This window comes from Rosa rugosa, chromosome 2 (assembly GCF_958449725.1).
Source record: "Rosa rugosa chromosome 2, drRosRugo1.1, whole genome shotgun sequence".
NCBI classification, from domain to species: Eukaryota; Viridiplantae; Streptophyta; class Magnoliopsida; order Rosales; family Rosaceae; genus Rosa; species Rosa rugosa.
The window spans coordinates 34630454-34699268 of record NC_084821.1 but is presented as its reverse complement, the minus strand read 5'-3'; the positions used below and the strand labels follow the sequence as shown (position 1 = coordinate 34699268).

The window sequence follows — 68815 nt, the reverse complement described above, 5'->3', positions numbered from 1 at the left end:
TGGATAATCTTGATAATATGCTTAAGCTTGCGTTCATTCCTACTGAACACAAATTGGCTAATTCGTTTACTAGGCTGTTAGACAGAACTCAATTTGAATCACTTAGAAGCACCGTTGGTGGATGCTCTAAGTATTGATACTCTCACTTCGCTTGATCCATTTTGCATGCATTCATGTTGTATGTCTTCATGATAGTATAGGTGCATTTTCTTTACGTTTATGCATTGTTAGGTTCAGTTTCTGGAAATTCAGGATTGAAATGGTGGTTTGTATTCCCGAGTGTCTGACAGATTATTTTGAACTTAGATTGACAAGGGCCGTACTCTTTTCCTTAAATCTATGTGCAATGAGGTGCCTAGCACGTTTTGATTTTGCCCTTGCATCACTCTGTAATTGTGAGCTTGAACAACATATTCTCTATCACCTTGAATCCTCACATGCACACATACTCTAAGTGGTGGTAAGTCATATTTGTTGGTTGGCCTGTTCTCAATACTCTTGTACGAAATATTTCCTTATTTTTGCTGCTCCTTGAAAAAAAAAAAGAATGATTTATGGAGCATGGCCAGGCTATTCCCAAAATAAACAGACCTTGGTCGTGACGAACAATATGAGGATTGGAAAGAAACGGGAATGGTTTGGTCACCCACGTGGATTGTGAAACTATTTACTCGAGTAGATGTGCTCTTTGGGATGTCCTTGTTACATCTAGTACCCTAAAGTCATCTGACTTGGGAGCTGCTAGCATAATACTCGTTACATGGGTCGTAGTCTTCTTGAGCAAAAATGTTACTTTGCATGAAAGGCAAAAGGAAAAAATTCAAAATCATGCCCACACGGTGTTATAAGGGGAATAAAGATTATGTGCTTCAAATTCTTTCGTATGTGAGTTTTGCTTTTCAGGTTTCCACAAATATTACACACCCTATCTTGAGATATGTTCACTCTTCACAACAAGAGGTATAGAATCACTAGGCCAAAAAAGCTAACAGACAACGGACCAAATTTGTTGTGTGATTTGGACGATCTCCGTTGTGTATCGAAGCGTTGTGTGATGAAAAATGGCACAACGGTGGAAACCCGTTGTGTGAATCACAAACAGTCAACACTTATTTGGTTAAAACTGTTGTGCCTTCTCTCGGCAGATGGCAGCCAAAGTTGTCGTGCAGTCATGCTGCACATGTCATTGACATCATTCACACAACGAAAGTTGTTTCCGAGACGTTGTATGAAAGGCGAATCAGACAACAACATTTTATTTTCTCTGTTGTATGAGTTATCCTCACACTTCACTTTTGGAAATTTTATTGTTGTGTGTTAGTTTTTAGATAACGTATTCTAGTTATTACAGTTGTGTGATTATAAATAAGACAACGTATGTTTGTTAGAACCGTTGCATGGTTATATAAGGATTCATTGTGTGAACATCCAAATTGTTACTTCAGACAACATTATTAACATTAGAAATTCTGTTGTGTGATAATCGTCTTTTCTGGATTTTGTGCATTGATAATAATGCTCCATTTTACCTAATGAACAGTGACTAATTGTAAACAAAAGACACTGGAATCTATGAAATGAGTAATCCAACTCATACTATTTGAAGAAAAGCATTCAAATGTTAAAAGGGAGGATTTCCCAATCATCCAAGCCAACTTTGAAAGAAGTAAAGCATTCAACTGCATGCCCATCTACTTGGGACATCAAAAGCTGATACAAATACAAACTATTTGTTACAAAACATGCCACACAGTGCATGAATATTGTACCAGCAGAGAAGCACAAAAATGATGCTTTCCTTCAGCAACAACCTACTTCCTCTTATGCTTTCCTTTAGCTCCTACACATACGCCTTCACGACATACTTTGCCCATTCATTTCGCATCATATCTATGTCTGCTTGGGTATATTGACTGTTGCCTCTCCTCTCCCACTGAATAAACAACTCATAATATCAGCAAATGCATTCCAGCTTCAACAAATGCATTCAACAAAATAAATGCAAAGAGTAGCAGTCAAGCAACACTCACTAGTCAAGCTAGCTCCTTACAACTCCAGCAATAGCAGCACAGCCAACAATAACAGCTCTCCAACAAGAAAACTCTGTCTAACAATAGTCAGCTCCTTTAATATGTACTCCTAAACACAAGCCCATAAAGGTAATTAGAATTTAACATAGGAAAATTTACCTGTATGTACATATCCATCAGGACCATCACCATCTTCATTCAATCCACAAAAGAAAACCAAATACCAAACCCACAGGTAATTAATTTTGGGAAGAAGCGAGGTGCTTGGGACTAATTTTTATAGCTTTGGGAGATATATAGATGTGTCCCAGACCTGCCATACTTGTTTCCCACTACATGAAAAGCACCATAGCTATAGCCTAAATTTATAATATTTCAGATTTGAGTTTATTAATTGGTTAATGGAACCCCTGAAAGCTTAAGAATTAAGGTTCTATAATTTTGGTGGAAAAACTTGCCCAGTAAAGGCAGAGATCTGTAATACTGAGCAGAAGTTTCTCTTATCAATTCCAAGATATATACTATCAAATTTATAATGGCTGGAAAAGCTGCTATCCCTAATAAGAGCTCTTCTCCAATATTCCATGTGATAACATGATGGTACATGCAGCATTGAAAAACATATGAACCGGTAACATAAACCAAAGTCTATCATCAAAAAAACAGAAACCAAAGTCAAAAGCATATTTTGCTTATAAAGCTGCAACCATACAAAAGAATCCTTCACAAGTAAAGCTATGTTTTCTGCATTTCACAAATTATGGTTGCAAAACATAGATGAAAGTCTTAACAGAGAAACTGAAAAGCAAAGTACATTTATAGAATACAATAAGAAACTAAAACAGAAAAAGTAACGTAGGCCTTAGAAGAAAGAAGAAATGAGTTCTTACATCTTCTGCTTTTAATTTCAATCCCTAGATTTTTTGCTTAGCTACCCTTGCTTGGGCTTCCAGTTGGTCTTTTTTCTTATTCTGCAATATGATTTCATCAACAACCTGCTAGGAAATAGAAACATTACACCTGCAAGAAGATAGAATATATAATTAAGACAATTGACAATCTATAAAAGCAATGTGATCAAACATAGAATCCAAACTCCAATGCTCTTGCATTTAACTCTTTTACTTGAACACCCAACAACTGCCCACCCAACACAAGTGTGAATACTCTCCCCAAAGTTCTAGTACAATCATCATGAGTTCCCAAGGAAATAGATTATCATTACAAAAGTACAACAGTACATCAACTTAAACCCAAAATCCATCACATCACAGCAAGACTTGTCATGTTTTATAAATGCATCAGATTTCATGGCACATATATTCAGAGAATTATGCATTTAGTTGAAAGCAACTTTAATCAAAGAATAGCATATGTAGCATCACCAACAATGAACATAAAAGGGTTTCGGTTCTATTACATAAGCATTGTTTATGAACCCAAATCAGAAGCAAAACCAAAATAGAGACAGAAATTCTTCACCTCCTTTGCAAAAGCTCAACTCGTCCAAGCACCAAAGAGCATTAATAGAACACTGCAAAAATCACAAAGAGGGTCAATTTCTTATAGCAATGTAACCCAGTTTCATCAAAAACAAAAACCCAAAAACCAACTCAATTACTATATCGTTTATGGGATACAAAGTTGTTAACAGCAACAAATCCCGCAGCAATGCGCGGGTGTCATTTCTAGTTATACATCTACTATATACTAAAGTAGCATTGGTGTTCATTTCTCCTGTTCCTCTACAATTTCATCTAAAATCTCTTATCAATGTTTTCAATCTGGTGGACTGAATCACCAGTTCCTGCTCAAATTGAAAATAGAGCTGCAAGGGAGATCTACACATAACTGACATAAGAGATAAAGAGAAAGAAGGCACATTTGAATGGAAAACCAAAAAAGTAAATAATTACTACTATTGATTAATTACCTCAATCACCGAATTTATTTCAGACTTATTCTTGAAACTGGCATCTCTAATGAGGTGAGCAGAAATATATTTGAAAGCCTAAATTGCTTCTTTTTTTGACATATTTCCATGACAAAGGTCTTCAATATATAGTTGTGCACAGAGGCTGATGCTGAAGAAAGAAAAAAAAAAGGAATTATTTTTGTGACAAAACAGCTTATTTTCAATTATCCATGGCTTTCTTTGTAACTGAACTAACAACTAACAGAAATATAATGAAGGTCCTCAGTTTCATAATTATTTTACATATTCACCCATCCGAGCATAAATCTTTCAGAAATTCTGAAACTCAGTTTCATAATTATAACGCTCATGTCCATGTTCTTATGCAAGCCAAAAACAAAAACAATCTAATAACCATCGATGCAAGTGCCCATATTCTAAATGTACAGTACAATGAGATATAAGCAAATGACTAACTATCATCTTATCAGATACAACACCTTATTTTGAATTCCAATATACAATGATATAGCATATAGCAACTATACAATTACATAACTGGAAAAGCTTTTCTTCTCTCAAGCAAATACATTTGTTTTGGTTGCTTTGTCTAAACCAGTAGAATTAATCTTCCGGAAAAACTTGTCACTTTTGGTAGCAAAAGTAGCAAGGGAAATTGGTACATTTTATTAAAAAATGTTTCTCTTTGGTTTATGCAAGTTTCCTAGATCTCCCCAGCACATTACTGATGCTGGTCCTCTGGCATCACAATAAGTCCTTGCAATCATGTATAAGACCTATACAACTTTAACAACCAACTTTTAAAATATATGCCCTAGAATCGAACCTTGTGTGTATTAGAGAGTATATAATCATATATATACCTAATCAATTAATTGGTAAATAGAATTGCTCAAGAATTGGTAAACATACCAACTTGCCTCAGACCAAAACCCAACAAGACATGCAGTTTCTCTATGTAAAATTTAAAAAAAAAAATTAAAAAATATATAAATCAAAATAAGAACAAAACACCTCAATTACATTGGGTTGCCCCATACACCTTATCCCCGAAGCATGACATAACCTAATCTTTTTTTTTTTTTTTTTTTTTTTCTTGAGCATGGATTACCCTCTGACTTATACATGGCATATGCAGAATCATAAGACTATGATTGAATCATTATCCTCCGCAAACTTATTAAAACTCACACCACAATTGAACCTCAAAACACTATCTTCAACTAAATATCCATAAAATGAAGCCATTCACCGTGGATGATTGTTTGGACGGGTATTATGATTAGGTATATGAATATATCATCATCACAAAATTGGGAATCATATTAAAATAGCAGAGAAGCTTACCTAAGCTTTGACCAAGTTATGATCAGAAATTTCGATTGAAAGAAATGCGCTAAAGCCTTGGCAAATATTTGATGATAAAATTCTGTGGGAATTAAACACACAGTTAGATTGGCTTTAAGGAAAAACTGAGGCATAAGAACGTCATTACAAAATAGGATTACAAATCAAACGCAGTAGCAAATCAAAGAAGCAATTAAGAGCAGTTTACCGAAAAGGAATGGTTTTTAACAGTTGAACATAGGCAATGCTGCTATATTTTTTTAACAAACCCATAGTCTCTGAAATTATGTTTCATTTAAGCTGATAAAACTCCTTAAACCTATTAAATGCACAGAACCATTATCATGATCTAAAGGCTTAAACTGAAAATTCAAATTCAAGGATCATAGCTGGAAAAGAAGTTGACTGAAAACAAATTGATGAGGATTGATATTGGGTGGAAAAAAAAAAAGCTACATAAAACACTTCCATAACTTGTGTCATTCATCTGAATTGTGTGCAGAGAAAGGAAAAAGAATAGATAATTCAACTATCGATCACTAATGATTCATGTTTCAAGAGAGAATCCACAGTGATAATATGGTTTTGAAGTTGAAGAGCATGAGCATAAATCTGAAGCACTATCATGAATATAAAGGTCCTATAAGCTGCCCCTTCATCATACTTACATTCCCTCTGTGAAATTCTTGCAAAACCTCTCGGACCAAGAAACCGATCCTCAATCAGAATCGCCAATCCGTTTGCAAATAGCAAACAAGTTACTAATCCCCCATTACTCACTCAATCCCACAGAGCAAAGCATTGTCCTCAAAACCCAAAAACACAAGCAGAGCACCGATTCAAAATATAAACAAACAAAAGAAAAGCCCGAAAATTCACCAAAAGAAAAAAGGAAATATGCTAAAAGGAACACCCATCACCAAAAGTTAAGGAAAAAGCAGAACACCCAAAACAGCAAACAAAACCAAAACCAACAATAGCTACACATCTATACCAAAGTAGACCAACAAAACCAGAAACCAACATGAAAATTAGCAACTTGAAGATAGAAAACGAAGTTCATGTATCAAAGTAGACCATGTGCACCAGTTGCCTGCACATCCAAACAAAACACAGCATTAGAGCTTATTGTTCTAATTCTTTTTCATTTTTCTCTAATTTCTCAGCCAAAAAAAAAAGCAAAACAGAATCAAAATTCGAAAACGCACCATCTCTTGCGAGAGAGGATTGGCACCGGTGAGTTTACATTGAGTGACGACGATTTTTTGGAGCTCATTAATATGGCTGTGGAAAATCTCCCTCTACGAGTCGACGAACTTGTGGAAGGACTTGACGAAATTCCTAATCTCTAGCTCAGAGAGATCCTCCATTATCGACCTCGATGGATTTGACCACGAATCGAGTAGCCGTGAAACCCCTATTTCCTCCTCAGTTTATCGACTAGCCCCCAAATCCCTAAATCGAAGAACCCTAATCTTCAGGTAGATTGAAACCCCATTTTCCTCCTCCTTCAATTTATCGACTAGCTTGAAACCCCCAAATCGAGAAACCCACAAATCTCCAAATTGAAGAACCCTAATCTTCAGCAGATCGAAACACCATTTTCCTCCTCTTTCTTCCCAGTAGGAAGAACCCACAAATGAAACTGAGTCGAACCCTAATCGAGATGAATCGAGTGATGGCTGAGTAGAACCTTAATCAAACATGGCTGAGTAGAGTGATGGCTGTTCTGAGTGATGGTGTTGAGAGGAGATGGTGTTTTCAAGAGAGATTGTTTTGAAGAAAAGGCTATTTTTTCTAAAGTATTGGAAACACAGCTATTTTGATGAGAGATGGTGCTGAGAGGAGATGCTCGAAGAAAAAGCTATTTTTTCTAAAGTATTGGAACCACAGCTATTGAAAGATTCTAAGTAGGAGACAAACTCGCTGGCCCAGTGCACTTGGTTTTCATAGATCAAGTTACGTTGCCTCATTATGTACACATTAAATTTGAGCTGAGCGACCAAAGAGGGGAAGTTCCCGCCTATGTGCAATCAAAATATTAGTTTTGGCGCTGGGTAGAGGCATTTCTTATTCAGACAACACAGATAAATAATTTGGTTGTAGGAGCTTACAATCATCACACGCAAGTTGATAAAAATTTATTCATTTTGGGGGGGGGGGGGGAATGAGTGGCATTTTGGGGCACATCCAAACCATCCCAATATATCTTCCTCACTTGGACAACACAGAGTAAAAAACTGTTGTATGATATTTTGCAAGCTACTCTCATACAACAAATTTAACTATTCTGTTGTACTATATAGTACCAATTTGGAGCCAAATTTGAGTCAAGCTAGGAGGGAAATCTACCTCTATTTTTTTTATTTCATTCACACAACAAACTATTCTTGTCAGTGTTGTGCAATCACCTTCTACATAAAAACTTCAAAATTTTTATGTCCTTATACAACGTAAGGTTCCTAATCGTGTTGTATGATTGACTTTCCATCATCACACAACATTTTTTTTTTCGTTGTGTAAAAAGTGTTGTATATTGAGGTTATTGGCCTAGTGAATACTCGATCACCCTCTATCTTACCTTGTGATTGTTGGAATCAATTCACTCGTGTGAACTTATTTTGTTACACTCTTGTTTATGGTTAAGATGTATTGCTCTTGTTGGAAAAGCTATGTGAATTAAATCTATTCTTAGCATTTGGATACAACCCACTCATTGTGTGTTTGCATTTCATTCTTACATCTCTCATCACATGATCACACTTAGGAGGAGTATTAATACTTGGACTATCTTCCTCTGATTGATTCGACTTGGGCTAGTGTCTACTGTGCACCATTTATTTGTGATCCTCCTTGTACATCGCTTCTGCTACTAAAGTTACCTTTGTCATTCCTATTCAAAAAGGGGGAGAAATTAGATGTGTGACTGTGATAACGTTATTCTATCTTATGCATTTTACCAATGTGTGATAAGTGTTTCAGGAAAAGTATGGATTGTGATTCTCTCCTCCTGTACTTGTTGAGGGGGAGTTTGCGTTGATTAGATGTGTTTTGTATAGGTATGTCAAAGGGGGAGATTGTAGGTACAAGTTTTGACCAACTTGGTGTATTCGCATTCCCATACAAAACGGTGAAGTATCTTCCAAGTTGATCCAAGAGAATCTCAGGTAAATGCATCCATGCATACATGGCAGATTAGTGGTTGGTCTAGGAAAGTATCTTTTGGGGTTTAATATTCCTTATTTAAAGATATTTTTCTGTTTGCCAAATTGTGTTATTGATTTCCTAAGTATTTTAGGATTTGGTGGATATCTTGTATTAAAAGTTCCTTTCCTAATAAAAGTCTGATTAGGGTAGAAATCTGTTAGAGGGTTTTTGGCACGGCACCTATTCTTGGTGTGGAAAAACAGATGGCCTCCCTTGGATATATTGAGAAAAGAGACGTTCATAGATAAAGGGACCTTGAACGCAAGAATGTTTGGTGAGTCTTGCTTGTTTGTCTAAGGTTGAGTCTTCACAAGAGTCAAAACACTTGTTCCATGCTTAAGTGTTGTTGGTAGTGTTCCTCATATGCATAGATTCTCTTGAGATCAGTAGAGAGGCTGTGAAGAAAGAAGAGCGATGGCGATCGTTCAAGTGAAGAACGAGTTCAAGACGGAAGACAAACTTCGTATTAGTTTTGTCTAATCATTGTAGCCGAGCTAGTGCTATTCGAGTTTGTAAAGAACATATCCTTCATCATAAGTGAATTCTTATTTTTGGTTCTCAAGAGTAAGAGCCCTGTAGTGTTTTTAATCTCAAAAGTTGAGGCTTTCACTGCGTAACCAAAAATTTGGTGTTCTGTTGGTTATTTTTGGTTTCTGCCCAGTAAGGATTGATACGTGCCTTGCAATCACTACACCAATTTCGGAATCAGACAACACATATCAGACGACAGCAAACATTTTAACTGTCGTCTGAAATAATCAGACGACAGCAAGAAATATTCTGTCGTCTAAGTTTTTGAATCCAACAATAGTTTTTTCTTGGCTCTTGTGCAAAAGCATTTCAGACAATGGTTGATTTTTTTGATGTTGTCTGAATGAGTCAATTCAGACAACAGTTATTATGTGATGTTGTCCAAGGTTCATTTATACAATGGTTTATTTTTGCTGTTGTCTGATTATTTTCAGTCACACAACTGTTTTATTTTATTTTAGGTGTCTGTTGTCTGATATCTTTTAAGTCAATGCCTGCTGAAAGATGTTGTCTGATTGCTCTGATTCACACAACAGTTTTTTAGTTGTCTATTGTGCTACTCTCTTTCAGACAATGTACTGAAATTGATGTTGTCTGAGTTTTAGGGTTCAATATGCTGGCACGCTGGTTAATTGACTCAACACTCGGCCAAAATTTTCAATTTTCACTTCCCTCCATTAGACCAAATTTTACATTTCACGTGGAGTAGTATATAAAGGAAAGAACCCTAGCCATTTCTTTTTTTCTCCTTCTTTCTCTCTAGTGCCACACATGCCTCTCTCTCTCTCTCCCCCCCCCCCCTCTCCTTCTTATCAAATCAAGCAAACTGATAAGACAGTCAGGCGAAGATTTGGTCCGAATTAAGCTCCACCGATGCCGGAGGATACCAGAATGGCCGGGAGAAAAGACTTCTCCTCCGCTCAGATCTGCAGTCTTCGTCCCACAGTCCCACTCGATCTCAGCTCGACCATGCTTTCGTCAGCCTTATTCTCCGCAAAGCCGTCTCCAAGCTCGGTGAGGCTCGCCGTCCGCGCATTTCTGATTCCGATCGGTACGCCTATTTCTCTTCCCCTCTTAGAGCTTCAATTTTTCTTCGAACCCTAGCTGTTTATGTTTTCAATCTTCCATTTCCTGTTAGATACTTAGTTTCTTGTTTTATAATGTGCTAGAGATTGAAAATAATTTGAATTACTAAGGTTTTATGGAGTAATTGAATCAATTTTAGTTTTAATTATTGGATGGATCAAAAACTAGAATGTAATTTCATATTGAGGGCTTAAATCTGGTCATGGAATTTGCACATGCAGGTTGAGATATGTCCTTGAGATGCTATCTGCAAACAGCAAAGCTTCTGAGCAAACGAAAAAAGATCCTGGTTTTGTTTTCAGCACAAAACAGTTTAAGGAGATGTTGACATTAGGAGGATTAAACAGTCAAAGTACTTTCAGCCTTTTCTTCAGCCATTGATTTGTTTAGTTTGTTATATGATGGTGTCCATCTGATACTGACCTTGATTTGGTTCAGGCACATGCATAACTTAGCTGTATCAATTTCCTGTTAAACTTCATTCATAAAAGGATGATGGAGAACAAGAGGATGATGGACAGTTCTACTAGAGAAATAGAGAGGACAATCCTTCTGAGGGCAAGAGAAGAAACTAGTTCAAGGTTAAGAAAACTGCTACGTAAGGGCAGATGGTATGTTTTTCTTTTTTGAGAAATTTAGAAAAATAACCTTTTTTGGAACATGAAATTGATTTTTAACCTTATTTTCTAAATATGTTGAAATCTAACCCAAATGAAGGTCAAAAGTACTTAAATGTCCTTATTGGCTTAAGTTATTTACAGTATTCTATGAATCCAATTATGATTTCCCATGATCATCAGACGACTACTCCTTTTCTCTCTTAGGTCCCCATCACCAGCAAAGTTACGTACCTCCCACTATGGTGTTCAACACTAAACCCAGACCCAAATGCTTCATAGAGTTTCTTAGATCTCAGTGGGTTGTCGCTCTTTATTCTCATCAATGAATAAACAAAAAATGAGATTCATGCCAAGAAATTCGATCATCCATTTATGATTTCTTTATTTTGAATTATTAAACAAAAAATTGCATCAATTGTTCCTACGACAAATTGCATCATCTATGTTGTAGCAAGGATGAGTTTTTGCAGGATGTTTGTTAATCTCCGTTCAAACAAAAACCTAGACCCTCTCTCTCTCTCAACGGTATCTTGGGATCTCTGGGGTCCTACCTTGTTCTCTGTTTCGCTGGTTAAGACTAGGTACGCTTCTTCGCTTCTCTCAGGTGGTATCGTCGGTGTGGAAGATGGACGGGTGGCGGTCGGCGTGGAAAAAGTGGACAGTGGCCAGATCATGGCGGCAGCATGCCATGGATCGTATGGCGCTGACTTCTACTCTACAGTGGGTCGCTAGACGGAGGCGGCAGCTGTGGTGGATCTGGGCTTTCAAGCTGGTGGGCATGCCGTAAACTTTCCGATTACATGGAAAAAAAAAAAATACTTTGCATTTTGGGTACTCATGTCTTTTCACACTCTAAAAAGGTTAGATTTCAAATTTTTTTACAAAGAGGTTAATAATCAACTTCATGTTTAAAAAGAGGTTATTTTTCTAAATTTCTCTTCTTTTTTGTATATGCTAGTTGCTAGTTTGCTTTATTTTTAGGCAAGAGAAATTTAGTAATAGATTATTATACTAGGGTAGACAAGACTGCAGAAAATAAGGGTTGTGACTGCAAGATCTGAAAACATGAATTGCTAACAATTTTGAAAAGTTTGTTACTAGTCTGGTACGCGTCTAAGTTTAAGGCTTAAATGTTAAACCTTTCTTCTTGAAAATATTCGAATTGTTTGAAGTTTCTCTTAGAGTTATCTGTTATTAAAATGGCTTTACTCTAAAGTAATCATGCTAGAGCTTGCTCTTTCAAATAATGATCTGTTGTGTGGTTTTTACTCATTGTTTACTTACAAGGTAAACTATTGGTTGTTTAATGCAGAATTTGTTGCTATTGATTATAACAGGCCTCTTTCGGATCAAGGCCCTTTTGACATTGTGTTGCATAAGGTTGGGAATTTTTCTTGACTCAGCTTCTTCTGTGTGTGGTTTATGTTAAATTCAAAATCATATGATGAAAGAATCAAGAAAAGTTTTAATCTTTGTCTTTTATTCCATTTGTTAAGAAACGTCCTGATATATGTAGGTGCTTATCTTGACTCATTTTTTTCTTTTTATCTTTTCTACTCTGCAGCTTTTGGGAAGAGAGTGATGCTAGATTCTTGGTGGTAGTAGTATCCAAAGGATTCGAGAAGAGGCTATAGTTGGTTGATGATGGTTATCGAGCAACATTAGAATGAAGGATCTTGGTATTGAGTCTTGGGTTCTCCCATCCAGTAATGATGGATATTCCTGCTGGCAGACAAGTGAAGGTGGAAAAAAACACCAGAATCATAGTTAGTGGTTATGACTAGAGTGAAATCAGCCAGTTTGCTGCTTCCATTAGGAAATGGAGACTTACAGAGCCATACAAAGGTAAGAGTGTGAAATTATGCTGAAGGAATTGTAAGAAGAAAGGAGGGAAAAGCAGGAAAGAAGTAATATGTTCTTTCCTTGGCCTTGGTTTATTTTTATTCTAGGTGTCGTCTGGTTCAGGTATAGCATAATTTCTTATTGTTATTGTCATTATAACTTTTGTTTCATTGAATGCAAGATTCTGTATTGAGCAATTTTAGGTGCATTTGTAATGATTTTGAGGATGCTTTAATGCCTTTGTCATTGTTTCATTTTCTTAATTTTGGATTTGCATTTGCTCCTTTTATTTTGATCTTTTTACTCTGTTTACACAAGGATCATGTTTTTTGTGACCGGAGCCTGGGACCAAACTTCTGCAGTCTCTAAAGGCATACCAAAATGCTGTAAGTGCACAAACAGTCCCTAAAGATCAATTTATTGTGGATAAACAATTTATGGTTATTGGTCTTTCCTTGTATGTCAGGGAAACTATATACTTACTAATAAGTTCTAATTTTTGATAATTTCAGGAAAAAGATGAAAGGATGAAATCTAATCCAGACCTGTACTTTAACTGTGCTACTGTAAGTTAGTTTTCTTTTAGACATAAACTACTCATTGGTTTCTCAATCTTTTTAACTAGATTATATTTGATGATTCCTTAAACTTTAGTTTCTGGTATTTGGCTCTTGTTTGACATTCTGCTAATAAAGGTGGACATAAATAAGGAAACATTAATGATGCACCACTTTTTTTTAAAGTAATTTGTATGGGGTTTACATAAAAAGATGATGGCGATGATGTATACCAGTCACATAAGTTGTATGACCTTACTTAAGTTGGCTGCCACCTCTTTTGTAGATATGTTTAACCTATTGAGCTGTATCTCATGCTAGAGACGAGTTAACATTGAGTTTCGTATTTCAGGTAAACAAATATCTAGAAAACTATGAAATGGCCCTTACTGGATTTGAAGCTGCTGCTTTAAAGGATCCTGGTCTCAATGCTACCGAAGAGGTTCAAAAGATTGTTAACCTTCTTGACAAGCTAGATAATTTGTTAAGGGTAATGCGTTTTTCATTCGTAAATGTGGTATCTTGAGGTCTTGAGTATGTGTTTCCAAAGTGGTTTCTAGGATCAAGGGGCCTTGGGCTATCATCTATTGGCAGGTAACTTTTGAGTTGTAAGTTTCGATTTAGTGTGATTGGAATGTGTTGCACTATTTGTTTTGCTTTGGATACTAGTTTGAATTATGCGGCTTTGCACTCTTTCTAATGTTATTTGTCTTTCTATGGCAGTTGCTTTAATTCCTCTATCTATTTTTCACCAACATTTTCGTTCCACTTTTCGTTTTTCTTTTTCAATTTTCATTAGTTTTGCTTTAGATCCAATATTACATGCTATCTATGTCCTAAGTTATGGATTTGTGATCTCGCTTTCATTTTCATATTGTCCAGTCTGGTATGGTGAACCAGTAAGCATTTTTACCTTTGGGTGAGATTTTGGTTTCTCTTTAATATGATTTTTAACTCCTCTGACAGATTCAATTTGTTAATGGACGTGTACCACAATCTATATCAGAAATACGAGGGTATTTGGAGAATAATTTGTTACAAATAATTGAAATCTGAGTTGCAATTCAGCTCTTAATACTTTCTGTTGTTTTATTGTCTAAGGTTGGTGTGCGAGGACATAACTGGGGGTCTAGAGGATATTGCCATTCCAGCTAGCAATTTGGTCGATGATCCGCCTGTTGCTTTGCCAGTTGATGTTGTAAATATGGTTATCTTAGCAAGCATAAAGGAGTTAAGGCTTAAAGCTGCTGGTGCATTGTTTTCACTTATTTGTGAGGTTTAGGACGTTAATGCGCATCACATTTATGGACAAGTATAAGTTTATGGTTAGGGTTAATGTTGGGATGGAATAACTTTGTTGAATATATGGATGAATGTATCGGATCTTTACATAAATGAATTTGTTTTGAATGTGTTGTCATTTGGATTCCATATATGTAGAATGTCGGTCTTTTGAATGTCTCTCAGACCATTCTATTTCAGCTAAAAACTATTGTCTAATAATTATTCATCATAAAATGCATAGCAAAAACTGTTGTATGAGCTATCTAACTATAATACATTAAGGACTAAAAGAATGAGAAAGCCATTGTCTAGCAAAACAACAGACAACAGTTTTTCGGAGAAACCTATAATATCAATAATGGATAGACAATGGGAATTTCAGCTACATGTTGTCTGATCCAACCTTCAGACAACAGCAAGCATATAAGCCCCTGTTGTCTGGCACAGCCTTCAGACAACAGCAAGCATATAAGTCCCTGTTGTCTGGCACAGAATTCAGACAACAGCAAGCATATAAGCCCCTGTTGTCTGGCATAGAATTCAGACAACAGTAAGTATATAAGCCGCTGTTGTTCTTTGTGGTATTCAGACAACAGACTGGGTAGTAACTGATGTTGTACTAAATTTTATCAGACGACAGTTTTCTGGTATTGTCTGATCCATGTATCAGACGACATTGAGATAGACAACAGCAAAGACAATACTCAGACGACAGTGAAAAACTGTCGTCTGATTGAAAAATTGGTGTAGTTAATCCCCATTTTTCAGAAAACACATTTTGTCCTTGAATTTTCAAAGCAAACATGTTCAACTCCATTAAGCACAGAAGAACTAGAAAATATATCATGCAAACAAGAATATCGACTATGATCAAGCACTTGTATTCTTAATTCACAACTCTTTAATCACAAGATTGAATTATCTTTTGGCACCCTAGAAAACATCTACTCATTGATCAAGCATCATGTTCTCCAACCAAATAACTCATAAACAAAACCTAGGTCTTATTGATCCCGAGCTTAATCACAAGATTGAATTATCTTTTGGCACCCTAGAAAACATCTACTCATTGATCAAGCATCATGTTCTCCAACAAAATAACTCATAAACAAAACCTAGGTCTTATTGATCCCGAGCAAAGATTTTGAATAAAAGTTCTATTGAAACGGTGATTAAGAGTTTAACATAGAAATCCAGAAATTCAATAGCAAACCAACTAAATAAATAGAATAGTCATACTAGGGGTTTCATCTCAGCCCTAGCTTAGAAGTTTAGCAATCCATAACTATGAAAAGCATGACTAGAATCAAAGAAAACATGAAACAAACAATGGAAGAATTGAGGAACTCCCGTCCAGCGATGGTGAGAGCTTCTCTTCTCCTTGTTCTCTGCGGAATATGCTGCCTCTTATGTCTCTAGACGTTCTAGGTTTCTGCCTTGTATGTCCCTCCCAATTCCTACTTGACTTGGGCTTCTTAGGTCTTCTAGTCCAACTTGGAATAGATTTATTCTCTCCAAAGAAACACAGGGTTATTAAAGTTAGTGAAAGGAATTACTCCAAATATGTCAGACATGTTCAGTCTTGTTCCATTCAAGTGCTAAGAACAACGGACTTGGGCCTCACAAGTCAGATTCCGAAAAGATATGCAAAATCCGTCAGAATCTGCATTCCCGAACTAGGTTCACTTAAACCATCATAACTTCCTCCAGAAAAATGCGAATCCACTTCCGTAAAATTCCTCAGAAAGCTAACATCCGTATCTTTCCAATGGTATAAGGCTTTGCCTGCTAATTCCTTGTGAGAAGGTACAGTTTAATTCTCAAAATTGACGCACAGCAGAGACAATTCTGGACACTCAGGAGATAGCAAGCACCATTTCAGTCCTGCGTTTGACTTTTCTCCAATTTAACCTACAAAACACAAATACAAAGTAAATGACTCAAATTTGATAAGAACTAAGCCTAGAATCCTACATTTAAGGGTATAAAAATGTATGAAATTATGAACCTATCATGTGACAACAAATTTATTCTCAGAGTGATAAAGTTGAGTCCTATTTTGTGTAATCTTAGTTTTATTAGTAGTAATTACATCACCTATGACTTTGTTACATGTTTTGAACAAATTTGTTGTCAATATTGTAATTTTTGTAATTTTTGTTCAAATAGATGTAAAATGAGTGTATGAAAAACATCATAGTACCATAGCTTGTCCCATAAAACAGAATCTCTGGCCTTCTTTGGTCCTTTCTAAATATGCAGACAGATGAGTTTTGCGACGCTTGTTTCAGAATTGTCGAGATAAATCCCAATTTCACATTTGCTTAATCTGTCAGAAACTCGGTGTGGAGATTTGGTTGTAGAATGACAGTGCAGCATCCAATGAACTTTCAGAATATGATCGCTGAAGTTCTACTTTGCTTCATTTTTGCTGAGCTGGCTGATATAGTGGCGACTCGAAGCAATATATGGAAGACACACAGAGAACAATTGGACCAGTATCACCTCTATCCTGCTCCAGTTTCACTTCTTGTTTTTCTCTGTTGAATCCAATTTTGTATAGTTCACGTATTTTTTGGGGTTGTCTATAGTACTTGGATGTTTATCATACACTCATTTACATCTAATTGAACCAAAATTACAATTTAGTTGAACCAAATTAACAAAATTGACAACAAAGTTATCACATTTGTTTTACACATTTACATATAATTGAACCAAGTTACCACATCAACAACAATTTGTTCATAAACTTGTAAAAATATCGTAGGTGGAGTCAATGTTCTAAAAAACGGCCTAGGCGGTAAGGAACTGATCAGATTTTGGCCTAGGCGTTTGCCTTAGGCGCTGGGCTACTAGGCATCCGCCTAGGCGGGCTAGGCGGTGGTGCTCGGCGCTAGGCACTGAAATATTTTTTTTTTTTGGTCGACGGAAATCAGAGGAAGAAAGACTGAAATCTGAAACTGAAACTGATTCTCTCGAGTAGAAGTCTGAAAGTTTGAAAAGCCTATCTCAATCCCCTTGATTCAACAAACCCATAATCTAGCGCTGTGGGAGGGAGGGAGAGAGATAGAGAGGCCGCTTGGGTGTGGGAGTAAGCGGGAGAGTGCAGTCGGGCGAAGGAAGAGAAGAGACGGAGAGAAATTGGAACCCAGCAAAGGACGTTTAATTTGCAAATAATCCTAATATTATAAAAGGATAGACTTGCAGTTTGCAGACGTGTAGCAATCATACACCCACTAATATAGTGAACTGATACAACACACCCACTAATATAGGAATTTCTCCTAAAATAGTGTACTGATAATCTGATATAACAAACTCAGTATCAATTAAAGGATATAACAAACGTGTGATCGCTAACTTCTTAATTCATTCTATATTTTGACTATTTTTATATTTATAATTAATGGTTAGACTTTAAATACTTTTTTTTTTAAGGAAGGACGACAAGCTATATTAAGTGAAACTGAGGAGTACATGGAACGATGCACAAAGCATCGAAAGAAAGCAATAAAACGTAACAAGATGCACAAACGCATCTATAATAAAGAAAAAACAATAAAGCATAACTAGATGCACAATCGCATCGAGAAGGAAAGGGAACCAGGTAACCATATGACTTGATGCTGACTGGCATCGCTACACTGCATATGTCACTAGAGCAGCGTAAATGTAATAGTAACCGTAACTGTAACCAGTGATACGAACACCTAGGGGAGGTGATTCACTCACCCGGAGTTCGAAAGTAACCGAGGGTGTCAAAAACTCAAAAATTAGCAAACGAACTCCCAAGAACCAGAACCAATACCAGATCAAAATGAGCAGTTGTCTTGGATCCAAGATCCAGAATTGAGGATGACCCGGGTCCCAAATACGGATCTAAATCCGACCCGAATCCAAAATCAAGTCTGCCAAAACAGACATGACCACGGTCCAGGCCCAATTGAAAAAGCCACATAACCAAGATCCAGCCCATATGAAAACACTCTGGGCACCCGAGCGGCTGGGCACCCTTCTTGAGCCACACCACCGCACCGCCAAGACAGACCGCCGCGCCTTCGGGGTAGCATGGCAAAGACTAGACCGGGAACACTGCAACCAGATGGTTTGATCGCGAAGCCTCTCGCCCAATGAACCTGATCTCAGTGCCTTTAACCACCATAAGTCAAACCGCCGTCGCCGGAGATAGTCTGAATGCCGTGACTTCAACCAACGTCGAAACAACGCGGCATCAACCCCACTAGCCAGAGAGCAAACCAGAAAATGAGAGTCGGGATCCCAAATGCGATTTGGATCCACGGATCCGCAGAGGAGCCTCCTTCTGGAACCTGCTGGAGGACGAGCAATATCACGCCAAACAGAAGTGATTAAATCCCATCTAGAGACCGACAGGATACAGGTGCAACAACCAAGGGGTTGGACGGAGGGGATCCACGAGTTCAGAGAACTCGACAGCCAAGTACCAAGGGCACCATCAATGATCGGAAAGCACAACCCTAGGGTTGGCCGCCGCACAAGAGAGAGAGCGAGAGCTCTCATTTTAATTTTTTCCATGAGATATATGCACGCCTCTCAATCCTAGACTTTAAATATTTTTATTTATATAATTATATGTCATAAAAATAATTTTAAAAATAAAAAACGCCTAGGCGGGGCGCTAGTCCCCGAGTCACCGCCCGATTAGCGCCTAGCGTTGTGTAGAACCTTGGGTGGAGTAATTATACCTCTGATATAACTAAAATTACCCAAAAAATAACTCTATTTACCACAATAACAACAAAATTGTTGTCAGATCTGTAATGAGTGTATCACATACATGTAAGTACCGTACAATTTCCCCGTATTTTAGTCCCATGAACACTTCGATTTGTAAGTATTATTGGAAACCGACATGGATAATAGGCATCTGTGCATATTTGATGCACATAAATTATTTTTTATAAATGTAAATTTTTTTTTCATATCTTATACAATCGTTTGGATCCTTTCGTCAAGGTCTACTTTTTAGTTTTTACCGCAAGAACCCGTAAGAACAGTATCAGTTTTCTGTTTCCAACTGAGAATTAATCTATACAAACTTTGATTTCTAATTCTATTACAATAAGTTATATGAATAAGATGTATATGGAGGGAATTCTAAGCAATCCACTGTGCTTCATGTGCATGAGCTTGGTGCGACAGTTGCATTTATTCTATTTCTGCATATGATAGTCACTCATTCCATAGAGAATACAACACAAATATATATATATATATATGCATTCCTCTAAATATTGAATTTAATTTGTTTTTGAGTGAATTTTAGCTTTCACTAAATCATTTTCTTATTTATTTAAGAATATTGCAAGAGTCAAGAAAACATCCATTTTGGATTTTGAAGTGGAGAATCGGAGCTCGGAAGAATGACGGTTAAATATGGAACAAAAAGTGAAATTCTAAATTCTGGCAAATAACCACAAATAGCGGCCCACCACCACTTATGGTGGTGCCATAGCTTTTTCGGTCACAATAAAGGAGGATTAAGGAGGACCAAGAAGGTGGAGTAACCCATTATCCTTTGGATAATAGGCATTACTATGCATACATTTTTCCCATGCTTGTCCCCTTGACTTTGGTGACCCGAAACCATCTCTACACTCCTTTCCTTGTTTTCCATGCACTTGAGAAAGCTAGCTGCTCTCTCCCTCTCCCTTAGCAATCTTTTCATACTCTACTCTCTCTAATAGCTAATCATTACTCAATTATCTCTTTCACTCCATCCCTTCCATACCTTTTCCCCTTTGGTTTTTGGAACTAATATCACTCCAACACTCTTCCTTTTTGCTCTATTCATGAAGCTAGATGCTCCCTTTTCTTTCCATCATCATTTTACACCTCTCTCATCCCTATTTAAGCATCTCTTCTCTCATTCTAGAAGAACCACCCATTCCACCCCTTTATATCTTCTTTCTCTCTCTCTCTCCATCTCCTCCATAAAACGCCCAAAAACCCAAACTTATAATATTCAGACTCCTCATCCTCCATCACCACCACCACTACTGTTATGCCTCGTACGTAAACTTATTCGTTGACTGGTCATTTGGATGGTAAAAGGATAAAAGTTTCACTTTTTACCTTAATTTTGACCTTTTACTGTGTCAAAATGTTGACTTTTGTTTCAGCTTAGTATTTGAGGAAACTTCCTCCATGAAATTTGTAGAAGACGTCAAACCGAGTTTGTGGACACGCAGTACACAATAATTAAAACTTTTTTGAATAAGTTACGGTCTAGGGAAATTAATCTCTATGTCGGGATTTTCAGAGATTATAGAAAGCTGGCAAAATCGACATTTCACAATGCTTGGTATTTAAAGAAACAAACTCTATCTTTTCCCCCATTTTTTTTTTCTCATTCTCTCTCTCAACTGCATGGGACTCTCTCTTTCTTCTCTCTCTCTCTCTCCCCCTCTCCCCGCACCGTCACCGCCGGAAACACCATCTCCGGCCTCCATTGCACGACACAGCCGCCACCAAACGAACCATAACCGAAATCCGTTTAAAACCCCAAGCTTAACTTCACCACACACCACCTCCGACCTCCGCACGCTGCACCTAAGGCAGCGAAGCCACTGTTCCTTTTTCCTTTCCTATTTTCGGCGACTTCTTTAGCACACCGCCATCACCGCTCGACTCAGACTTCGCTGGAGACCATAACTATAACGCCCCAATTTGCACCTCTCCAAATTGGTTACGTTACAGTGCCGCGAACCTTTAGAAGCATAAGCTAAGCAAGCTTAACTCATGTCCTAAAGAGACGCAAGGCAATCTAACTAAACAAAAAAAAAAACGAAATGAAATGGCAAGCGTTGGCGGAAAACGTAGAGTTTAAAGCGAGGTGAAATTGAAAACTTTATTCTTACTTGTTAAAATGACATTATAACTAAACAATTGACTGCTTTCCAAACATAACTACTTAAGTGAAACAAAGCTGAATCAACAACTTACAACATTGAAAATAAATTCTAGTTTGGTTCAAACCATTTGAATACAAAGTTAAGAAGCTCAGCAAACATTGACAAAAACAAGATAACACTCAACCTCTATCAAACAATAACAATTCAGTAGAGGTGAATAAAATGTGTAGGTAAATATACCAAATAGTTAAAGAAAAATGTAGCACCCAGCTCAGTCCCGAAATCCTCCTCAATCCTCGTGCACAGTACCTGCAAGACCAACTATAGTAGGGGTGAGCTTTCGTCCTCGCTGCTCAAACATTAGCCCTAGCTAGGTTTGAAAACCAAATAGTAATTGGCGCCAGTTGAGTAAAATATAATAAAATTAAATAAAGAACTCCCAAGGTGAAACCATATGAAAACGAATGAGTACCCGGGTAAAATCAAACCTGATGACCGGTCTAATACTAGCCAACTACATCCTCACCAAAGATTTAAATCTTCAACAACAGGTGAAGAGTAGCGAGAGTGTCCATTTACGCCGTACCACCTAGATCTAGTGTCACACCTCAAAGGATGTCAGACACTATCCCGTCCGTACAGCCCCTCCGGAGGTTTAGGGGATTGAAACCCAAGGAAGTCGCTATGCCCCGCTCACTCTCAAGTCATCTCATGAACTCAAGTGTTAAATCTTAAAAACAACTTCAAACCATAAAAACAATGTAGGAAACATAAGAGCACTAACTAGGGTGAAGCCTCCCTACCTCGAATCAAAGTGCTTCGAATGTTATTCCAGGTCAAGCAATACCTCTGCCTTTGGCTTGTGCAACCAGATTCCATGCTTCGTCATCCTATTACCAAGTTGGATAAATCATCAATTCACTTGACCGGCCTTTATAATTCATCTCCAACTTAACAACCTTTTTCAAAGTAGTACTAACTTATCGAAACATGAGATAAGTTGATATAAGACTCCATATACGTCTGCACCTTTGAGTATCAATTAAAATAGCCCTTAAAATTCAAAAGGCGAATGCAGATACAAGTGAGTTTGAGGTAGGAACTGATGATGCTTGGAGATTTATTAGAAATTCATCTGAACAGCAGTGAACTTGAAACTGTCCATAATTAAAGCTGACATATCAAGGTACAACATACTAAAATTTCAAGAAAATTGGCTTTCGAGAAGTAAGGGAAAAGATGGATGCAAACAGCCTGAACTGTTCAGTTTTTCTTAAATATTCCAGCTGCATTATATCAACTTAGAAAATTTGTCAAAAATTCATTTTGACTCCGATTGACATCAAACCAGTTGGTGATGGATTCTTGACATGTCTAGGTTTATGAACCAAAATCTCAGCATAAAAATAATCAAGAGCCATATGGATTTGATAAGTAAAAGTCCAGAAGGTCAGGTTCTGATATGAATGAACTTTGAGTATGAATAAGCCATAATAAGGTTTTGATATGAGATTATGGGAAGGACCGAGTCATAACAGGTGCAAATGGTAAGTTTAAGCATCACAAAACTCAATGACTATGAGATTCTATATGAAAATTGAACTAGAAAAGATGAAATTCAACAGATTGAGGAAAAACTTACCAATTGTAAAATCAATTGTGTGAACTCAAGATGGAGATGTAAACTTCATGAAATTAACTCAATGTCGATGGAGAAACATGACCCAATCTGAGTAGAAACTGAATTTGAAAGAGGATTGGACATGCAAACACGAATTAGAATCAAATATCAGTGGTCATCTCAGAACAGGAATTTCACTGAACTGTAAGCGGTCTCACCTTGATTGAGGACGAATTAACCGTTGGATTATCATGATTTTCGAGCACAGTATAGAAGATGAAATTTAGAACAACTTTCATGAAAAAGTCGTGGTGATGTGAACTGCAGAAATGGCAGTTTTCAGCTGTCGAAGTTGGCTGACAGGCGTGTCCAGAAGAGACTTTCACCTTGTAATTTTCTCTCAATTCAGAATTATGAACAAGAAGATTTGGCTCTGTTCTGAGTCACTTTTGCTACAGAAATGGAGTTTCACCAGGGATGAAAAGGTTTGATCAGAGTAGAAAACAAAGGAGAAGGTTCTAAAGAAAGATGGGGTTTTCACGGGTGAAGGATGCGTGTCTGAACTGATGATCATGTTTACTCCCTTTTGATTTAGTTTGACCAACCTAAGGGCAATTCCAACCATGGGGTGCCAAACCAAAATTTTGCCAATTATAAGATTTTTCTTCTCCAATCATGTGTTTTTGGTGGATCTGGTCCTATAAATTTGAGTCCAAGTCTCATTTGTAGTCTCATATTTGAGACAATTCCAAGACCAGGACTCAGAACAGTGGCCCGGGACCACACTTTCTGATTACCCAGCCCAATAAGTGGAGTGACGCGCTGGATGACTTGGGTGGGCAGCACGCGCAGCAGGGAGAACAGGGGAGGAGGAAGACGCGCCTACTTGCGCTGGAGAGAGAAAAAGCAGCTGCTAGTGGTCTGCTCCAGTGGGTCCCGCGGGGCTCAATTTGTCTGCTGCTGACCGTTGGGACAAGCAACGATCACTAAATGCACGGCTGAGATCGCTCTATTTTGAAAATGGACGGTCCGATGTTGCATTAATTTTTTTTTTTTTTTTACTGAACGGATCTATTTTCGATCTGATGGCTCAGATTTGAGGGAAAAAAACTCATCTACGGCTCTTATTAATTGAAGGGTTATTATATCCTTTCTGTTTCAAAAAAAAAAAAAAAGAATTACCAGAAAATTAAGGGAAAAAAATCTACCCGTTGGAACAGTGAATTGTAGGAATCAGCTGTGATGCCATACGCGAGCATTCTCATGGCGCATGTCAGCTTTTGTTCAGTGGATAAGCTAAGTCTCCCACAAGCATCTCTTGTTTGAACAAAATATGGGTCGTAGTTGGCCACGTCGCGCATCATCTTGTCAAAGACCCAAGGTTGCATTCTATATCGCTTGCGAAATATGTTTGGTTCATACCTGCACGGATCCGTGAAGTATTGAGCTTTGAGTCGAAGATCCATCAGCTCTCGATCCCTGGCCTTATAGGTACGACCTTCTGAAGAACCACCCCATTGTGAATCCTCATCTTCCAGAGTTTGGATTTGCAAGGCAGCGGGAGACATCATCAAGGCTCGTCGACGGCTTCTCGTGACGGCCTCTTCTTGATCTTTCTGCAACCATTTCGTCAAACGATTCATTGCAGAAATGGTTTGATAAAATCAAAACGGAAAAGAAAGAAAGATTTGTGTGATTTGGATATGAGAAGTGTTTGTGAATTTGTGAGAGATGAGGATGATAATGACCCCATATGTATGGACGGATTGAGTTCATTTCATTAGATAAGATATGACACGTGGCGGACAAAGACTCGACCGTAATTTGGACAGCCAATTAGAGATTGACACGTGGCGCTGATATCACATTGAAATTCGGCTGTTTGGCATATGCCGACACAAAACATCAAAATATCTTCTAAATAGTTAGATTTTTTGTCGTATGTGTCGACACTTTTGTCGTATATGCCGACACAAAAAAAAAATTTAAAACTTTTTTTAAATTCATTAAATAAATTATCATAATTTTTAAATATTATGATAAAATGTTAAATTATTTTTTTACCTTATTTAATTAAATTAACATATTTTTAATATAATATTCAACAAAATTATACTCATATTATATTTTAGTCAAGAATAGTGAAAATAGCACCCCCATATAGCACCTCATGGTTGGAGATGAGAATTGAGTCCTATATGATTAGTGCAACAAGGGGGTGCTAAAATGAGAATAACACCCCCAAATAGAACCTATGGTTGGAGTTGCCCTAATGGTCTAGAGAAATGTCATGTGTTACTTAATGATTTCAATCTCTAAAAAAAAGAAAAATTGTTAACACCGAAGACCTCTACCAACTGATGGAGACTTCAAACTTTATTTTCTCCGGAAGTCACTTGCTTTAGTACAATGCCATTCCCAAATTGATTTCTACAAATTTCCCTAGTACTAATTAAATAGAATTCTTTAGTTTTTCAGGGTCTCACAATAACCGAGAAGCCTGGCTGCCAACCTGAAGCCGGACGACGCCATACGCGCCATCACTGGAATCTGGATTATGCAAGGATCGATTCGTCACTTTTGGCCACATCCGAGCTGCACGACCACCATAGGTAGTATCAGAGCATTAGGTTTTTTGGTCCTGTGGACTTTCATTCCTTCTTGTTATCTTATAGAATCCAGTAAAATGTCAAAATTAAGGTGAAAAGTGAAATTTTTTTTCGTTTACCGTCCAAATGACCAGTAAACACTACTAGAAATTTCCCCAAAGCACACTGATTTGAATTAGTCCCTATTGGGACAAAGCACACTGATAATAGTGGCTAATGCCATTAGCCACTATGCAGCTACTAATGAGATATCAGTCCCCTCTATTGCAGGTGCTATTGGGACAATCCATACTGTTAAAACAACAGTGGCATACCAATGATTCTCTCCCACTGTTATTGTATCAGTGTGTTTTCTCAATGCCACCAACATCAGTGGCAAAATTTGGTGAATATATAAAAAAAAATTAACAATTTGGCCCACCAAAATGTACTGTATAATTCTAAAATATACTGTACAATTCATATACAACTTCAAATAAAATACAACATAAAAAAACATAAATCTCTTCATGTTCCTCCCCATAGCTGCATCTGCTACCTCTCCTCCAGCAACTTTTATATAATTTCTGTCAAACAAATGAAAAGCTCAATAAATGTAGAAGTTAGTACCTTAAAGAAAACAAAGGTAGATGTATTCTTTTCTGCAATCATACCATATCTGTCAATGAATCTGTCAGTGATGTTCTGCATGCATAAAAACAACAAAGCATTACTTTAAGTGGTGGTGTTCAATTACTTGCCTAGAAATAAGCTTCATATTAACCATGTCAGACACATTTTAAGCACAAATGCAACAGCAAATGCACTGCGCATGTTTACAAGTATTAACAACAGTCATGTTTACAAATATCCTCAATGACTTGGTATTTTTGCACAAAAGAAAGGTTGCTCAAAACAATTGTTTGTGTCATGAGTAAAAGTAAGTTCACTAACCATTTGAACAATCTTGGAAATCATTGAACTGGAGCCAGTTGAGGTTGCTTCAATTATCTCTTCACATTTAACATCAACCCCTGCAAACTATAATTAATTAATTTAACTAGATCAACAAGGTCCTCACAACTCTGATGAAGAAGACTCAGATATGTTAAGCAAGGAGTACGCATGAAAGTAATTACCAATAGAGGCTGAGAGCTACTGTATTAGAAATACCAAATATTACCAACTATCGTTGATACAAGAACACATCAATAAAGATCACAAGTATAGTAGAATAACAATGAAACTTTGAATTTTGATACTACTGAACTGAAATAAACCAAATCAAGACAAGTCAATCAGTAACCTAATATTTCAATCATGAATTTGGGAAAATCAAACAACTCAAACAATGTTGATCCTAAAGAAGCATTCAAAAAACTATAGCAAACTGACGAAGTAACAAACTTAATAAGAGTTCAGACATTAATACAATTGTAAAACCGGGAATTTGAGTTAATAGGTATCTTTTTCATTTTCCTTTCCCCTTTGATACAGATTTTTATCTGCATTCCTTAGCTAACTACTTCATAGATGATCAATGGTATGGAACCAATTTGATCATCTATCGACACCAGTTTCAAGTTACAACCATCACAATGCCTCCAAATAGCAACATAATGTGGTATTTTATGACACTAAACCATTTTCCCCCCTAAAATTACCTTCTTACAAAGGTGCTATGTCCTGGCAGGCATGGCAGTCATCTGTGCATGCATCAGTCCAGATGTATAGATCATGTCAATAGGTATGTTGCTGATTTTCTTGCCAGCTTCGATTCTTCTTCTATACCCTTCCTGCACAGATGCACATCAACACAGTCAGTGAACAAGTTCTTTTCGTTCCACAATGATTCACCATGCCAGAGTTCTAGAGATGTCCATGGGACTGATGAGTTCCAATGGATTGGTGAAACACAGCAGTAGCTGTTCTGAATAATCATATATATCCCGAGTAAATAACAAAAGTACAACGATTACACAAATGGGAACAAAGAAACTTGTAATATACAAATGATCAAAGCTTTGGGGAATAATAACATTTCTCTCTCAATGACTTTTAGCCCTTCAAATGTGCAAGTCAAATCCCACATTAGATGAATGTTAATCATACAATTTTCCCAACAACCCACAAACTTATACATTGCTAGGGGAAACAACAAGCTAATACATCTCAGATAAACATGTTCATCAACCTCATGCATCACAATCATAAATCACAAAAAAAATTAGTAATAACAGGACTATGTTTAAGGAACCCAATATTTGCTTTAAAGCAAAAAGGAACATTGAAAGTTCTCTCCTTTATTCCATTTTCAATGTTCAATCACATTCTAATCAAAGTCAAAAATGAAAAAGAACAAAGCTCCTTAGCAAAATCAGAGAGAAACCCAGTTATCAAAAGGCCCAGAATCCAAAGCAAAATGAATCAAGAATCTGTTTTGATGATATTAGAGATGGTACTTGGTACGAGTGAATTATCTTGATGTTTATATATATATATATATATATATAGAAGAAAAAAACAACGAAACCGAGGCAGAGGAAAATGGAAATGACCAAATGGGACCAGAGTTTATTACTAGAAAAGTTAACGGAGAAGAAGGTGATTGACATTTGTAGGATACAGGCTGATAGCTGCATTTACATGTCGATTTCTTAGAGAACAAAACCCAAACCAAATAGAAAATGGAAAGAGAAAAATGAGAGGTGCTTCGAATGAACTATACCACTTAAGAGGGAAACTTAGCAACCTAACTTATAGTTCATTCAAAACCTGACTATGAAAGATCTAATCGATTTAGAGCAAAAACTTTCTCATTTCTCCAAGTGGATTGCAAATTCCAATAGCTATGAATTACAAGAGTCTATATACCCAATTAAGCAAATAAACACAACCATTTCTAGAGGTCCCAATGATCATCAACAGTCCAGAATCAGCTTAAAAATCCCCAAATCAAAAAACCATGTTTGATGACACACAACTGAGAATTCAAGAGGAACCCAGAAAGGGGAGGTAGGTGGTTACTTACAGAGACGTAAGAACAGGTGGGGATGACGGACATGGAGTTGGCTTTGGCGTGGTTGAAGGCGGCAACGCAGAGATGGGAGGCCAAGCCCAAGCCTCTCTTGGAAGATGGGACATAGGTGTGAACCAAGTCCATCACTTTCCCCTTTTCTCTGAGAACGTAGTCTATGTAGGCTTTCTGGTCCTCTGACTCGAACCTCTGCTTCGCTTCGTTCCACACTATCTTTGGAGCCGATCCTGCGACCTCGTCTGTTGTAGCCATCTTCCACTCTTTCTTCTCCTCTCCCCGAGGCGATCCTGCAATCTCAATGAGGGTCTCTCCGGTCAATTTTGAATTCCAGATCTGACATGCAGATCCAATCATATAACAAAACCAAATTTCAATCAAACTAACTAGGATATAAATACAGACCAAAGCATCAGAAAGCCAGAATTGGAAATAAGAAAACCTTGGCTGAGTGGGTTCAGTACATGAATCTTACCATCGGACCGGATCTATGTATTCAGATCGCCGATGAACAGTGGTATCGGTCTAACCGCCAGTACATGGCTTCGGCGATTAGTCAAAGATTGGATCGATTCTCATATCTCTTTCGTCGGTTCCAAATTGGAAAAGAGATAGCGGTGGAAGATGGAAGAGATCTTGTGAGTGAACTGAGTTTTTTTTTTGGTCAAGAGTGACCTTTAACTCAGTTATGAGAGACAGAGGAGAGAGACTGAGAGAGCATAGTACGCATTATAGGGAAAAAATCCGATAAATAATAAGATCGAATTAATAAATAATGAATATTAAATTATATTTGATGGGTTGGGCCACTGATGTTGGAGGCAATTTGTCAAAACCCACTGATGATCAGTGTGATGCCCAAATGAGTCACTGATCCGAAAAAACGGTGGAAGACTATTCTTCATTCCCACTTATGATTTTGTGGTGGCCAAAAGAAAGGTGCTATTGGGGAGAATTGTAGTAGTGAAACGAGTAAGTTTAGGTACAAGGCATAATAACTACTTCATCACTACGTACCACTCAAAGTTAGCCAAAGGAGCATCATATCTTCATCACCATTCCATTCACCATCAACAAGAAGTTCATCATTCATCCATATATTCCACCGTCAAGGAGGATTCAAGGAACATTGAAGGAGAAGGTACCCATTGATTTGTCAAGCTTCAACTAGTTCATTTTTTCCCTAACTCTTTAATCTACCTTGATGTACTTTATAGATTTGATGCTAATTTGTATGATTATGAGTGAATAGTTATTTTGTCGAGGCTTGGGTTGAAAGCCCTAGCCGAACTTGTATGAATTGATGTTTTAGTTTACATTTGATGTTATTTGTAATTTTCATCTTTATATGCTAATTCAAAAAGTGAATGCATTCATTCAAGGTTAACTACTTTGAATGTGTTGTGTTTGTCATCTCATGAAAAAATGTTTAGGGAGTAGTTAACCATGAGCATTGATAGCATGATAGCATTCTCTATGTGCATGTGAAGGTTGTGAGTTAAAATAACCTAGATCTAGGATTGGTTTGCTTGCATAATTATCTAACCGGTAATAGGATTTGTTCTTTGGTAGTTAATTCTAGACTTATCCGGTTGGAATTGATAACATTAAAGAAGTTTAAGCCTTTGTAGTCTTATCCGGATACAAAGAGGGTAATTGGGAAATTAGAATAGCATCACTTGTATTTGAGCTTCAATATTTGCATATAGACCTGTAAATAGACCGAATCGACCTAAATCCAAATCCATTTACTAATAAATTTAAAAATTCAACCCGAATCCGCTCCGTTAACCTAGCGGATCGTTGATAGGTCAATCCAAATATGTATTTGCCGGAGCAATGGATACCAGATCCACTAATATGATCCGTTTATAATTTTTTTTTTTTTTGAAATGATCCGTTTATAATTTTAAATATTTATAAATTTTAAATACTAAAATTAAATCTATATCATGATATCTCATAAAATATTAAAACAACATGAAGAGTATCACCGAAAGTAGAATTACATTATCAAAATATTCCCTACACCCGATAACTTAAGAGAGAGACGTCAAATGATGCATATGAATGAATTGTACTTCTACAACCTTCTTAGCTTTTTGGTAAGCTAAACAAAGCCTTTATCAATAATGCTTCTTGGGTGATGGACTTTGTTTACGAAGACCGTCCCTAAGGTTTTTGCAAAAAAATTGTACTAAAAATTCTTAATATTTTATATTTTATATTTTAAAAAAAATTAATAATGTATTAATAAAAAATAATATTTTATTATTACAACAAGGGACCAGATCATTAATAAATCGGATCGACCTAAATTCGTATTTGATCTATTAAATAAACGGGTTAACGGATTCGGATAATTAACAGATCAAAATTTTCAATCAAAACCCGTCTAATAGCCACGGATCTGGAGCGGGTCCGAGTCAAAATCCGGTCAATTTACAGGTCTACTTGCAGGAGAGGTTAGTGGTAGAGAATCCAAACCCTAACTCCATCTATTATATTACTAGTTTAATTTATAGTAGTTTAGTTTACATTTGAGCATTTGTTTTAATTTGGTTCACTACTCTATCCAACAAATAATTTCATCACCACTGCAATGCACAAACTCACCATGAGCCTAGATTTCCTTGTGGATTTAGGTTTGTGATTGTACGTTTGCATATTCTAGCTATCCATAGGTTAAGACTCTAGCTAGTGAAAGGAATCCAATCCTCGTGGGTTCGACAACCTTTCTTAAATCCCTATACTATTACTTGTACCCCTTATACTTGAGAGTGACTATCTGGCTAACAACATTAAGTGCCAAAATAAAAAGGAAGTTGAATGAAAGAATAAATCCAAATAAAGCTGCTACCCCAATCCAGTACCAACGTGCTTCAGAGAACACTCCTCGAGACTTCAAGACCATTACTCCTAAAGGTTTTGTTGAGTTGGTAGGAATCTGTACAAGGATACATATCCTTTGGATCACAGAAAGAAATTCGTTTACCATCAAAGTTTATCAGTTAACCAAAGAGAAAATTAATAATAAGACATTACTGCAAGTAAGATTCACCTCGTGATAAGATGAACCCAGAAGACACTCGCCTAATTCATTAACATACACCAAAATCCAGAAGACGTAATTCCAACTTAACCAGGTGCATTCCCCTCTTTCAAATAGTTGGTAGTGGAGGTGGACAATTATCAATAACATGCTCAGCAAAGCCTCCATCACCTAAACCCCAACTCAGTGACATATCAAATTTCACAGTGATTTTTAAAGAATTTGTTGGAAAAAAAAAATCAACAAATACCTCTAACAACAATGAAAAAGATGGGCTCATCACATCCAAGAAGGCTGCAATCTGCCTCGCTCCGACGAAGACCTGCTAGCCTAGAAGCAGATACCGATCGAGGCCGTTTCCTTTCGCTCTCCCTCTTTCTCTCTCTCTCTTCTCATATAAAGCAAAGAAGAACAGAGAGCGTCGTGCTTAACCTTTCCCACCCTCTCTCACTCTTTCTATTCCTGCAGATCAAAGAACCAGTTGTCTTTCTGCAGACCGAACACGCAGAAGCAAACCAAGCACGCAGCAGTGCAGGCTGCAATCACCTGTAGGGTAACAATGTAAAAATAGAGAAAATGGAAGGGCAAAATAGTCAGTAAATTGTTACTAAGGGAGGTACTCTTCCTAAGATACCAAAAACCTTGTTTTAGTATATATAGAATTAGGCATGAAGAAAAAATACAGAAGCAGCAACATTGTTGTAATAGAGTTTTAACACCTAAAAACCTAGAACGCGCCTGGACCCTGTTCGCTAGTTTTCTTCTCCGTCCGGCAGCACGTCCTAGCGACTTGGTCGTCGAATGATACCTGTTGTTTAAGCGCCTCTCTTGGCTGCTTGGTGGGTTGGTGGTGAGATGTTGGGTCTGGAATCCGGGTTAAAAATGGGGAAATGAGGTTCTGATGGCCAGAAGTGAGGTCAGGATCGATGGTGGTTATCGCAATTAAGAGGAGGGTGCAAGCGGCGTTCGCCGCCACGTAGCGCTAAGGCTCAATGGAATAGCAAGCCGCGTGGTGAAGAGAAGATGGGATCAGAGATCGTTCTGCCATGGGGAGATCGATCCGATCTGTGTCGATCCTTGGTGGCAAACCCCTACCAGATCTGGTATCTCAGGTCCAGCGAGCGGCAAGGCATCAACAATGGGGCTGCGACAACGTTGAAGGCTAGATGAGCGGATGGGGGTGGTGGTGCGACGGTGGGGATGCGACAGGAGCTTTTCTGGGCCTGGTGGTGGCCTTTCCCATATTCTTGGACGAATCTTGGGCTTGGGTCCTTATGTTGGGCCCAACCTGGACTGTGTTGCTTTTAGTTTTCAACTATTTTGTTTTTGTAGTTGTAATTTACTTTACACTTTCAATAAGTCCCGACCACTTTTTAGTCTAGAGATGTGGCCTTTGTCCCGTCCTACACACTTTGTGTGCCATCTCTGCTCTAGGTAGGACGCGAGTTCCTAGCTTTGTCAAATAGTCGCAACCTCCTAATGGTAAAATGAAACTTAGTGTCATTGGGTTATTTTTCCGGTGGCAGCATACTAGGAAAGCTGATAGTATTAGTAACTCATGGCTCAGCGTGAGCATTGTATTTCTCGTTTGTCACCACAATTATAAAGCAAATGGAATATTCTGTAGAGCACTCTTCGCCAAAAGGTGCATGTTAGAATGCATATTCTTAGGTGAGACACCTGATATTATCTCGGGTGGTTATTTTGATTCTTCTTGTAATATGGGGTTAAGGCACCATGACCCCCATGTATTCTATGATTTCATTAATGGACAAGGCGTGAGGGTGTTGGAGAGGAAAGATCACACATTGGAAAAGTGACAAATAAAATATAACTTATAAGTGGGTGGATCTCACCCAATTGTACCGAGGCCTTTTGTGATTAAAATCCAACACCTAACGGGTGGTTAAGTTGGGACAGTATTGGTACAATGGTGGGCCACGGGCCACGCTTGTCGCTGTTTAACATGGTATCAGAGCGGGTCCTTCTCCAATTGCGTCTCCACGTAGGCACGTATCATGAGCCCAAATTGGGGTTCCTTGTATTGCCATCGAAATTACCAAGTGTCCAATGTGGGCCTTGGATTGTATTGACCAAGTCTCCGATATGAGACTTGTGTCCCAATTTCCAATGTGGAAATTGGATTAATTAATTTCACGTGCAGACCTAGAGTTAGGTTGCACGTGAGGGGGCGTGTTGGAGAGGGAAGATTCCACATTGGAAAAGTGACAAATAAAATATAACTTATAAGTGGGTGGATCTCACCCAATTGTACCGAGGCATTTTGTGATTAAAACCCAACACCTAACGGGTGGTTAAGTTGGGATAGTATTGGTACAATGGTGGGCCACGGGCCACGCTTGTTGCTGTTTAACAGAGGGTAGCCGCACCAACCTTTTTTTTTTTTTTAGAAAAAAAGAAAAAGAAAAGAAGAAGAAGAAGAAGAAGAGAGTTTTAGCATGTTCCAATCAATCAAGATTCCAAGTTCAAATCCCTCCACATTTTTTTTTTCAGACAAAAAAAAAAAAATCCTCCACATTTTTTGTTTTTCTTTTGGTTTGATATGTAGTCTTATTGTCCATCTTAAGGGTTAAGGCCCACCTCATACAAGAGTCGGCAGGCCCAATACAAATTCTAGAAACAAAAGCGTAATTTCCTACATAATATAAATTCTCCGCTTCTTCTAGGGTTTTAATCCGAAACCCAAGACGCTTCAATATCGTTTTCCACTGTCAAAACACCGCCACCAATCTCTGAAACCCTTGAATCGAATCCCGCCATGGTCGAAGGCTTCGAAGTCGGCGGCGTCCCCTTCAACCCCGATGGCTGGGGCCCACCGGATTCCGCCACCACCACAACCACCACCTCCAACCTCCCCCTCAACGTCCCCTTCGCCCCCTTCTCCCGCTCCGAGAAGCTGGGCCGGATCGCCGACTGGACCCGCACCTTCAACAACCCGGCCCGGTCCAAAAACCCCTCCGACGCCGTCTTCGACTTCTCCAACGACGAGTCGTTCCCCGGTAACGCCGATGACGACTCCACCTTCCGCCTCGTCGACGGAAAACCGCCGCCGCGTCCGAAATTCGGCCCCAAGTGGAGGTTCCAGCAGCAGAGGCAGCTCCCTCACCGCCGCGACGAGGAGGTCGAGGCCAAGAAGCGCGAGGCTGAGAAGGAGAGGGCTCGCCGTGACCGGCTTTACAACATGAACAGATCCAATGTCAACATGCCCCGCCGTGAAGCCGCCGTGTTCAAATCGTCGGTGGATATCCAGCCGGAATGGAACATGCTGGATCAGATCCCGTTCTCGACCTTCTCCAAGCTCTCTTTCACTGTCCCTGAGCCGGAGGATCTCCTCTTCTGCGGCGCACTCGAGACATATGACCGAACCGTTGATCGAATCACGCCTAAGAATGAGCGCAGGCTGGAGCGGTTCAAGAACCGCAACTTCTTCAAGGTCACAACCACTGATGATCCAGTCATTCGCCGACTTGCAAATGAAGACAAGGCTACTGTTTTCGCCACTGATACGATCCTCTCAACCCTCATGTGTGCGCCGAGGTCAGTTTACTCTTGGGACATTGTGGTTCAGCGAGTTGGAAACAAGTTGTTCTTTGACAAGCGTGATGGCTCTCAGCTTGACTTGCTTTCGGTCCACGAGACCTCTCAGGAGCCCCTGCCCGAAGCCAAGGACGATATCAATTCAGCTTATTCATTGAGTGTTGAGGCTGCTTACATTAACCAGAATTTCTCTCAGCAGGTTTTGGTTAGAGATGGGAATAAGGTCACTTTCGAGGAGCCCAACCCATTTGCAAATGAAGGGGAGGAAGTTGCCTCTGTTGCTTATCGGTACAGAAGGTGGAAGCTGGACAGTGAGGTGTCCCTGGTTGCAAGGTGTGAGGTTCAGAGTGTTATGGAGGTTAACAACCAGAGGTCGTTTTTGACTCTGAATGCGCTCAATGAATTTGATCCTAAATATTCTGGTGTGGATTGGAGGCAGAAATTGGAGACTCAGAGGGGTGCTGTTTTGGCCAATGAGCTTAAGAACAATGCTAACAAGTTGGCTAAATGGACTGCACAAGCTCTATTGGCTGGTGCTGATATGATGAAGTTGGGTTATGTTTCAAGGGTTCATCCTCGTGATCACTTCAACCATGTGATTTTGGCTGTGAATGGATACAAGCCCAAGGAGTTTTCCTCGCAGATTAATCTGAACCAGGCCAGTATGTGGGGAATTGTAAAGTCTATTGTGGACTTGTGTATGAAACTGAAGGAGGGCAAGTATGTACTGGTGAAGGATCCATCTAAGCCACAAGTTAGAATATATGAGGTTCCACCAGATGCTTTTGAAAATGACTATGTGGAGGAACCACTACCAGAGGACGAGCAAGTTCAGCCCCCTACTGAGGATGGCCAAGGTGCAGAGCCAAATATTGCTGCAACTGATGTGGAGGATAAGGAGGTTGAAGCTCAAGCTTAAATGGTAATTTCTCTACCTGCATTACTCAATTGTGTCGTGTAGTTTCTTACCTTAGCTATTTTAAGTAATATTATGTGTTTAGTATCTAATTCATTTTGCTTACTGATTGTTTAGCTTTGCTATTTATATATGATTATAACTTTGTTAATGCCAGATAAATAGGGTCTACTTTGCTTTATCGACTGACCTGACCACATAGAGTCAAGTTCACTGATCACTTCTTACCGCGATGCTGTTAGCTTTTTATTTTTTGTAAAGGTCTTATGTTTCTCTCTTGTTGTCAAAATCAAATGGTTAGAGATTTGGTTGGTGTTAAGATCAGTTTGTGAGAGTAATGAGTAGTCCTGCAATTTATGATGCAAACTTTAACCCCTTCTGATAATCTTGTGATTGTTCAGTTAATTATCACCATCCTTCGGCTGAGATGAACAGTAAGATGGTTCGCTTGGTTATGGTATTATAAGTCCGATCTTCGGGCAGGCTCTTTATTGTGCCTTGTTTATGTTAGTGGCTATTCTGTGTGTGTGTGTGGAGCAGTCTAGATCCAACAAACTTGGGATACTTGCCTCAGCTGCTTTATCAGCTTGAGGCAGTTGGCTAAATTCTTTGCCTCAGCTCATTACAGCTGGCTTATATTTTTGTGTTTGGGATATGCGACTTTGTTTATATATATACATATTGCCTATTTCATGTTGGAATGTAACATAACGTTTACTTTTCTGAAACTTTGGTCTTACTATGGATTGGATTTTAATAATGATATTTGGTGACTGCAGGTTAAGTTTGATACTTTAACATTTGCTGGGATTGAGACGTGATTACAACTATTAACAGTTGCAACGGGAGACATATGATATGCCTGTTCAAGGACTCTGTATCTGAATCTGCAATTCTTTTATTGATCAGTGGCATGGAGTACTTACCCAGCATTTGTGCTTGCCATCTTCTATACTGGCTAGATACAATTAGTTAGCCATTGGAATGGTTTTTGTTTGTCTATTGGATTCCTTATGTTTTGTTTTATAAAACTTAATTTTGCCTTTAATATTCTGGAGGACGTTCATAATCACTTGTTCTCTTTTAAGAACTCAATATGCTCCTATACTTGCTGAACCATATGGATTATGGTTTATTGCGATATTTGGGCGGTGCTGTTTGGAATTTTACTTTTCGTCACCCCCTTCTTGTATGATAAGACTGGTAGGACATGCTTTCATGATCAGTTGCATAACCTGGAGAAGGGAGGATTAACATAGTAGTTAGGATGGGAGAACATATCAGCCACCTGAGTTCTAATCTTCGATAAAGAGCAGTTTAATATTGCTTAAGTGCAGCCACTGGGTTTTAGGTTTTACTTGGTAATGAAGGGATCATTTATTACTTGGAACTGAATACACCACCTTATTTTCAAGTTTTGAGCTATATTTGAACCTTTAATTAGAAAGCTCAATTCTCTATCATGACTCTCTAAACATCACATAGTATTCTGACTCTCCCAAAGGAACCAATATCTAATATCTATTTGCCAGATTACTATCTTCTTTTTGGTAAGGCTTCTCCTACTGTTGCTAGGAATTTTCTACATGTTCTTAATAGCTATTCTGCAACTTTGGGACAACAAATTAACTATAATGAATAAAAACTTTTTCTCTTCTAATGTTACTTCTAATATTAGATCTTCAGTTTCCAATATTATTCAAATTCAACATAAAAGTTCTATTGGCAGTAGATACCTTGGAATTAATAATATTGGTTGTTGGAATGACCCTCTTAACACAAAGGATATTTCTAAAAATGCAAAAAAAGCTTGCAGAGTGGAAATCTAATTCATTGTCTGAAGGAGGGAAATTAACTCTGCTCAAAGCCAATCTTACATGTATCAGTATGGCTAATCACTTTCTATCTTGCTTCAAATGCCCTCCTAAACTTGCTTCTCAAATAGATACTCATTGTAGAAAGTTCTTGTAAGGTCATGAACATTCTCCTCCGATTGCTTGTTCTGTTGTGTGTACTCCTAAGAACAAGGGTGGTCTTGGGGTTAAACCAATTTTGTCTTTTAATAAAGCTGCCTGAACCAAATTAGGTTGGAAAATTCTTACACATCCCAACAATTTGTGGGTGAGAAATATTACTGCTAAATTCTTAAGAAAACACTCTTTCTTCACAGTTAAGAATTCCAAGAAAAGTTCTTTTGCTTGTCTTAGATAACATAAATTTATTACATGAAGGAAAGGAAAAAAAAATATATAAAAAAAGATGGATAGTCGGAAATGGTGAAAATATAAACATTTGGCTTTACAATTGATGTTACTCTTTTCCTCTCTATAACTTGGTTCCTGATTCTCAGAAGACTTCTCTGAACCTTTGCTTCTTATATTGATAATGGCAAGTGGAATCTTTCTCTAACTTCAGGGTTTTTTGAATGCTGATACCTTGAATCTTATTTCTGCTATACCTATATCTTACTTTAATCATCAAGATCATTTTGTTTGGGGACCTACTATAGTCATGGTAACTTTACTATTAAATCGGCCTCAGATCTTCTTACTAGCAAAAGTCCGGAACATTCAAGATCTAAACTTATGGCAAGAATGTGGAAACTTCCTATTCCCCCTAAAATTAAGGTTTTTGCTTGGCAGCTTATCAGAGGTAGACTTTTAACAAAGGATAATATTCACTCATATGAATATTGATCAAGATTAATTGTCAGTTCTGTCATAATGATTGGAAACTGTTAATCATCTCTTCTTTCTTTGTCCTTTTACTGCTAATGTTTGGCATCATTCTGGCATCTCTTTTCGTTGTTCAGCTAGAACTTCAGACTTGAATGACTCATTCTTCTCTTGGTTGGAATCTTTCTCTACAAATTAGTTCCAAAATACAAATGTCACCTTTTCAAAAATCTATTTTACTTGTTATCATGTTTGGAGTGCTAGAAATGACTTGATTTTTCGTAACAACCAGAAAGATGCTATACAAATAGCTTTTGCTGCAGCTACTATGCTACATTCTTATCTACCTGTGTCTTTTTTACAAAATGCTTCCACAAACTTTCGGATAATGAAATGGAATCCCCCTCCCTCTGAGTTTGTTAAATTAAATTTTGGTGGTTCTGTTCTCAATAGCAATCAAGCTGCTGCAGATTTTATTATTAGAAATGAATCAAATGATCGTGGGATTCCAGTTAATGCTTCTGCTAAAAATTTAGGCTTGTCTAATATGCTATGAGCTGAAGCTTTTGCTCTACGAGCTGGTCTGCAAGCTGCTGCTTTGCATGGTCTTTCAAGAATTAAAGTTGACGGAGACTCAAAAATTCTTATTGCTTGTATCAACAACAAAATTCATACACCTTGGCGGATCAGTACTTTGATGCATAATATAAAATGGGGAGTGAAATCCGCATTTCACTCCTTTTTTTACAATCTACACTCCATGTTTCATTTTTTGGTAACTTAAATTTTATCTCTGAGAGTTTCTATTGGGACCTCCTAATTTGCTCACTAGCTTCTCTCATTTTTTTTCATTATTGTATGACTTATGTGTCCTCATATTAAATTACTGTCATAGTCATAGACAACTAATTATTGAGATTTTTTTTCTCTCTCCAAAACTTTTTTTTTAATTAAAAAAAAAAAAAAAAACTTAGTCCACCCTAGCCTTACATATGTCTGTGAAAATCGAACTCATAGCTTACCAACAAATCACAGCTCCAAAACTTAACAATAATAAAAACGCAATATAATTATTTTCATTTCCATTTTCAAATCTCATTTAACACTTCTCATTTTTTTTTCATGAAAATTTTTTGAAGAAAGAAAAAAAGAGAGAGAAAATGTTTTCAAAACTATTTGGTGAATTATATAACAAAATTATGATGTAAGAGATAAAAAGATTAAACAAAGGTCTTTTTCATTTGTAACAAGCTCAAGAAAAACGAGGGATAGAAAACCCTCATGTAAACTAAACAAAATACATTGTGAACTGATATATAAGAAAAATCTAAATAAAAAACAAAAGAATGAGCAAATTTAGTTCTACAACCTTAGCTGAAATGTCAGCAACCATAAGGCATGAAAATTTAGTGAAGAAAACTCTTAGTTAAGCATGATACATTAGGGTTGAAATATCCTTTATGATTTTTTTAATTAGTTACAAGTTTTTATCATTTTTCAATAACTATCTCAATCTTTTTTGTAAATAAATAATTATGGTTGCATTAAAGTTCATCTTTAATGATCATATTTAATACTCAGGAACATATGTATAAGGCTAAATTATTGGTTATCTAAAAGAGGTTTAGTTAGCAAATTGTACTCTTCGAAAGTAGATAGGAAGTGTAAAGAGCATCAGAGGTCAGGTGAGCAAATATGGAGGTCGCAACAAAAAATGAAAGAGGGAGTGTGAATTACAAATTATAGGGAGTGTGGACTCCCCTATAAAATCCTTAGCCAGTCAGTTTCAGAGTATTGAATTCAATCATATTTGAAGGGAAGCCAATTTCACGGCAAATGTTTTGGCTAATCTTGGCCCTCAGATTGGAGCTGATAGCTGCAATAATAAACTACCTCATAATGTGCTCAATGCTTCCATTTTGATGTTCTCAATTTAAGTTGTTGTAGAGGTTTTTCCTTACAATTAAAAAAAAACAAAAAAGAAATTAATATATATAACGGAGCTGCATGGCTATAGCTTTAGTTAAGCTATAATTAATGTAATGTTCAAGTAAATCCAGAATATGTGTCTGGCCCAAACTCTAAGTTACTTGACCTAGTTGTAATAGGGTTTTGAATTAGAGATATTCTCGGAGATATTGATAGATATCCGATTAATTGTACGATTATATTTCTTTGTACAACTCTGATTCTATATCTTGTAATCCTCTATATAAACAGACCCCTATTATCAATGAAAGCACAACTCAATTCTCTCCCAATTCAGTTTTCCTTAAACATGTTATCAGCACGAAGCCCTAACCCTGAAACAAATAGCCAAACCCTGATTCAAGAAGCTAAAACCCTAAATCCGAATACAAAACCTTGAAACCTTTTCTGCCTCCACCACACAACTTGAAGCCCTCGACCCCAGGAATCCAGAACCGGCAGCAGAACCACCAGAACCGGCCGGAAACCTACCGAACCGGCCACCGAAATTTCCAAACCACCCGCAGCAAATACTCTATCGGTTCACCACCTTTCGGACCTCCGATTGCTACCAAAATTTGCCAGCATCAGCGCTTCAATGTCAGGATTCAAAAATCGGAAGCAAAACCCTGAAAACCGGCCTAAAAGTTACTGAACCGGCCGACTGAACCTCCTGCAGAAAAACCGGCAGAAGCAGAAGAAGAAAAAAAAGAAAAAGGGAAAGACTTGCGGCCCCACTAAGCCCACGTGGCCCAAGTCCTTACAGAAGCCCACTAAGCCCACGAAGCCCACGCTTCGGTCAAGACCGAGAAGAAGAAGTCAAAGGAAGACTATCATGTACGGGCCCGGGCAGAAAAAAAAAAAAAAGGGGTGAGAAACAGGCTTGGGCCGAGGGAACAAAAAAGGGGGAGAAGGACCAGCCCAGCCCACAGTCAACTCTCTGGTCAACCTCCTTGGTCAACTCTCCAGTCAACCACCACCGGCGACTTTTCCGGAGACTTTTTCCGGCTAAAATTTTCGGCGACCTATTTCAAGGTAATTTTTACTAAAAGTTCCTGTTTTTGAAGTTTTTATTCTTTTTCTCGGGGACTTGCAAACTCCCTTCTTCTAGCCCCCTTTCTTCATCATAGGGTAGACCTAATTAAGCCAAACTATGGGGGTTCGTGCTCACTCCAAGGTTGGAGCTTGTTGAGATCTCCAAACTTATAGTTTGTAGAGAATTTATGATCGACCACTTACGTCATTGTTTCGATCTAATCCAATACCTCTTGGAATTGAATTTCTTGGAAGCGATTACGCTCAGCAATTCCTAATTTCTTGGGAGCGATTATGCTCAGAAATTCCTAATTTCTTGGGAGCGATTACGCTAAAATTTTTTATATGTTTTCATGGTAGCTTTTTCCGCTCCGAAACTAACCATTTTTGTTGTTCTCTTTTAGGATGAGTAACCTGAACAAATTGGACTTTGCTCCATTGGGAACAACTGGCTCTAGATATCATAGGTGGGTTCGTGATGTCTGCCAGCATCTCAAGGCCGATGAAATCCTGGATATGATTCTCAAGCCCAGCCAGGACGTGCTAACTGTTGAGCAAGCTCAAACTTTGGAAGCAAATAGAGCAGCCTTAGAGGCAAATAAGTCTAAAGTCATCATCCTAATGACTCGTCATATGGATGATTCGCTCCAGTACAAGTGTATGAATGAAGAAGATCCCAGAAGGCTGCGGATCTCACTCGAAAAAAGATTTGGCAACGTCTGTGACTCCCTGCTTCCTGACTTAGAAGTGAGATGGCTAGAAGTGAGATGGCATAGCCTCCACTTCTGTGATTTCAAGTCAATTCTTGACTACAACTCGGAAGCACTTCGCATTAAATCCTTAATGAAATTTTGTGGTAAAGAGATCACAGATGTGATGTTGATTGAGAAGACTCTCTCTCTACCTTCCCCGTCTCTGCATTGATGGTTGCTAAGAATTATCGAATTGATGTTACTGCAGGACGTATCACAAGGTTTCATGAGCTCATTTGAGCTATGAATTTCGCTGAAAAGCATGACAACATCCTTGTGAAGAGCTATAATTCGAGATCCGTGGAAACAGAGCATATTCCGAAATCCAATTATAGTCGCGCCCCTAAGAGAGGGCGCCAAGAGCGAAACCCTAATCTTAGGGATACTTCTGGACGTTCTGGTCCATATAATCTCTCTACTTGGGAAGGTAACTGCCAAAATAGGCGAACACAGAACCGAAGAGGTCAACGTAGAAAGAGAGAGGGAGGCAACGCCTCTGGCCATGTTGGTGGCACCACCAACACTAAGAGCCATCTAAATGACGCTTTCAAAACGCCTCAATCAATGGAGTCTGAGCAAAGAGATGTATGTTCTCTATGTGGAGTATCCGGTCATTGGGCACACATTTGTAGGGCTCGTGAAGAAATTGTCACCGCCTACAAAGCATATTGTGAAGCAAGAGAAGCTCACTATATGGAACAAGAAGATCTAGAAGATGATCTAGAGTGAAGGGTTAAAGACTACAAATCTGGTAGGGATTAATAGATCGCTAATTCTATTTAAGTCTTTATTTTTCTGAGAGATGTAATAGGCAATTGCCATATACTTTGTAGTAAATGTCATTGGTTTAGTTTTTCTTCACATAGGCTCATCAAAAATGAGTATGATGTCTAGGAAGGTTTTGAGATAAGTAATACTCAAGCGAGCTTTGCTCCACCGACATCTCTCTACTCACCTGGTCATATTTATTTTGGAGTTACTAAAAGAAGTCAAACGACTACCTTTATTTTGCATTAGCTATCATTTGGATTAGATTCTCCTAATGGTTAAAAGACAATGATGTACTCCGTTGACTTATGAATAAAATTTCGAGTTCTTTTCATTATGACTCCATTTTGATTCTGACCATATTACTTTGTGACTACGATGGCTGGGCCATCAGTATTAATTCAAGGACATGGAATAACCCAAGTTCGCCTTGCCAAACTCTCTACGCTCCTAGGGCAAATCACACCTATGAATAGCCAACGGATTCCATGCGAAAACGCATGTAGAGAACGGAAATGAGTTTCTTTGCAATACCTCTAACGATTGCGAACAAATGCGCATCTTAGAGAAGTTTATGTGTCTCTCTAGTGGACTCTATGTCACTATTCAAACTATTAAATCCAATAAAGTTATGAGAGAAGATCTCTTGGATTTAGACACATATTGGCTTTGTCACGACATGATAGGTTATCCTAGTCATGATATGATGATCCGTCTACTAAAGACTTCACATAGACATCCTTTCTCTTGAGCGAAATGAAGCATGAATCAAAAGTTGATTCCTAGATTAAGTGTGACCGCCGCCACTGCCTCTGGCGCCGCCGCTGTCCACCACCAGCCTAGGGCTGACATAGTCCCTATCCATGACGCCATGGATGGCGTCCATCATGGTGATGGCGCCCTAGGTGATGCTGTAATCACCAACTTTGCTTCAAATAGCGTTTCAGACGCCCAGGCCCAACCAAAATCCTCATTGATTGCTTGTTGTACTTACATAGGCATTTGCAAGCATAATTAGCTATAATGAGCCACACTCATGCTACCGCCAGCGGTACCGACTCCCGCTAAAGGAGTGACCTACGGGAACACAGCCAAGCAGGCTACCGCCTGAGCCCCGGCTTACCCCCAGATTACCGCTGACGCGCCGCCACGGGCCGCGCCAAGACGGCATCAGAAGCTCTAGAAGCTGGGGACTGAAGCATGTCAGTCCCACATCGAAAACATGAAGAAGATCAGCTCCTTCCTCACCTATAAAAGGTTCTCTCTTCTCTCTTCATTAATTACGCATTCAATACTGTTACTTTGTCAACATAAATACCTTGACTAACTTAGGCATCGGAGAAGAGAAGACCGCCCAACGCGGTCTCCCTCTGACGCCCTTTGTATTTTACTTGACAGGTAGCGGAAGCTCTGAGAATATCACAAGTAGCGGTCCGCCCATTGGACCAACGTTAACAAAGGTTTAGCTACCGCTGAACTTTAGACATTAACATTGGCGCTGTCTGTGGGAACCCTTGAACAAAAGGCCATCCAACCACATCCACCATGACTAACGGTAGCGGGGCAGATGCTGAGGAACAGACCGATCAATCCTCCAACCCCCCATCCCACCAACCCAGCGACCAATGTTAACCGTGCACTATTCAGCACACCGGTCAACCCCGGCGTGGAACCCCAGGTTACTCCCCAGATCCCGCCAACCCAAACTACAGCGGAGGCTTAGCCGAGTGGCAGCCGCCCACCGGTGCAGGACCTCGCCGCTATGTATGAGCTGGCACTGGCGGACCTTCACAAAGCAAATAGAGAGCACGAGCAGGAGCGCAGAGAAAAGGCCGAGGCCCAAAAGCAGGTGGCCACGCTGATGTCAAGATTTGACGAGCTGAAGAAGGCGCTGGAAGAAAATGCCAACCCAGCGCAAAGCGAACAATCGCGGAGCACCAGACGCAGTCAACCCAACACCGGCGGACTGGTACCCGGACCAATCATACATATGTAGGTACCGCTAAACCCACCAGAGCTACGGGGAATGGGACCACCTCATCCTCCCCGACTAATGTTGGAGCAGGAGGCGGAGTCACAACCGCACACCAACCGCTCGGCAATCAGGGCTAGAACCGAGGGTAATATACCTGTCGGATCCCCAGGCGAGAGCTGGTTCAGCTGAACATCCAGGAGGGACCCGACGGAGACACAACCGCCCTAATACTGGAGCGGATGCAACAACTAGAGCAAAGGCTAATCCGGGCGGAGGCAGGCACGCCGGCGCCACTACCAAATCCATTCTTTGCATCCAGGCTAGGACCATTCACTGCCAGGACCAAAGATGTCACATTACAGCGGCATGACTGACCCCTTTGTCCATATGGACACCTTCAAAAAAGTCACCAATAAGAAGGAGTTCGATGACGCCACCCTCTGCCACTTGTTCAGCGAAACGCTGGATAGTGAGGCGATGAGTTGGTTTTTTGAGTGCCCGCCGGGATCCATTGACTCATTCCATGCCCTATCAAATGCTTTCCTCTCTCGGTTCATCCTATATATTAGCGGCCGGACACCACAATACAACTCAGCTATTCAGCCTCAAGCAGGGGGCAGAGGAAACGTTGAAGGCGTTTGTCACCAGGTGGCAAGGAGCAACGTCCCAGTGCCGCGATCTTGATAAGACAATGGCGCTAGCAGCTTTCAAGCAGGGACTCCTCAAGGGGCCATTAATCTATCACCTCAATTACAATCATCCAAATGCCGCTTACGACCATGTCATGAGCGAGACTGTCATCCATGCACATGCATAATTCATCACATATGGAGAAACCCCCCCCCCCCCCCCACCACCACCACCACCACCAACACCTGTAAAGTCCACCCAACCCTCAGCCAGCCATCAGGAAACCGCTAGCAAAACCTCTGCTGCGCCGCCAACTGATAAGAAGAGAGAATGACAACAAGGCAACCACCAGAGCAAGCGGCAGAAGGACCAGCATTACAATAAGGGAAACCGCTCATTTCATGGGGATAACTGTAATAAACAGACGGAGTCATCCCAGCGGTACGCAGTGTTTACAGTCCTCACGGCCTCATACGAGGAAATATATGACCAGTGCAAGGACTAGATCCCGCTACCACCCCCAAGAAAATATCCAAGGGTGGGAAAGCCCAGAAACACTAACAAGTGGTGCAAATACCACGAGGACAGCGGGCACAATACCAACAATTGCAACGCCCTCAAAACAGCCATTGAGACCTTATACCGAGACGGTAAGATGGAACAATTCAAGGTGCACCAACCACCACTCGTGATCGCCAACATTGAGCCCATGGGCCGCATCAACACCATCGACGGTGGTGCTCCAATCATCAACATGTCTCACAGGGAAAAAAAGCGCTATGCACATGCTAACCTGTAACACCCTGACCCCGAAGCCTCGTCTCTCTCTTTCTACATCTATCCTCTATAGATGGTTGGTATGAAGTTGGGTAGCCATCAGGAACAAGATGGATGGGTTTTCCTTCTCCCCCCCTGTGGACAAAGATCCCTTCCTTTATCCCTTCGATCACCCCTGTAATATGTGTGAGAGAGAGATGGAGAGAGAGAGTCAGTAACTCCCCCTCCTTCCTGCCCTCCCCTCTTTTTTTTTTTTATCTTTCCTAATTTTCCTTCTCTTTTTGCCTCCTCGAAGTCTCCCGACCCTTCCCCTTTCCTCCAGATTTGCTATGTGGTAGCAAGAAATATACTACCACGTGTAGTCTTAGAGACCTACACATAGTTATAAAGATATAATTCCTTTCACTTTCTTTGAATACACACTGAGTGCTCAATTTCCTGATTTACTACCAGTAACTAATGTATATCTCATTTACATTTGATTTGTTTTAGTTAACTTCTCAATACAAATTCCCCCTGTTTAAAAATTTCGTCCTCGAAATTAAAAAATCCTCATTGCAAACAATTAATTTGTCAAGTTCAGGACTTAGCCTTGCTAAAAAAAATTATCCTAAATTTTCAGCATTGTGCACTTGCACATCAACCATCAATTGCATATTCAATACTCAGTTTCTCCCCCATTTCCCCAATACAAATTTTAAACACTCTGGAACGTGTGAACCCGATGTGAAATTTTGTGTATCACTCTGTGAGCTTTGGCAAGGTGGGGAAGAAAAGGGAAAAGGTCATTAAAACGTGACATTCTCTTTTATAATAGCTCATAGATTAATTCGGAACTCATACCAGGCAAGTATCTTCTTGTTGGTATCAGCAATAGTGTACCCAGGAAACTCCAGTATGCTATTATCCAGAACAGGTAACCTCATATTCATGAAATCGTCAGCTCATGCAAAATAGTGTAGATTCAGTTCTACTTTATTTTGTTTTGCTTATGCCCTTCCAACCATCGTCCCAAACTATAAGTGGCCACAAAAATATGCAATGAGTTTGCATTTACAATTATCTTCTCGTATCAAAATTTCACTCTTTCTTGGACAATTGCATTGTCCCAACTCGCAAATAATTCGTTCATCCACATTCTAAAAATGCTTAAATCAGATAAGCAACATTCCATAACTTGGCATTTGTAACATTCACTTCACCAAGTTACTTTCAAATTTATCAGATAATGTTCTCTTTTCTATTACTCTTTTCCCAGTTAGAGCCCATTGCTCGCATTAAGGCCACTGAGCACACTCCGTACTAAGCGGATTCCCGATTGGGTTTTGGGTCTTTCACCCTAGGGAGGCACAATCCCTACTTAATTATCTGCTCGAATCCACGAGCCCCAATCAGGTTTAGGGTCTTTCACCCAAGGGAACTCGATCCCTCCTTAACTATGTCCCGGGCCTAATCACCCAAGGGAACTCGATCCCTCCTTAATTATGTCCCGGGCCTAACCGGATTAAATTCATTAAAGCTCCAATCATTCTTTACATTCATTTAAATTCTGCCATTGTTTTCAACTCATTCGATAGCAAGGTATAAATAAATAAAAGAACATACCTACAACTGTACAAGTGGTATAGGAATAAAGAAGAGGAATTTACCTGAATATGTCTGCTTCCCAGAGACTGCTGCATCCTTCTCAGGCTTCCACTTCCACATACTCACTCATTACATATAATTTACATATACAAATTCTTAAACAGACGTTACATTGGTATGGCTACATGTACAAGAGGCAGCGTCGTAAACTTCCAGAAACTAACACATGAAGACTACCCTATATATATCAGTGAGGAGAACAAGCACTTTACAAGAACAGTCCACCCCAACTAATTGATAAACTTTCCTAAATGATTAACATGGTTACTTCAACCTATCCTTTGCATTACCTGCAATCATTAACTACCATGTAGTTCCACAAAAACTAAATGATTCAGTTCATGTCAGAACAATACTTAAATAAGAAACACACACCTTTCACTCTAATCCTGTATTGATTCTTCAATTATAGCATGCTAGAAGATTAATCTTCCAAAAGAAGATAACTTTGAGTAATTAACCAAAATAGTTGGACAGAAACAGACCAGAACAAAAAAGTATGATGATTGCAAAATATTCTGTTAAGTCTGACATGAACAAGAAGTTTCATCTCCATAAACATGTTAGCCAAATTGCAAAGCAAAATAAGAACTCCAGTAACCATTCAACAAGTATAATCAAATTATGAGCTTACAACATGTGAACTCACCTTCTGCTGACCAGAAAAAAGCAATTTACCCGAAATAACAAGCAAGGCATAACACCCAAGTGGTTTTTATTCATGTATTCATCCAACTTGTGAAAGTATAAGACATTGAAGAGATTCCAATTTGGAAAGATCAAGTTCAAAATAAGTTAGTAAATCCTAACAGTTCTGAACTTAGTTTTCCAAATGCACAATCCATGGGTAAGTAATCCCTCTCAACTTAAGCAACTTAAGAACCAATTACCTGAGTTTCTCCAACTATGAATGTATGATCGGTCTAAAATGGTATCAACTAATTCCAATACATAATTTAACAGAAATGTTCAAATGCAAGTTATAAGTAAATTTCAGGGAATCAAACTCCCAAACTTGATAGCAATTAATAACTGAACCCATTTCAGGTTCTCAACATCTATACACGACCCAGAAAAATAGCAGATAAGTTTGACCATGGATAACAAATAGCAAAACGAGCAAATAAAGACAATTTACAAATCAAAGTATCTAGCAAAATACCTTCTTCACAAACCAAGGTCAGAAGACCATTAACAACGAGTAAGATTACTAAAGTTTGCTAACCCCAAATTGAAATTGAAGTAGTATTTTCAAGAAAGATATACCATACAAAAGACTTTTTCTAAAGCTGTATATTCGTCAAGTTTAGCAGCATACACTGTTGGAGATATTGTTATAGTCCAGAGGATTGCTTGAAAAGTAATTAAAGCCAACCTTCTGATCCTTTAGTGGCAATCAAGAAAATGAACACGTGCAATATGACAATATCTCATTATCTCATGATGATTCCAGAACCACTCGAAAGAACTTAGCAAGCATACCTCAGAACCCACACTCAATTGCATAGGTTCATAAAACCACACACGAAAGCTTGCCATCCATTAGTATATGTCAATAAAATTACAGGTATAGAGGGCTTTCCATTACATGAAACATCAGTAGGCACTAGGCACAAAACTGAGCAGAATCTTTAATGGAAACAGGAACAGATCAATGCAAGACTAAATAGGCAATGAATCAATCAACGAGAGATGTGAGAATTTGAGACTAAATCCAATCACATCCACAAAAGAGCTAAACCCTTTTCTTTCTTATTTTTCAGGTACAACAAGTTATTCATCCCCCATAACTCACTCAATCCCACAAAGCAAAGCATGGTCCTCAACACCCATAAATACACAGAGCACCTAGATCACAAAAAAATCAGAAACAAATAATAGCTACACAATTTTACCAAAACCAAAAGAAATCATCATTATCATCTAAAACTCCATACGCAATCAAAACATCAAACAGATTCAAACCCACATGAAGTCTAGACCTTGACCGAAACTAATTCACAGCAATCAGTATCAAGCTCTTAAAATTATAAAAATCCAAACCACAATTTCGTTTCTCCCCCACAGTTTATACCCTAGCAATCATATCCCTGCTCGGATACCATTTTTAACACCCTGACCCCGAAGCCTCGTCTCTCTCTTTCTACATCTATCATCTATAGATGGTTGGTACGGAGTTGGGTAGCCATCAGGAACAAGATGGATGGGTTTTCCTTCTCCCCTCCTGTGGACAAAGATCCCTTCCTTTATCCCTTCGATCACCCCCGTAATATGTGTGAGAGAGAGAGGGAGAGAGAGAGTCGGTAACTCCCCCTCCTTCCTGCCCTCCCCTCTTTTTTTTTTATCTTTCCTTTTCCTTCTCTTTTTGCCTCCTCAAAGTCTCTCGACCCTTCCCCTTTCCTCCAGATTTGCTATGTGGTAGCAAGAAATATACTACCACGTGTAGGCTTAGAGCAAGTTCACCTGTTGGGTCACCAGGTCACCCACTATTAACTGCTTTTTAGTGTTAATTTCACCCTCGGGGTCACGAACACAGTGTATTTCATGCCTTGGGTCACCCTGTACAGTATTCTGGGTCACCATGGTGACCTGCACAATGTATTTTGTGCCCTAGGTCACGGGCACAGTGTATTTCGTGACCCAGAGAATGAAAATATACACTAAAAAGTAGTGAATAGTAGGTGACCCGGTGACCCAACGGGTGCACTTGCTCTTAGAGACCTACACATAGTTATAAAGATATAATTCCTTTCACTTTCTTTGAATACACACTGAGTGCTCAATTTCCTGTTTTACTACCAGTAACTAATGTATATCTCATTTACATTTGATTTGTTTTAGTTCTCAATACCGGGTATTACATAACCACCCTAAGGAGGTGTGCAATATCCGCTATGAGAGGTCCGCTAAACTCCCAAAATCTGGTTGGGAGCCCTTTACCTTCTCAGAGGAGGAGGAGCGCGGAGTACATCTGCCCCACGACGATCCATTCTTGATCGACGCCATACTCGATAAATGGTCAGTGGGAAGGGTCCTTGTCGACAGCGGGTCCGCTGTAAATGTCATCTTCAACGGTTGCTACGACAAACTTCAACGGAATAGAAAACTACTACAGGATCATGAGCCATTGCTTAGCTTCTCCGGTGACGTCACACAGCCATTGGGTTCTGACTACATGAGACTAGTTATCGGCGCCAGTCTATGTATGGTGGAAATCCATATAGAGTTCATCATTGAGGACTGCTTCAGTTCATATAATGCCATCATTGGTCGACCGGCACTTAACAAGCTCAAGTGCATCATCGCCAGATACATGCTCCTCAAGAAGTTCCCTACTCCCAACGGGACAGGCTGTGTAAAGGGAAGTCAACAACTGGCACAAGAATGCTATTCCACAACCGTGGCACGATCAGCGTGCCGCCATGAAATCCTAACAGTGGGAAACCATGCACCGGCACCAAATATCTTTGAGGACCCCAGGGATGACGAGAAGAAATATGTCAAAAAAGAGCCTGTCAACCCAAAAACATCCTTAAGGGTTATCAGCATCTCCAACAAACACCCTGAGCGGACAGTTCGCATCGGCGCTCAGCTAGACCCAGAGGTAGCGGCTGAACTCACACAGTTTCTACGTGACAATGCCACCGTCTTTGCATGGTCATACGCTGATATGCCAGGCATCTCCCCCAAGATCATCATACACAAATTGAGTATCAAACCATCCGCCTACCCTGTCAAGCAGCGGCGAAGGGCCTTTGATGAGGAGAGATACCGTGAGATAGGGGAAGAGGTTGCCAAGCTCCAGAACATTGGATTCATCCGCCAAGTCAATCACCCTCAATGGATTTCCAACCTGGTCATGGTAAAAAAAACCAGCGGAAAGTGGTGAATGTGTGTCGACTTCAAGGACCTCAACAAGGCATGCCCCAAGGACAGCTTCCCGCTACCTCGCATAGACCAACTGGTCGATGCAACTGCTGGGCACGAGCTACTCAGCATGATGGATGCCTTCTCCGGCTACAATCAGATCAAGATGCACCCTGGTGACCAGGAGTGCACCTCCTTCACCACCGACAAGGGCCTATGCTGCTACAATGTCATGCCTTTCGGTTTGAAGAACGCCGGTGCAACTTACCAGCGGCTGATGAATGCTATGTTCGCTGAACATCTGGGCAAAATCATCGAGGTCTACGTGGACGATATGTTGGTAGAAAGCATAAAGGCCAGCGGACACGTGGCAAACCTAAAAATCATATTCGCCATTCTCTTGGCCTACGGTATGCTCCTCAACCCAGAAAAATGCTTCTTCGACGTCACCGCCAGCAAATTTCTAGGTTACATAGTCAGTGAACAGGGCATAGAGGCCAACCCTGACAAGGTACAAGCCATCCTCAACATGAAGGTTCCAGAGTGGAAGAAACACGTTCAGAGCCTCCAGGGCAAACTAACCTCCCTTTCTCGGTTTATCTCCAGACTCACTGACAGATGTCTCCTATTTTTCAAAGTCTTGAAGACAACCCACAAGAAAGTCATCGACTAGAACCCAGACTGTGAGGCGGCGTTCCAGAGCTTGATAGAGTACTTGGCAGCAGTTCCGCTCCTCTCTATTCCTGTGCAGGGGGAGACATTGTATATATACCTAGCGGTATCACAGTCAGCGGTAAGCTGCGCCATTGTCCGGCGGGACGGCCAGGATGAGCTCCCCGTATTCTACGCCGGCAGAGGCATGAACGGGGCTAAAACAAGATATCCCCCCTTGGAGCAGCTCGCTCTCGCACTCATCGTTGCCGCTAGACGCCTCCGCCAGTACTTTCAGGCCCACACAATTCATGTCTTAACAAATCAACCGCTGAGGCAGGTAATGTAGAACCCTGAACACTCGGGGCGCCTCAGTAAATGGGCCATCGAGCTCAGCGAGTTTGACATTGACTACAAACCAAGAACCTCCATGAAAGGCCAGGCGGTGGCAGACTTCATTGCTGAGCTCACCGAGCGTCAGGTTAAACCTAGCACGGAAATGGTAACCGCTGAAGAACCAGCTCCCTAACAGTCTGACAGGACCTGCCCCGAATTTCACCCTGAAATCCGAAGTGGCCCTGCGGGACCCACCTTAGAAGAAATTTTACCAAAATTTTGGCAGAACTTCCCCTAAAAGTGGACTACCCAAGACCTGTCGAAAGACATTTACACTTCTAAGCAATCTATCCTTATTCTTCTAGAGCCACCCTGCTCTCCAATTCACAACATCTTCCAATTCACATTACACAAATCTCAACTTAATAATAATAATCTCACAGGTTATCAGAGCAATTCTAAAACAAAAGGCATAATAGAAATAAAATTAAAGAGGGTGAAGGTTCGATAGATCCTACAATGCGGAAGCAGGGACAACTATGCCTCAACCCGTGTACGCCTGACCTCAACTAATTTCGCCTGCAAACTGGGCATTTGAAAACCGACGGGCCCAGGGGAAAGTATTGAAAAACACGTTAATGTGAGTGGACAAAAATAAATAATCAAGATAATTTAAAAGAAGCAACTTGAATACTTTCCCACGTATTTAAAATTATAAAACATCGATGCATGCAACGTTTATAAAACGTATTTCTTTAAACTCAAAATCTCGTGAAAACATACCAGCCCCGCTGGTTAAGAGAAATCGAACTAACCCCGCTAGTCAAGTAATAATAGGATATGGGGAAGAAATATCACCATACGGGTAAAGGAGCCCCTTAGGCTCTATTCTCGACTGCCACTCACACATAGATTGTGTGAGGAGGACAACTAATAACCTCGACTACCACTCACGTGAGGAGGAGAATAAATCACCTCGACTGCCACTCACAAACACAAACTAAGTGAGGAGGAGAATAAGCTACCTCAACTGCCACTCACAAACACAAAGTAAGTGAGGAGGAGACCTAATCGAATGACCCGAGTATGGTGAGGAAAAACAATCGAAAACCAGTATATCAGTAAGGCTTCCCCAACCTCGCAACAAAACACGAGTATGAATCCCATCCATACTCGGAAAATCTCAAGAAAATATATACTCCAATGATGTGGCCCCGCACGCCAAAATATTCTAGAATTCATAAACCATTAGGCGAGAAATAATAGATAAAATAATTCAATCGAAAATCCCATTTTCGAAAAATATTCCAAAAATCTCAATATCGACGAATAAAATATATTAATAAATTCCGGAAATCACCTCGGAAAGTAATTTGTCGAAAATCACTTAAATCATGATTTCAAATAAAAGCCATATATCGGAGATACTTATCAAAGGCTCAAAATCCATTCCCGAATCATAATTGAAAATAAATTATAATTAATCTCCGAAAATTTAATCATATTCCGAAAACAAATCATAAAATCCAAATCTGAGCATAATAGATTCGTATCTGAAATTCATATGGAAAAACAATGCCAAAATTATAATCCAAGGCAAAATATTATGCTCGATAATAAAATGATAAATAAATTATTATTTCGGGAAAAATAAATGCATGCATCATTCTTTAAAAATAAAAGTCCACTCACTGTACTATTCAGGCGATCACGCATACGAATTCCTTCGTCGAGCAATAACTCGGTACGTCACCCTGTACACAATTATTTTCCATGAATAACTATTCAACAATTAAATACGATTCCCAAAATCAAATCCTCAAAATCATCTCTCCACTTCTTCTCGGATTCAACCCAAATTTTACCTCTAATACCAATTCGTTATCTTAAGGGTTCCAAGTCAGAACCAAGAGATATCCGACGGTCGGATTCTCGTAAATCGATAATCGAAATCCTAAATTTTCAGAAATTCATAATCGATTAAAAACTTCTCCAATTCCAACGAAATTCACATATTCAATCTCTACAAAATTATAGGATTTAACTAGCTAAAAAAATAGAATTTAAATTCTGTTTAAACGCCAACACTGTTCACGCACCGCACTGTTCACGCGGCGGTCAACTTCTCCGATGGTCACCAAATTTTGGCAGCAGCTTCATCTCAACCCCCCTAGCATTTTTCTCAACTACACCAAGTTCAGAAAACAACTAGAACTACCTCAACAATTAAGAAAACAGTAAACCCCAATTTGTGAATAGTGGCTGGATTTCAATCTCAAAAATCCTCTAATAAATCTATGCAATATTATACTTAAGAAAGAGATTGATACCATTTTTGTTGCCGGAAATTGCCGGAATCCACACCGGAAGATCTCTTTCTTTCTTTCTTTCTCTCTCTCTCTCTCTCTCTCTCTTTCTCTCTTTTTCTTTCTGGTTTCTGTCGTAAGGGATGGGGAGAATGGCTGGAAATGGGGCTGATCAGCCCCATATAATTAAGGTGTGATGAAATGACCAAAATACCCCTCACACGAAAATACCCATAACTTTGGCATACGAACTCCGATTTTTACGCACCACATATGCACGCGCTCCGTTTAATGTCCTCTACGATTTTCATGAAGAAAGTTTCCTCAAATTTTGACCCGAAGAAAAAGTCATCTTTTAGGGCCACTAAAAGTATCAAAACGACAGTAAAAGTGAAAGTAAGGATCGTTTACCATCCAAATGACTAATAAATCGGTAAATTCAGGTTCGGGACGTTATACAGTCAGACTGGAACCTACACGTGGACGGATCCGCTTGCGCTAAGGCCAGCGGCGCCGGAGTCATCTTGATAGGGCCAGGGGGACTGAACGTGGAATACACGTTAAAATTCAACTTCAAAGCCTCAAACAACATGGCGGAGTATGAAACGCTCATCGCCGGCGTACTCCTCGCGATCGACTCGGGGGCTGACAGTGTCAACATATTCAACGACTCCCAGTTAGTCGTCAACCAGGTCAACGACAGTTTCCAGGCCAAGGACCAACAGTTGGCAGCATACTTGGGTTACGTTAAGACGCTCCTCAAAAAATTCAAATTCCACACCATCACGTAGATCCCCAGGGAAAAGAACGCCAAGGCTGATTCACTGGCGAGACTAGCAACCGCTCAGCCACACCAAAGCCCAGCGGACACAAGGGTGGAATGTCTCGACAAGCCAAGCATCACAAAAACCCTAGCGGAGATCTTCAACATTGAGGTGAGGTCAATCCCAGTTGGATGGACGAGATCATCGAATACAAGCGCAATGGGACACTGCCAGAGGACAAAGTCAAAGCATGACAGCTCAAGCGGAGAGCAACCCGCTACAACATCCAGAATGGCAAGCTTTACCGCTAGGGGTTCACCCACCCCAACCTCCGGTGTCTAGCCCCAGAGGAGGGAAAGGTTGTTCTGGCAATGATACACGGCGGGGAATGTGGAAACCACTCGGGCGCCAGATCCTTGGCCAATCGCACAATGCGACAAGGCTACTTTTGGCCTACGCTCGGTGACGACGCCATGAGGGTATCAAGATCTTGCCACAAATGTCAACAATATGCTGATCTCCCACATGCCCCGGCGGAACCACTGTCGATCATCATTGGTCCATGGATTCACTCCACGTGGGGCCTGGACTTGATGGGAAAATTCCAAACCGCCAAAGGCCAGTTCAAGTACATCATTGTTGCCATCGACTACAATAGCAAGTGGATAGAGGCGGAGCCACTAACGGCAATAACTACCGCCAAGGTAACTCACTTCCTCTGGAAGAACATCTATTGCCGCTATGGTGTCCCCCACACAATCATCACAGACAACGGCACACAGTTCAACAATAAGGAACTCATATCTTTCAACGCTAACCTGGGCACCAAGATGAGTTTCGCATCTGTCGCTCACCCCCAAACCAACGGCCAGGTCGAAGCAGCAAACAAGATAATCAAGAAGCTGCTAAAAAAGAAGCTCGACGACGCCAAGGGTTTATGGGCGGAGAAGCTTCCAGAAGTTCTGTGGGCCATCAGGACTACCCCAACTACCATTTTGTATGATGTTCGGAACTGAAGCCGTCCTACCTATTGAGATAACTCAACCTACCGCTAGGGTCGAAGGCTACTGCCCCGAGACCAACGGCGAAGGCGTCAATCTCGACAGGGACCTCCTAAAGGAAAAACGACACAAGGCCCATCTGCACAATTTGCAAAACAAACAACGGGTATCGCATTTCTACAACGCCAGGGTCAAGGCCCGGAACCTCCAACTGGGGGACTGGGTAATGAAGGAGGTCATTCCACTGCCAACGACACTTCGCCCAACTTGGGAAGGTCCATACAAAATTGTAGAAGTCGCCAGCCCCGGCACCTTCTACATGATGGACAAGGATGGCATCACAACGACCCACCCTTTGAATACCAAACACCTTCGGTATTACTACAAATAGTCATGCCGCTACCCTAGAGCATCTTGACTTAGCTAAATTTTTGACTCAATATTTAGCTAAGGGAAGCTACCCAACGGGTACAACCCCGCTTTTTGTAAACGCTGACATATCAGCTATCAATGAAACGAGGAATTATTCAAACCATTGTCGCCAAGTCTAAGCACAAGAATTAAGGGGAGACGCCAACAAAGTTCGGCGGACTACATCCTCTACATCGTGCACTTGGAACAATTTTAATCCCTTTAATGTTTCATTGAGTCACAAAACAGCAGTCAAAACTCTAGCGGTCCATAAATATGCAAACAATACAATCGGTAAACACATTCGTCTCAAAAGCAAAAGAAACCAACTGTATATTACGGGTCGGGACTACCCGCCCAAATATATTGTCAAAATAAAAAAAGGCCTTAGCGGCGCAAAAAAAAAAAAACAAAGAGGAAGACAAAGGCCTCAGCGACACTACATCAGACTATGGAGCTATCTTCATAGATGTTGGGGGGCAACAACGGCAGTCTCGCCCTCCGGCGGTGGTTGTTGCTCGGACTGACGGCTCGTCTGATCGGACCCACGAGCGGTAGGGCTCGGCATTATAATGGTACCATCCGCTCGAGTGTGGGCGGCCAGAAAGCCAGCACGGGAGACCTCGGACTGAGTAGGAGGTGGGGTCCGCTGAGAGTCGTCAGCCGGACGCACACCACTCTCTCCGCTACCTGATCGGGCACCTTCAGCCTGAGCAGGAACCACACCCTTCGCGGGCGGTGCGTTCTGACCAGACGGCCTAGTGGGCTGGGACGCCTTGACCCAGTCGATGGCCTTTTGGTTAAGCAGTTCCACGTTGGCGGCGGCACCAGCCTTCGCCGCCTCAGTCATCGCTTTCTTGTATTCCGCCGACTTCTTAAACACCTCCACTGCGGCGGTCGCCACACGGTTCCCCTCAGCTCCCAGGCGAGCAACCTCGCCCTCCAGCCTCTTCACCGCAGCGGATTTGGCGGCAGAATCCCGCTAAAGGATCTCAACTTTCTTAACCTTAACCGCTACTTGATCCTTCAGCAAGGCTATATCTTGCTCCAGGTCCCGCTCAACGGCGACAACCAGCTTGCCGCGGGCATCCGCAACATCACATTCTGCCTTGGTCAGGCGCCGCTCCACATTCGCCAACCTGTCTTTGGCCACCCCCAGCTCCCTCTGGAGACCCTTGATCTCCTCCCTAAGCTGCCGCTCAACCCGGGACTGTTTCGACGCCGCCAGGAACACCTCATGCAGCCCAACGGAGAGATGCCCAAAGGCTGAGCTAAAGGGCGATTGATCAATGGCGGTCGAGGGCACGATCCCCTCTAGGCCGCCAAACCCGAGCCGCTCGGAGAGGTGGAAAAGAAATTCCCACTCATGGTCGGTCAGGAACTCTGCGTACGCGGCAAACGAGTCCAGGTCGCTCGCTCGCACCTTGGGCGGAAACTGTCTTGCCCTCTTCTGTTGGTGGGCCCCGATGGTCTCCGCGTCGTCCCCTTCCTCCTCTCCATCGGAGTCATTTTGGCGACGCCTCCTCTGAAGCACCACCCGTGTGGATCCAGCGATGCCAGGCCTCGATCCCTTCTGCGCCTCCAGCCCCGCAATGGTGACTATTTCAGCCGGCGGCACCACTTTCTCCTTCTGCGGCCCATGCCGGTTAGCGGGCACTCTATCTTTTTGCTGCACAGTTGCAGCAATGGCCTTACTCCCGCCGGCAGCCCCACGGTCCACGCCAGTTCCCACCTGAACGACGGGCGAACCATCGACACCAAGGTGAGAGTGGTGCGGCATCGGTAGCACCACGGGAGTCTCAGACTGACTCAGCGCCAGTGTCTTGGGATCAACGACGGTCTTCTCTGGGCCTCTAGCCCAGAGGCATACATGCTTTCCAAGAAGTTTTTGATCTCGGCGCGGTCCATGGCTTTCTCAAACGCCTCGTGGCTAGCTCTGTTGCCCGGCGGAGAATCTATACAAAAACAACGAGTTAGCCTGAAAAAAAAAAAAAAAAACGAACTAAAACACACATCAGCGGAAGGTACTTACCAAGGGCTCGTGTCAACTGTTGATCGACCAACAGCTCCCACCCGGTGAGTAGGCGAAGATCTAACAGGTTGCGGTTCTGCCAACAACCTCGAATTCTTGCCACGCGGCACTCTTCTTCACGCATTAGGTTATAGCGCAGACCCGCTACAAAAAAAAAAAAAAACGAAAGTCATTACAACAGAAGGAATTATTGTGCAACCAAAACCAACCCTAAGCAGCGGAGGCTAGTGACAACCTCGGATAGGTTGGAATTCCGACTTAATCCTGAATGTCGGCTCCCCCTCATTCGACCCCGCTTGATACTCCCATCAGGCGGTGGCAACGCAGAAGGTCCCCCGCCAAGGTGACATGGAATCCTTCAAATTCTCGATTAAGTTGGGCGCCCCTGATGACGACTCAGGTTCACCTGCCCACTGCAACCTTGGCGCCTCACGTATATTAATTCGTAGAAGTGTAGCACCTCCACCACGGTTGGACCCTCACAGCCGGACAACCGCCATAGCGAGTTGAGCGCCATCAGCAACCGCCACATGTTAGGGCAAATTTGCCCAAAGGAGAGGCCAAATTCACAAACCAAAATCTAGAAATTTGACAGTAGCGGGAATGTCACTCCCTGGCGGAAGACTGCCTCTGTTGAGAGAAAATTGCACACAGTGAGCGTAAATGTCACCCACCATAATTTCACTCGTATTCATTTAGTGAATAGAGTTTTTATTATTTTGGGTTCGACCCATTCAAGACAGAATGTGTCTCTTAATTACAATCCCTTGTTACAGGGAAACACCCTTTGATTCCATTTATGAAGAAACCAATTGATGGGATGTGTGTTTGTTTGTTTTTGCGGCTGCACCTGGATATTTGATTGGGTTGCCTACGTACCCTTGGAGAGGGATCAAGCCACTCGTAGTTCAAGAGTTCCAATGAGTGAATGGCTCATTGGAGGGCTTTGATTTTGGAATGAGAGTAGTGTTTGGGACGAATTTGGTTTAAGTGGACCAGAGATTCGATTTTGTGTAGGACGCCGTTGTATCTAGATTAGTTTGTTTCTAGATTGCCTACATACCCTTTGCGGGATCAAACCACATATAGTTCCGACATTTGAGATTTAAATGGGTAGATGACCCATTTATTTTGGATTTGTGTTTGGGAGATTTGAAAGGTTTAGAGCCTTTGAATTTTGTGTGATTTGGGAATGATTTTGATTTTTCTGGTGTTGGGAGAATTTGACTGGAGTCAGTGATTCATTTAGGACTGGTCGAATTTAACTGGTGGAGTCAGGGATTCTGTTTGGAGTTGCGGTTGCATCTAGTGGGTCGCTAGACTGCCTACATACCCCGTGAAGGGATCAAACCACTGTAGTTCATTAGAATTGAATTTCCGGTTTTGTACCGACTTTTGTGTTCGACGGATGTGTATATATTTTTAATCAGTCAAGCAAAAATATATTCTGGAGTGGACGTCCAATTTGACAGAGTATCCACCGATTTGATTTGGGCACCCTGTCGTGTCGAGATTTGTGATTAGTCCTCAGAGATTTGGAGTAGACCTCTATGGATGGACTTGCTTTCATTTTCTGTGAGAGGCCCAGTGATTCCTTTCATTTCTAGTGGACACCCAGTTTTGGTGAAGCTTCTGGAGATGTAATTAGGCTTGTTTCCGATCTTTATTTAGGAGGCCCAATACCGGCAAATGCCATCTTGTTTGAAGCTTTCAGACTTTCTAGCAATTTTGTAGTTTTGCTTCAAAAGCATTTGCTTGGGTGTCATCTTTTTGTCAAGGATGGCCTTGGAGATGATTAGTTGTCGACCAACTCCGTATGTCAGTCAGCGAGCTAGAACCCATTTTTATTTCTAATTATCTTGCACTACTAGTCCTCTCCACCTTTTGTCTTCTTGCTTCATCAAACCACCGCTTCAAAATTAGCCACCACCAATCTTTCAATTAATATGAAACTTAATTAATTGAAACTTTGTCTTGGTGTGCAGGTGCATCAAACAGAAGACAAACGTGGCTGTTTAAGGTGCTTTACAACAATAATTAAAATGTTGCTTTGTCATTCCACTTTTGATGTGCATGTATAATATTGAAGGACTATAACGGCCACCTTAGCCATTGCATGCATGGCTTTCAAGAAGGTTGAACATGCATGGCTTTCAAGAACGTTAAACATGGAAGCAGTCCCTCACCAGAGAAGCATCATCATTTGTTGAAAGCATTGCCTTGGAAGCCTTTAACATGGTAGCGGAGGGGTTGCCAAATAGTCATGTAGTTGTCAGCTTCTTTTCATGGCAGTAGTGCAATAGATGTCTTTCATTTGCAGACTTTCTTTGCAGACGTCATACCAGCCATTGATTCGTAGTTTTTAACCTCGCACAACTTTGAAGTTTTGACATCTGGGACTGAATGAATGTGTTCAATCCTTCATACAAACTGAGCTTATTCCACTGTGTCGTATCCCAAACACCTTTGCAGCCATCTCGTACCAGGAAACTCCCATCTTTCTTCCATTTTTGTGGCTGCTGCAGTCTACCTTGTGAGCCACTTTGCTTTCCCGAACATGACTCTGGTGACTACTTTGATGCAGGTGGAAGCAACAACTTCGCATCGAAACACTACACGATGATCCTTCTGGAGTAGCTTCCCCACTGTTGTGAACTTGGGAACTTTGCGGAACTGTACTTGGTGTGAACTGGCAGCCCGAGGCTTTCACTTGACACTCATCTTTGCCACCCATATGCAGGACGCACCGCAATACAGGCATCAAAGACAAGTGTGGTGAACCCCCTTGAGTTTGAACCTTGCTTCCGCCACCTATACGCAGGACGCACCGCAGTATAGGTATCGAAAGCAAGTGCAGCATGGAGTGACACCACGGCTGTGAATGAGGGCTTGATGTCGACTTTGTGTCTTGCCCGGAAGCCGTTGGTGAGATTTGTGAGGACGAAAGTAGCGGAAGACATGATTGCTAAAGAGAGCAGAATATAGGAGAAACACCTCTTTCTTTTGTCTGTACCATAAAAGAAAAGATCAGCGATTTCAGGTGACAATTAATCAATTGTTCATATACCTGTGATTTATTCGGAGCTTCTTTTTCTATTGCAAGTTTGCAGCACCTCGGCTCCGATGTGTTTCTATTGCTCTCTCGCTCTCTCCGATGTCTTGCTGCCACTGGCCTTGAGCTTTTGCCTCTCTATCTTTTTTTTTGCTCTTCACTCTATATATATATTTTTAACCTTTCGGTGCCTTCCTCCTCTCCCGTAACTTTGCTCCTCTTTCGTTGCCTCCCTCTCCCCTTGCCATCGGTGTAGTAGCTCCTTTTATAGGGGAGTAATGGATGAGGTAGAGTTGAGGATGACTCCGATTTGAATTTGAAATATTTGATATTCAAATTCAGTTTGACCAAGTTTGTAGGTGTTCGGTGCATCCCCACAAAGATGCTGGTATTTGAATTGATGATAGCTATCTTGGCTTTGATCTCATCATAATTTGAAAAGTCTAACTAACCATTTTGGACGTTAATTTTCATGCATGAGCCAAACAACTTTGAAATTTTAAAAGCTGCATTATCTATTTCAACTTTGACCGCAATTGTTCTTATCAGGTTCCTTTTCTTTTGATTTGGATGTACTTGGCCTCTTCTTCGTCTTCCAACTGTGCTTCGAGTCCTCATTTCATGCAACTTGCATGCAAACTGCTGCATATCTGTTTTGTTCCCCAAGATGACAGGACGTCTTTTTTTTTTTTTTTCAACAGCCTCGTGCACGGCGGCATGCCTCGCTGGCAGGAACGACGCTCTCTCATCCTTCAGCGGCGGTCGCATCTTCACTACACCTGGCAGGCGGAACACCCGCTTCACACGGTTGACGGCAGCCACCGTCATCGATCCTCCCGCCTCGTCAAACGCTGTGCCGTCGCCGAGAACCCAGGCCGACTCAACCTCTTCCCCGCCAACCTCTCTCACCCCATCAGCGGAGCCGCTAGCGGCGCTATTGCTCGCCAGCCTCTCCTCCCGCCTTTTGCCAGTAGCGGCATCTTCTCCTGCCCTAGAACTTTCAGGACGACCAGCACGACCCATGGCAACTTCCCAGGGTATGGTCTGTAATGGCACAATGTCTAGCGGTTCGGATAGTGAGGTACCTGCAGGGGCAGACGGACGCAACGAGTCAATAAACGCCCTATCCACCACGTTGAGCGACTCGTCAGACCCGGAATCCTCACCGCTCGAGATATCTACGACGCTAGCCATCCCAAAACCCTAAAACCCAAACCAGTCAGTTCACACAAGATCTAAGCTATCCCTTTATTAGTTGCATCCAAGAACATCAAGAACAATTGCCCAGAAAATGCCAAAACAAGAACAAAACGCACCCATACACTCAACCCAGATTCGACCATCTAGCAAATCCCTAAACCCCAACTCTCTATCAAACACCGAAACCCATCCACAAAACTCGCTTTACACCCTCAGAGCACACCGGGGAGGAACAGATACCACCCCAAATCGAAAACCCAGAAACTGACAGATGCAAACACACAGAAATCCAATAAAACAGGGACGAGATTCAAGATACCAACCTCAAAGATAAAAGCTTTTTTGCGATCGAAGGCGTTTGTCTTCACTGCAGGAGATCTTCGTGCTTCAAAGATCGATAACTTCACGGAATCGTAGCAATCTTCTTCTCGGAACGCAAAGCGAAGCTTGAAGACGACGATACTAGTTCAAAGTGCAAAGTGCCAAACCACCAGGTTTCCCTCTCTTTTATGTCAACATCAACCCAATCTTGACCGTCCGCTAAAAAACGACATCGCACGATAACCGTACACGTGCCCCACGCTTACACTTACTCTCCGGATTAACCGAGACGACGCCTCGGTTACAAAATCAATAATTACCAGCATTTATGGCGAGGCGACGCTCGTGCTGCAGAGACATAAATCCACACGCTAACCCAGTACATGTTGGCCACGTGTCGAACGCCGTCACATGAAGCGTCTATATAAGGTAACCATCGAAAAGGAAAATCATCAATCATCGGGAGACTCAGCGAGATAGTCTCCGCTAAGCGCAACTCCGCTAGCGGAACTTCTCCCTTTCTAGCTTGCAAGCGAGATAGTCTCCTCTAAGCGCAACTCCGCTAGCGGAAATTCTCCATTTTCATCTTGCAAGAGAGATAGTCTCCGCTAAGCACAACTCCGCTAGCGGAACTTCTCCCTTTTCATCTTGCAAGCAAGATAGTTTCCGCTAAGTGCAACACCGCTAACGAGACTTCTCCATCGGCACCTTGGAAGTAAGACCGTCACCGCTGACCGCAATGCCATTCACCAGGCTACTGCCAGGTAGGTCCTCGCATTATTACCGGCCACTTATCATCAGCAGAGGGACTTCCGCCAACGGCGATTCCCGAGGCAATGCCTCACTTTGACAACGGCCGCAACGCGGCGTTGCAGTCAAAACATGGTCCTCCGGAACAGGTAAGGGGACACGTCAACACAGTCTTCGACGGCCCTGATCAGGCATGTTGTCCCCCGCCACTTGGGTATCAAAGATTGGGTTCGCTACCTAACACCCCCTGCTCAGCGTAGCTTCCCCCCAAACAAACAATACACCGGTCAAACAGAGGTTTATCTTAGTCGGGGAGTGGGGGACTCCCTGGGGGGCTTAGCAGGGGCCCACCCGAAAGGGTATAAAGCGTTTGTTCAGTAAGTTCATGGTTGACAACGCACTGACGCTAATTATGCTTTTGCAAGACTGGCGGAAGCAACGCTTCGAACCGCTAGGCAACTCCCCAACCAAGATTGCCCTCATTGACTGGGGACTTGGGGGACTTGTACTTACATAGGCATTTGCAAGCATAATTAGCTATAATGAGCCACGCTCATGCTACCGCCAGCTGTACCCACTCCCGCCAAAGGAGTGACCTACGGGAACACAGCCTAGCAGGCTACCGCCTGAGCCCCGACTTACCCCCAGATAACCGCTGATGCGCCGCCACGCGCCGCGCCAAGATGGCATCAGAAGCTCCAGAAGCTGGGGACTGAAGCATGTTAGTCCCACATCGAAAACATGAAGAAGATCAGCTCCTTCCTCACCTATAAAAGGTTCTCTCTTCTCTCCTCATTAATTACGCATTCAATACTTACCTACTGTTACTTTGTCAACATAAATACATTGACTAACTTAGGCATCAGAGAAGAGAAGACCGCCCAACGTGGTCTCCCTCTGACGCCCTTTGTATTTTACTTGACAGGTAGCGGAAGATCTGAGAATATCACAAGTAGCGGTCCGCCCATCGAACTAGCGTTAACAAAGGTTTAGCTACCGCTGAACTTTAGACATTAACACTTGTAAAGCCTCTTGCTCGTTTTACAAAACCTGTTCCTTAGGGAAGTTAGGACTGAGACCGTCCAATGAAAAGGATATGAAAATACTCATTCTGTTCTTACATAGAATCCATGGGGATTATGTGGACTGATTCAACTAACTTGCGCACATTTAAATATCTCATGATGTTGGTTGACACGCAAACACGCTGGTCACGTGTTGTGCCATTGTCCACTTGTGATGCTACTTATGCTACACTCCTAGCACATATCATATGACAACCGGCTCACTCCCCAGATCATCCTATTCCGTCAAATATGGACTTGACAATGCTAGAAAGTTTACATCGAAGACTTTCGATGGTTATTGCATTGGGACTGATGTTGGACATCATATTCCCATGAACACACCCAAATGGTCTCGCGGAAACGACTACGATGGTAGTCTGGACATTGGTAATGTGCACCCATCTCCTTGTATCCTCTTGGGGTGATGCAATATCGCATGCAGCTATGCTAATTTGTCTATGACCCACCGCCACTCAATCTACCTCTGTGTTACAGCTAGTGACTGGGTACAAGTATCGTACTTACGCATATTTGAGTGTGCCATTTATGTGCCAATTGCGCCGCCACAGCGCTCTATGATGGGTCCTTACAAACGAATGGGCAACTACGTTGGATTTGAGATTCCAACAATCATCTGCCACTTAATGCCCCTACTAGGCGATCTCTTTACCGCATGTCTTGCGGATTGTCACTTTGATGAGACAGTCTTCCGATAAGAACACGAATGTTCAGCAGGACCGACAGGAATTGTCGTGGTCTGTCCCCACTATGTCTCATCTCGATTGCTATTAAAGTGATGAGATCACACATATCTGCTGCAAATAAGCCTGCAAGGAAGGACGTCCCTACAAGAGGACGTAGCGCCACCCTACACAGAGTTAGGCATGGTGCCAACGCCAAAGAGAGTGGCACTCTGGCGTTATAGGTCATGGCACCAGCTATGATGCGTGGGAGACGCGTGGGAGACGCGTGGGTTCGAAGGATACTTTGGCACATTTCAATCCTTTGATCATCAAGCCTCAAAATCCGTCTCATGAGAATCTTCCGGATTATGGTTATCGTTGGGGGACGCCTCAACGTCAGAACCTATTCTTGAGAATATAGAGCTCTATGAAAATTACACTAGTGTACATGAGACGTGGGATAAAAACTCCAGCATAATTGATGTAATCGGGCATTTCATTGTGCATGAGTTTGTTGAGTCCGATGATATCGAACCATGCTCTGTTGATGAATGAATGCCAACGTAGAGAAATTTGGCCTAAATGGAAAAACGCGATCCAGGTTAAGATGGATTCTCTAACGAAGAGGAAGGTTTTTGAGCCACTAATGTCAACACCTCCTAACATAAAACCTATTGACTAATGGGTCTTCATTAGAAAGCGTGTTGAGAAAAAGATATGGTAATCTCGCCTTATGGCGCAAGGCTTCTCACAAAATGCCCTGGAATTGACTATGATGAGACATATTATCTCGTAATGGATGTCACTGCACTCCACTACCCTGTCAGTTTGGTAGTTTCTGAATAATTGATCATGCAGCTTACGAATGTGGTCACTACGTATCTCTATGGGGATCTAGATACGGAATATACATGAAGGTTCATGGTGGACTTCATTTACCCAAGTCAAGTGGCTCTACGGAGCGCGTTTGCAATGAGGTTGAAATGCTCACTAAAGGGACTACTTGATTGGGAAAAGATATGCCCGCACGTTTCCATAACAAGTTTCGGATTCTATCGCGGTTCATGTTGGACAAGATCTTCATTGGAAGCCCTTAAAAAGTTAAGGGAAACCGCTGAACACTTGAAATCCAAGTTTGAGATGAAGGATTTTGGGAGAACACTATTATGTCTCGGTTTGGAACTTGAGCATCGTGTTGATAGATGCTTAGGCATTTTGACAAGGTCAAACCTTCAAGCACCCCATGATCGTCTGTAGTCTTGATCCTGAAAAGGATCATTTTTGTCCGAAGGATGATGGCGACGATGTGTTAGAGGCGGAAATGCCCTACATAAGTACAATAGGCGCATTATTGTACTTAACTCAATGCACAAGACCGGACATCTCATATGCTATGAACTTGTTAGCTAGATATAGGTTTGCACCAATGCGATGCCATTAGATTGGTGTAAAAAATATCTTTCGGTACTTGAGATGTACAATTGATATAGGCTTGTTCTATCCCTACAGAGAGACGATGGATTCGGACCCATCACACACCAGGAACGCCGCCAACACTGGTCTGCGTCCTCTATCCCCATCCTAAAACAACATGTGTTTTAGAAGGTTTTGCTGATGTTGGGTATCTCTCTGACCCACACAAAAGTCTTCCCAAACTAGTTAAGTGATCACCATGGGTAAAGACCGTGATATCTTGGAGGTCTAAAGAACATACCCTAGTTGCTATATTTTCGAACAATGCAGAGATTATTACTTTTCACGATGGGATCCATAATTACGCATGTTCGAACAATTGTGGTTTGAAGTCTACCACAGATGAGCCTACGAGCATTTAGGATAATGCTGCTTGTTTTGAACAAATGAAGCAAGGCTACATCAAAAGCGACAACACCAAGCATAATCAGCAACAACAGACTCTCCTCAAGATCAAAATGAATTAAGTTCGATCTGAGGACAGCATGGCAGACTTGCTAACTAAGTCATTGCCTAGATTCCACTTTCGAGAAACATGTGGGTAGCATCGTTTGCGGAGTTATCCGAAT

General features: G+C 40.8%; 1 protein-coding gene and 5 long non-coding RNA genes across 10 annotated transcripts; 2 read left to right on the top strand and 4 right to left on the bottom strand.

Annotated features, from left to right (window-relative positions):
* Positions 1-1571: 1571 nt before the first annotated feature.
* Positions 1572-3564, bottom strand: LOC133728248 (uncharacterized). Its single transcript, XR_009855705.1, has 4 exons — positions 3513-3564; positions 2921-3025; positions 2031-2139; positions 1572-1933 (listed from the first exon to the last, which is right to left on the bottom strand). It is a non-coding gene; the product is annotated as an uncharacterized LOC133728248 (long non-coding RNA).
* A 5657-nt stretch (positions 3565-9221) lies between these two features.
* On the top strand, positions 9222-14576 carry LOC133732416 (uncharacterized). 4 transcript variants are annotated; one of them, XR_009857117.1, is made up of 9 exons: positions 9224-10102; positions 10359-10489; positions 10576-10748; positions 12070-12137; positions 12322-12722; positions 12918-12985; positions 13112-13165; positions 13509-13750; positions 14258-14576. It is a non-coding gene; the product is annotated as an uncharacterized LOC133732416 (long non-coding RNA). The 4 variants fall into 4 exon arrangements; XR_009857118.1 differs by having other exon boundaries at positions 9222-10102; positions 12322-12985; positions 13509-13598; XR_009857116.1 differs by having other exon boundaries at positions 9222-10102; positions 12322-12985; positions 13509-13764.
* Positions 14577-21324: 6748 nt separating this feature from the next.
* Positions 21325-23502, bottom strand: LOC133734222 (uncharacterized). 2 transcript variants are annotated; one of them, XR_009858152.1, is made up of 4 exons: positions 23176-23502; positions 22979-23076; positions 22140-22226; positions 21325-22066 (listed from the first exon to the last, which is right to left on the bottom strand). It is a non-coding gene; the product is annotated as an uncharacterized LOC133734222 (long non-coding RNA). The 2 variants fall into 2 exon arrangements; XR_009858151.1 differs by having other exon boundaries at positions 21325-22226.
* A 2468-nt stretch (positions 23503-25970) lies between these two features.
* LOC133730155 (uncharacterized) lies at positions 25971-27459 on the bottom strand. Its single transcript, XR_009856648.1, has 4 exons — positions 27210-27459; positions 26500-26579; positions 26220-26250; positions 25971-26132 (listed from the first exon to the last, which is right to left on the bottom strand). It is a non-coding gene; the product is annotated as an uncharacterized LOC133730155 (long non-coding RNA).
* A 3932-nt stretch (positions 27460-31391) lies between these two features.
* On the bottom strand, positions 31392-33387 carry LOC133732479 (uncharacterized). Its single transcript, XR_009857151.1, has 3 exons — positions 31882-33387; positions 31641-31802; positions 31392-31545 (listed from the first exon to the last, which is right to left on the bottom strand). It is a non-coding gene; the product is annotated as an uncharacterized LOC133732479 (long non-coding RNA).
* A 930-nt stretch (positions 33388-34317) lies between these two features.
* On the top strand, positions 34318-37153 carry LOC133732318 (eukaryotic translation initiation factor 3 subunit D-like). Its single transcript, XM_062159847.1, has 2 exons — positions 34318-36111; positions 36885-37153. The coding sequence occupies exon 1, from the start codon at positions 34411-34413 to the stop codon at positions 36106-36108; it is 1698 nt and encodes a 565-aa protein (XP_062015831.1). The 5' UTR covers positions 34318-34410; the 3' UTR covers positions 36109-36111; positions 36885-37153.
* Positions 37154-68815: the final 31662 nt, after the last annotated feature.

Excerpts from the sequence above, each read along its gene's own strand:
- LOC133732318 (XM_062159847.1), top strand. The coding sequence starts at position 34,411 with ATGGTCGAAGGCTTCGAAGTCGGCGGCGTCCCCTTCAACCCCGATGGC.